This window comes from Salmo trutta, chromosome 32 (assembly GCF_901001165.1).
Source record: "Salmo trutta chromosome 32, fSalTru1.1, whole genome shotgun sequence".
In the NCBI taxonomy this organism is placed as follows: Eukaryota; Metazoa; Chordata; class Actinopteri; order Salmoniformes; family Salmonidae; genus Salmo; species Salmo trutta.
The window spans coordinates 1,840,763-1,901,157 of NC_042988.1; the positions used below are offsets into that span (position 1 = coordinate 1,840,763).

General features: G+C 42.0%; 1 protein-coding gene and 1 pseudogene across 1 annotated transcript; one reads left to right on the forward strand and one right to left on the reverse strand.

The window, feature by feature from the left end:
• Window positions 1–343: 343 nt before the first annotated feature.
• LOC115170644 (protein mono-ADP-ribosyltransferase PARP9-like) lies at window positions 344–8,320 on the reverse strand (annotated as a pseudogene).
• An 882-nt stretch (window positions 8,321–9,202) lies between these two features.
• parp14rs1 (poly(ADP-ribose) polymerase family member 14-related sequence 1) lies at window positions 9,203–32,867 on the forward strand. The gene is made up of 17 exons (XM_029727023.1): window positions 9,203–9,462; window positions 15,084–15,190; window positions 15,411–15,435; window positions 16,713–17,024; window positions 17,500–17,727; window positions 18,571–20,849; window positions 21,145–21,375; window positions 23,308–23,529; window positions 23,641–23,725; window positions 23,937–24,083; window positions 24,286–24,348; window positions 27,215–27,391; window positions 27,852–28,064; window positions 28,322–28,945; window positions 29,222–29,367; window positions 30,768–30,942; window positions 32,217–32,867. Exons 1-17 carry the CDS (start codon window positions 9,288–9,290, stop codon window positions 32,498–32,500), a joined length of 5,493 nt encoding a protein of 1,830 aa, XP_029582883.1. The 5' UTR covers window positions 9,203–9,287; the 3' UTR covers window positions 32,501–32,867.
• The last annotated feature ends 27,528 nt before the right edge of the window (window positions 32,868–60,395 follow it).

The window sequence follows — 60,395 nt, forward strand, 5'->3', positions numbered from 1 at the left end:
AGGGCTGTGCGGCCCCCCAAAGAAATGCCACCCCACACCATGACTGACCCACCGCCAAACCGGTCATGCTGGAGGATGTTGCAGGCAGCAGAACGTTCTCCACGGCGTCTCCAGACTCTGTCACGTCTGTCACATGTGCTCAGTGTGAACCTGCTTTCATCTGTGAAGAGCACAGGGCGCCAGTGGCGAATTTGCCAATCTTGGTGTTCTCTGGCAAATGCCAAACGTCCTGCACGGTGTTGGGCTGTAAGCACAACCCCCCACCTGTGGACGTCGGGCCCTCTACCACCCTCATGGAGTCTGTGTCTGACCGTTTGAGCAGACACATGCACATTTGTGGCCTGCTGGAGGTCATTTTGCAGGGCTCTGGCAGTGCTCCTCCTGCTCCTCCTTGCACAAAGGCGGAGGTAGCGGTCCCCTTTCCAAGCTTTTGTTCTATAGATGAAAGTAACACTTTATTACAACATGTAAGAGAAAATGGACTTCATTACAATACAAAAACATTTTGTAACGGTTGTGTTATGTATCTTTTATACACCAGGGATAGGTATGTGCTTTGACTCAAAAGGCCAAGTTGAAAGTTTAAAACCTGCATATTATGATTTCTGAAGTAATTATTACTTGACAACTACCTTGGAGCTATTCTTTAGTGTCTACAGAGTGCTGCATAAATATAATTAATTCCAATTCATAGAATGAATGTCATTAGAACTAATAGAATGTTATTCAATGTATTTTTCTGGCTTCTGCCTTACCGTCAGGTGGTGCGAACTCCTTCTGGAAACCCACTCTGCTGAGCAGGTCACAGAATTGCGCTGGCAGGCAATGGTACATCCGCTGAGGAGAGGTAGACACCTGCAACTTCTTAAGGTCAAAGAGCTGCCTCAGAGTACGATTCTCCACCTTCTCAACCTGTAACACATCAGCCATAACCATACTTAAATCAGTTATCAAAGATGATATATTTTAATGTTACATCTGTTGTTTATTATGTTGACACTCACCCTGGCAATTAGAAACCCAGAAAAATGGCGTTGTATTTCTCTATGTTCCAAACTGTTATCGTCTACAGGCTTCCTTGGGGAACTGTTGGGAGATTTCAGCCCCATCAAATTCTCCAGTTCTTTTGTAAAAATCCTCTTGGACTTTGCAGCACATGGCTTCCACCTCTAACACAGCAGCTCTAACACCTCTAGAAGCCCCCTGGATGGTGATGCTGGCACAGCCATCTTTTAAGTTCTCCTCGATGGAAACCTTCCACTTGGTCTGAAAGGACAGCAACTCATCAAACTCTGTCTGGCCAAAGCACTGGATGAAATTGTTTTGAATGGTGAAGCTATCAGAGGACATTATAAAAGTGAGCCAAAATGTGGCCTCCCTCAACGTGTCACTGTAGGCACTGCTGAGCTCGATATGCGGTGTTGCGCCTCCCCTTGGAGACTCATACTGATCAGTTGCATGGCCAAATACTTGCAGACGAGACATGAAAGCATAAGTCTGTTAAAAATGGAAAATGCTGCATGAGCTGGTTTACTAACTGTAGATAAAAAAAATACTGTATGTTGTATCAATATAATGTTGTATCACATGATAGAACATTGTACCATACTGTACAATGTGTTGTATCAACCACTTAGCCTACTTCTTTTGACTGGGAGCTCACCGTGAGAGGAGGCACTGTTGGAGGAGTGTAACGGGGTGAGTGACTGGTTGCCGGGAAGTCAGGCACAGGAGAGCAGAGATGGGTGATAACAGGAGAACTTTAATATACACCCTGGCCCAAAGGCACAGGCGAGGCAGCACAAAGCACAACCACAGTAACATGAACCGGACTAAACAAAACAAACAAACCTAGGTTTGAAACAAACCTAGCGCAAGCCAGCCTGTAGCGTAACACCCTACACAAAGAACAATTCCACACACAGACATGGGGGAAACAGAGGGTAATATACATTTAGTCCGATGAGGGAATGTGAACCAGGTGTGCGGGAAAACAAGACAAAACAAATGGAAAATGAAAGGTGGAGCGGCGATGGCTAGAAGACCGTTGACGTTGACCACCGAATGCCGCCCGAACAAGGAGAGGGACCGACTTCGGGAGAAGTCGTGACAAGGAGCTAGGATATTTCATTGCGTCTTGGTGAGATTTTAGTTGATCTTCAAAAGCCTGTGGAAAAGAGCAGAATCATGAATTGTAGCATAATGTTAGTGATTGCAAAGAGCAGAACTTTTGTAGTTTGTTAGTTACATCACCTGAAATGTATCCTTGTCAGATGGATAAACGACGACATAGATATCCATCCTCATCTCTTGGAGGTTCTGGGCAGCCGCCACCACAGCACCGGTCATGATCTTGGCAACCTCCTGTTTATGGAATCCTAGCTGCCCTGTACCAATAGCAGGGAAAGAGATTGACCTTCATCCACTTGTCGCTGCCATTCTTAAACATCCTAACACCAAATTGTAGAGGATCTGGAAAACACAAAATGGGAGAGAGCAGTTCAGTAGTTATCCGACTCTTGTAGATGTCTCTCAGCAACAAAAAAAAGAAATATGCCTTCATAAACTTTATCGCACCTTATCAGCTGAATATTCATTTCTTTGTGCACACACAGTGTGGTACACAAAGGAGCAGTTTAGTTTACATCCTTTGGTTTCAATAATATCTCCATTTAAAACATGTGAATAATGTGCTTTTACTATTTCCTTTTGCATTTCGCTGCCTGCCTTCTGTGATATAGCTTTTGAGATTTCCCCGATGGCTAACTTGAGATCTTGTTGTGTTGTATTCACAATGACGTCGACCTGTATAGTGAAAGAATGAGTAAATTAGTAATAGTGCTCTCTCTTCACAGCAGCTGACAAATGTAATAATTTTATGAATAAACATTACTGTATAGAATTCTTAGAAGTTAAACATTTTGTGTCATCATACATTTATTTCAGGAGAGGACATCATTTCGAATGTCTTACCTTCTCTTCTTCAATGTGCCCCTTTTTAATGGTCAGAATGACATTCCCAAGCTGAACCGTGGGTGTTAAGGGTTTGGTGGAGCCTTTCCAGTAGTTTGTAACATCTTGTCTGTATGGAGCCTGTCTCTGAGCCACTGCTGCTTGACTGTGTGAACAAGGAGAACCCCAGAATCTGACTACATGCTCTCTCCATCTCCCTGACTGTTAGTTCATCGTGATTGACCAGGCGAACCTCTAAAGGAGCTCCAGAGTAATATTGATCATGGTACATTTTCAGGGTTTGAACAATGACGTCTGCACAGATAGGCAAGGGAAAGTTGAACAGGCCAGAACTTATGGCCGGAATGGCGACAGACTGTAGCTTCTCTTGCTCTACCATCTTTAGAATGCTTTTAACAGTCTTTGAGAGTTCTGGCATGGCATCAGCAACTTGATATTGCATTGGTTTGTATGGAAGGCATGGACCCAAAGCATGAATGATCTTCTTGCATGGTAAGCGTCCAGGTTTGGCAACAATGGCATTTCCCGGTAACAACTTTCCGTAAAGCTTTCTGTACTCCCCCATGACTGAGGTTCACATTGGCTGCGTTGACCACAGCATCTACTTTATGAGTGGTGAGGTCATCTTTTCATACCGATACTTTGAGGCCCTTGGACAGCTGGGTAGAAAACCTTTCCTCACCTGGCTTCTTGAATTTCCCTGCACCGATACCCACACCATAGAGCACGGCAGTGCATCCAAACTTGCTATGCAGAACATTAGTCAGAGCTGGTCCACATTGGCCCAGGATGCTCACCAACTCCTCCTCCAGAAGGATCTTCTCTATCTTGGCCATGACTCACACAGCACAGGGAATCCAATGTTGATCTGAGGAATGAGGAGAACTTTTGAGTGTAAGATAATGTTACATGACGTAACAATTAGGTATACATTACAGTACATCAGTGCAATGAGCAGTGGTGTAAAATCCTTAAGTAGAAATACTTTTAAGTACTATTTATGTAGGTTTTGGGGGTATCTGTATGTTAGTTTACAGTTTTCAAAATCTTTAACTTCACTACATTCCTAAAGAAAATTATGCGAAAACCTACATTTTCCCTGACACCCAAAAGTACTCGTTACATTTGGAATGCTTAGCGGGACAGGAACATGGTCAAATTCACACACTTATCAAGAGAACATCTCTTGCTTCGTTCGTAAATTATGACTGAGCGTTGAGCTGTGTTTGAATACTCATACTAACCATACTATTTGTGACCTGAATTGAGTATATAGTATGCTTATTGGTCATAGTATGGATATAGTTAGTATGCCAAAAGTTCCCGGATAAATTTGCCAAAATAGGAAGTATACATGCAGTGAACAATGCTTTACTGGCCCATAATGCAATTATTCTGGAAATGGGCATGGCTTCATAACTTTTCAGATTTTAGGAAAATGGTGGAAAATATGCAGAAAGTCTGAAAAAGCAGATACAAATTAATTAGTTTAATTATGACAAATGTTAAGAAAATGTTGAGCAATGTAATAAAGTAATGACTTATAAAATAAGTTACATTACACGTTATGTTGGCTGACTATTTGTTAACTATGCTATCCTTACTAACATACAACTAAGTAGCATTACAGAAGTATGTACCGGTATGTTAGCTAGTTACCTAACATTAGTTGGCTACTAATGCGTCAAACTTGCCAGGCAGTATATTAACTATCCAACTTACTACCCAACGCTATTTGACTTGATTATTTACATAATTCTTAGCTAAGTGGTATAGTTGTGTGTTTCAATGGCTATCTACTCCGATTTCAGAGTACTCTCGAGCAGAATAACTGATGAATTTAAGAATGTTCAACATCTGTTGAATATGGCCAGTGTCAGTAAACGTCGGGAAAAAAACTATTAAATTGTTGCCAGCAGCACAGTTACAGTCACCAACGCTCTGGATAACATGAAAACAGCCTAACCAGCTCTGCTAGGGCAGGTAAAATGGTCAGAGTGAGGTGTTCTCTAATCTGTGTCTAGAAGTAGCTAGCCAAAGTTAGCCAGTTAGCTTGGGTGCTTGACTGCCGTTGAATGCTCGGATCATTCATACTCCTTGACTAACACTCTGAATTTGAAAGGACAATCTGACAACCCTCTAGATTTAAGACAGCCCAGAGCGCACCCTGGCACTCCAGATTGAATCTACGAACACACCTGAAATTGTAAAATGTCTAGCTAGTCATTTGTTATGCTAACAAGCTAGCAAGAGGCTGCATAGCAACAACATCAACTTCCGGTAGACAGGTGAAGCGCTACACTCAACTGAAACGATACCCTTCGTTTACAGTATACTCAAATGAACTACTAGTTTATACTCATAAAGTATGTAGCATACATTATTGTAACGACCCTGGGTTTATAAGCGCGGATATCGACTCGGCCACTTGAGCATGCTTTTGGGGCACAGTCCGATAACACGCTGGACTTCGGGCTAGAAGGTACTTGGTTCGAGACCTGCTCCCTGCCGGTTTCATTACAGTATGTTAGTATGGGTATTTGAACACAGCTTTGGAGTGTGCCACTGGCTATCAGTAGATAAAAAAAACAATACAATTGTGTGATCTGGTTTGCTTACTATAAGGAATTTGAAATTATTTATGCTTTTACTCTTGATAATTAAGTATATTGTAATGAAACAGCATTAAGAGTCCATTCAGTCAGTGAGACAATGAATTCTGTAGGAGGCATCTCAGTTTCAGGTCGGGTACTCAAGAAATGGTGCATAGCTGCCAAACCTTGTTCATCTTCAATGGTGGTGTAAAGAGACTCCACATCCATGGTGACTAAAAAGGAAGCTGTACCTATATTATTCAATTCCTTAATCTTGTTCAACACATCTGTGGTATCTTGGCTTGGCCACAAACCCAAGGGCTCTTTTAAATGTAACCAGTGCAACCATTGCAGAAATATTGCACAGAAAAAGTATTTTGTTGATACAGCTTCCAAAATGGAGTATTACGTCAAGCATTTCATTAATTGCAAAACCACTCATGTCATCTATAGATTGGAATGTCCACAGTGCAAGGTGTTCTACATTGGACGGACAAAGAAACGCCTTCAAGATCGCCTAGCGGAACACAAGTACGCCATACGGGTAGGCAATGAAGACTACCCCATGGCAAGGCATTACAAGTCCTTACACCATGGCAACCCTGCCTCCCTACAAGCTATGGGTATTGATCATATTCCGGCCTCTATTAGAAAAGGGGACCGTCTTAAACAGTTAAACCAAAGGGAAAGTTTTTGGATTTACAAACTACAGGCCACTAAATACCCGGGTTTAAATGAAGATATGGATTTCTCACCCTTCCTGTAGGGTTGTGATGGGTCCATTTGCTGTCATCTAGTGGACATTTTGCTCAATTGCCCTCAGCTATGTTTAGAATCTTGTTGTTCATGTTTTGCTGTGTACTATGGAAAATATTTCTATCTTATTCTTGACACTTCTCCTAGCCATATTTAAGGTTAGAACTACCTTTCTAAGTGTTCTGATACTTCTAGCTTGGAGTTAAATTTTTATAATAACATAGCTACAGTATTTCACTTTAAAAAGTGTGTATAGTATTGCTTACTAGGTGTGTCCAATCAATTTTAACCACTCCCTCTTCAAATTAGAGTTAATTGGAAAAGCTGTTAAAAAGAGAACATTGTATTATTTCTTTGTACTCCCTGACGAAGGCCATGCAGCCGAAACGCGTCGTTTTTTTAAAACATTGTTTCTATTGAACATGCCATACTAATAAAGGCATTTTAATCTATTATATGAAAAGTGCCTTGGTCCTCCTTTCTTTTTGATGACCAACTCACCCCTTTTACCAAAGAGCACCTTCTGTCTACCAACATTTACTATTGTGTACCTTAGTAGCACTTCCCTTCCTCCTCTTTCTACTAAACTGCTTTAGCCGTCAGAGAATATTGGCCAGTCAAAGAGGATCTCAGTGTTCAAAATGGAGTAATATTCAAGGTCAGAGAGTCGTTATTCCCTGGTCTCTGTGCCCTGAGATGTTGGCGTACGTGCACTCAAGTCACATAGGAGGTGAGGCCTGTTACAGACAAGCACGTGACACACTGTATTGGCCAGGAATGCAGAGTGAAATCAAAGACTATCAGTAAATGCACAATCTGCAATGAATATGCCATTGAGCAACAGAGAGAGACTATGATGCCCCACGAGCTACCGATGCGCCCCTGGCAGATGGTAAGTCTAGATCTCTTCCAGCACAGTGGCAAAGACTTTCTGCTGGTAGTTGATCATTACTCAAACTTCTGTGAGATTGACCTCCTCCCCGACCTCTCAGCAGAGACAACGATCAAACGCTGCAAGGCTCAGTTTGCCCACTATGGCCAGCCAGATAGGGTAATTTCAGATAATGGACCCCAATTCTCCAGATTTGAGTTCTGAAAATTTGCTGCAGAATGGGAATTCGAGCACGTCACCGCATCACCATGACACCCAAAAGCTAATGGGAAGGCGGAGTCGGCAGTCAAAATCGCAAAGAACCTCTGCAAAAAAGCTCTGCGAGAGGGCAAAGATGCCTGGAGAGCAATCCTGGAGTGGCGCAATACCCCGACAGAAGGCATGGAAAGCAGCCCGGCCCAGCGCCTCATGGCACGGCACTTAAAAGCAGCTCTGCCAGTAGCCAGCACTCTCCTGGAGCCATGTGTGTTGACAGACGTGCTGGTGAAGTTACGTCACAGAAGACAGGTCTCCAAGTTCACCTACATCAAATCAGCAAAATACTTACCTGAGCTCGTGGTGGGTGAAACGGTGTGAATGAAGCCTCTACCAGCCTCTGGAGACTCAGATCCTGTGTACAGAAAGTGGCACCACGCTCCTACTTGGTCGAAGTGAATGGATCACTGTACCGTCGTAACAGGGTTGACCTTCGGATTGCTGAGCCAGCGCCTACTCAGAAACCTGATGGTCATAGGGGGTCGCATGACAAAAGACGGAACCCCAGCAAGTCACATGGGGCCTGAGGCACAGGGCGAAGAGCCAGGGGATCACAGGTCGACCGCTCCCTCACCCATCAATACTCCCCTTAGACAGTCAGGTGACAGGCCTGTGCGGGAATCCGCAGTCCTCGCAGACAAGCCCGTCTTTTCACGCTGCGGGCGTCTGTCCCAGCCACCAAATATACTTAATCTGTAGGTTTCCCATTAGGGATTGTTGACAGACAGAGATAAAAGTGAAGAGTATCAAAATGTGTTAAGTTGTTACTTGAACAGTTTAGGGTTTTTTTTCACGTTGGAAATTATTACTAGGTTTGTTTTGTTAGTGAATTGACATCTCCTGTCCTATTTTATAAAAGGGAAGATGTTATGGGTGTAAGATGGCACAGGGATGCCATCTGTTGGTAAATGTTAATTACTGCAACTCCAGTGTTTTTGCAATGTACTGAACAAGACTGGTTACTCGCATCAATGCCTCTGTCTTGTCATTTAACATTCAAACGAAGATGGGCTACACATACTGAGAAATAGGGCCACTGTTTCTCTCGCTCGGATGCTTTCTCTAGTGAAATACATCCAGCCTCTTGCGAATTGAAGGACAGTTATGAAACACAGAGACACGAAAGATAAACATTTTTTCAAATGTTTTGCTTGGTAAATTTTTTGGGGAAACCTGGTTTCCCTTGGCATTCATGAATACACGCCACTGTTGAAAGCAAGTCTAAAAAGCGGTATATCTGTTCTATTTATATGCTTCCCGTTCTTAAGATTTGTTTTTGCGTCTTTTACGTTCAAACAGCTGAAAGTACAATATTTTTGGTTAAGGAAAATATATTTCACAGCGGTTTAGATGGTACAATGATTCTATACTTGCTTGTTTTGTCACAAACTGAAATGAGACAAACTATTCGAATTTTAGCAACCAGGAAGTGGCGTAGCGATTTCTGCACAGTGCAACTTTGAAGGAAACTAGTGAAAGTTATCAGAAAGAAGAAACTTAAAAACGCCCCCTTTTGTATGCAAAGAAATACGCACTCAAATAGGCTTACAAAACAATACTAATAATATGAAGTATGCACAATGTAAGAAAGTGTTAATACACTTTGCAAGTGTAGGCCTATTCTTTTCAATAATAAAGCAATCTTCCAGATGGCAATGCAGAGAATAAAATAGGGTGATGCGCAATACCGATCAAGTTGCAATGTCATATAACATGGTTTCACCAGAATCAAAAGCGAAACTAAACTGATAGTCTTCCCGCTACCGCGCCTACAGTGAATATATGTGTTGTTCGTCATTTGAAGTTGTTCGGGCAGGATGGCAGAAGCCTACGCATTTTCCCTGCTTGTTGAGTTGGAGGGGAATCCCAATATTCCCAAACTGAAAAACAAGTTGGTAAAATATTTCCAAAGTAAAAAGTCTAATGGTGGTGATTGTCTTGTGGAATACGAAGATGGACAAGAAGCAGTAGTGCGGTTCAAAACGGAGGAGGGTAAGTTATAGCAATTGCAAATGCTTGTTTTAAACGGCCTGTATCACCTATTGGTTAGACATGACATTCAACCAATGTTGTTAGGGAAGTTCGAAATGTAATTGTGCCTACCCTGCCCATCATATGATTAACTCAAAATAATATTTACAACCACAAATAATAACGGTAGCAACCCAGTATTTATAAACGTGGATATCGAATTTTTACATAGCATTCTTTTGTGACACTGTCGATGACACGCAGGGCTACGGGCCAGAAGGTTGAGGGATCAAATCAAATGTCTGTGTTTCTGTGCCAATGCACCACACATCCAATAAGCAAAGCATACCGACTTCCGGCACTTCAATATCACAGGAGGTTGGTGGCACCTTAATTGGGGAGGTGGGTTCATGGTAATGGCTGTAGTGGAATCGATGGAATGGTATCAAACACATTAACTCCGTTCCAGCCATTATTATGAGCCGTGCTCCCCTCAGCAGCCTCCACTGTTCAATATAATGGTTTGTGTTTTCATTTTCATTTTCAACACCACAATGAAATAGACCAGGGTCCCCCAACTTGCGGCGGTGGTTTTATTCGCCCCCCCCCCATGTTTTCTGAGCCCCAGAAAATAATATATTTTAAATTTTAAATTTTCATTGCTAGACATAAAAAAATGTAACACCAGGAAATCCGCTACAATCGATTTTTTCTACTTGAGTCATCCCTCTCCGCTTTCTATCTCTCTCCACGCCAATTTCCACACAGACCTAGTCCCACCCCGTCACTCAAGGAGCGCATTTGTTGTTGCTTGACAACGACACTTTCGTTAAGTCTCCATGGTCAATGCAGCACATGCAACAATGTTGATGACAACAATGTTGTTTCCAATTTGATCTTAATATAAATCCACAAGCGTGCTATAATTACAAAATTAGTTTGTGTTTCTTACATCTGCAAACAGCTAGTTTGTATTTTCTTAGCAAGTTAAGCTAAATCGTGTTAGCCACTAATGCTGGTTAGCTGGCTGATGGTGGAGGCCTAAATCTGCATGTTGTTTGTGCAACAGTATCTTCTAAATCAAAGAGAAATAGGCGAAGCATGAATATGTTGGCTATATGAATAAAGATTTCATGTAGCCAAAGATTATAGGGTCCTCCAGGAAACACAGAACATCACTTTGGTTCCTACCCTCTCACAATAACTCTTCCATGACGTTTTCATTCGTTGTCATGTCAAACAACACGGTATTGAACGTGCCCACTATTATTTATATTCTAACTATAGAATTATAATAAACATTCTATTTCCATGATTCCAAAAGTTCACCCGTGTGTTTTGATCTACATCGCAATTGCAACATTTGGTTAAAAATAAGGTATTTTTGCCCATATCTTGGTAGTGTGGAAATGATCTTAAATGAGTGCAGGAAATGCAGAAATTGATGGAAATGCAGGAAATTATTTTAGGGTGAAGTTGAATTGAACAGTATAAAACAATCAGAGTAGAGAAAGACCCATTGAAATAATTTAGAATATATGTGTTGCCACCCAATGGTCACACACAACTCATAAAGCAAATTTAGAACTTTTATTAATCAAAAACATAAAATACCGTCAAATTTGAAAAATACCATATGATATTTTGGCCATATCCCCCAGCCCTATAAGGGAAGTACCATAACACTTTGATATAGGGGAGGTGCATGCAAGCAGATGAGGAAATCTGGCTAGGATGGAAGAAATTACAGTTGAAGTCGGATGTTTACATACACCTTAGCCAAATACATTTAAACTCAGTTTTTCACAATTCCTGACATTTAATCCTTGTAAAAAATCCCTATTTTATGTAAGTTAGGATCACCACTTTATTTTAAGAATGTGAAATGTCAGAATAATAGTACAGACAATGATTTATTTCAGCTTTTATTTCTTTCATCACATTCCCAGTGGGTCAGAAGTTTACATACACTCAATTAGTATTTGGTAGCATTGCTTTTAAATTGTTTAACTTGGGTCAAATGTTTTGGGTAGCCTTCCACAAGCTTCCCACAATAAGATGGGTGAATCTTGGCCCATTCCTCCTGACAGAGCTGGTGTAACTGAGTCAGGTTTGTAGGCCTCCTTGCTCGCACGTGCTTTTTCAGTTCTGCCCACAAATTTTCTATAGGATTGAGGTCAGGGCTTTGTGATGGCCACTCCAATACCTTAACTTTGTTATTTTTAAGCCATGTTGCCACAACTTTGGAAGTATGCTTGGGGTCATTGTCCATTTGGAAGACCCATTTGTGACCAAGCTTTAACTTCCTGACTGATGTCTTGAGATGTTGCTTTAATATATCCACCTAATTTTCCTCCCTCATGATGCCATCTATTTTCTGAAGTGCACCAGCCCCTCCTGCAGCAAAGCACCCCCACAACATGATGCTGCCACCCCCATGCTTCACGGTTGGGATGGTGTTCTTCGGCTTGCAAGCATCCCCCTTTTTCCTGTAAACATAACGATAGTCATTATGGCCAAACAGTTCTATTTTTGTCTCATCAGACCAGAGGACATTTCTCCAAAAAGTATGATCTTTGTCCCCATGTGCAGTTGCAAACCGTAGTCTGGCTTTTTTATGGCGTTTTTGGAGCAGTGGTTTCTTCCTTGCTGAGCGGCCTTTCAGGTTATGTCGATACAGGACTCGTTTTACTGTGGATATAGATAGTTTTGTACCCGTTTCCTCCAGCATCTTCACAAGGTCCTTTGCTGTTGTTCTGGGATTGATTTGCACCAAAGTACGTTCATCTCTAGGAGACAGAACACATCTCCATCCTGAGTGATATGACTGCTGCGTGGTCCCATGGTGTCTATACTTGCGTACTATTGTTTGTACAGATGAACGTGGCAGCTTCAGGCGTTTGGAAATTGCTCCCAAGGATGAACCAGACTTGTGGAGGTCTACGATTTCTTTTCTGAGGTCTTGGCTGATTTCTTTTGATTTTCCCACGATGTCAAGCAAAGAGGCACTGAGCTTGAAGTTAGGCCTTGAAATACATCCACAGGTATACCTCCAATTGACTCAAATGATGTAAATTACCCTATCAGAAGCTTCTAAAGCCATTACATAATTTTCTGGAATTTTCCAAGCTGTTTAAATGCACAGTCAACTTAGTGTATGTAAACTTCTGACCCACTGGAATTGTGATACAGTGAAATAATCTGTCTGTAAACAATTGTTGGAAAAATTACTTGTCATGCACACAGTAGATGGCCTAACCGACTAGCCAAAACTATAGTTTGTTAACAAGAAATTTGTGGAGTGGTTGAAAAACGAGTTTTAATGACTCCGACCTAGTGTATCTAAACTTCCGACTTCAACTGTATTAGAGGTCGACCGATTAATCGGCATGGCCGATTAATTCGGGCCGATTTCACGTTTTCATAACAATCAGAAATCGGTATTTTTGGACGCCGATTTGCCGATTTAAAAAAAAAATACAAATGTTTATAAATACTTTTTAACTCGGAAAGTCAGTTAAGAACACATTCTTATTTTCAATGACGGCCTAGGAACGGTGGGTTAACTGCCTTGTTCAGGGGCAGAACGACAGATTTTTACCTTGTCAGCTCGGGGATTCAATCTTGCAACCTTACGGTTAACTAGTCCAACGCTCTAACCACCTGCTTTACATTGCACTCCACGAGGAGCCTGCCTGTTACGCGAATGCAGTAAGAAGCCAAGGTAAGTTGCTAGCTAGCATTAAACTTATCTTTTAAAAAACAATCAATCAATCATAATCACTAGTTAACTACACATGGTTGATGATATTACTAGTTTATCTAGCCTGTCCTGCGTTGCATATAATCGCTTAGGTAAACGTTGCTCCAACGTGTACCTAACCATAAACATCAATGCCTTTCTTAAAATCAATACACAAGTATATATTTTTAAACCTGCATATTTAGTTAATATTGCCTGCTAACATGAATTTCTTTTAACTAGGGAAAATGTGTCACTTCTCTTGCAACAGAGTCAGGGTATATGCAGCAGTTTGGGCCGCCTGGCTCGTTGCGAACTGTGAAGACCATTTCTTCCTAACAAAGACAGCCGACTTCGCCAAACGGGGGATGATTTAACTAAAGCGCATTTGCGAAAAAGCACAATTGTTGCACGAATGTACCTAACCATAAACATCAATGCCTCTCTTAAAATCAATACCCAGAAGTATATATTTTTAAACCTGCATATTTAGCTAAAAGAAATCCAGGTTAGCAGGCAATATTAACCAGGTGAAATTGTGTCACTTCTCTTGCGTTCATTGCACGCAGAGTTAGGGTATATGCAACAGTTTGGGCCTCCTGGCTCGTTGTGAACTAATTTGCCAGAATTTTACGTAATTTTGGCATAACATTGAAGGTTGTGCAATGTAACAGGAATATTTAGACTTATGGATGCCACCCGTTAGATAAAATATGGAACGGTTCCGTATTTCACTGAAAGAATAAACGTGATAGTTTCCGGATTCTACCATATTAATGACCTAAGGCTCGCATTTCTGTGTGTTATGTTATAATTAAGTCTATGATTTGATAGAGCAGTCTGACTGAGCAATGGTAGGCACCAGCAGGCTTGTAAGCATTCATTCAAACAGCACTTTCGTGCGTTTTGCAAGCAGCTCTTTGCAATGCTTCAAGCATTGCGCTGTTTATGACTTCAAGCCTATCAACTCCCGAGATTAGGCTGGTGTAACCCATGTGAAATGGCTAGCTAGTTAGCGGGGTGCACGCTAATAGCGTTTCAAACGTCACTTGCTCTGCATGGGTAACGCTGCTTCGAGGGTGGCTGTTGTCGATGTGTTCCTGGTTCGAGCCCAGGTAGGAGCGAGGAGAGGGACGGAAGCTATACTGTTAAACTGGCAATACTAAAGTGCCTATAAGAACATCCAATAGTCAAAAGGTATATAAAATACAAATCGTATAGAGAGAAATAGTCCTATAATTCCTATAATAACTACAACCTAAAACTACTTACCTGGGAATATTGAAGACTCATGTTAAAAGGAACCACCAGCTTTCATATGTTCTCATATTCTGAGCAAGGAACTTAAACGTTAGCTTTCTTACATGGCACATATTGCACTTTTACTTTCTTCTCCAACACTTTGTTTTTGCATTATTTAAACCAAATTGAATAATGTTTCATTATTTATTTGAGGCTAAATTGATTTTATTGATGTATTATATTAAGTTAAAATAAGTGTTCATTCAGTATTGTTGTAATTGTCATTATTACAAATAAATAAAATTAATCGGCCCATTAATCAGCGCCGACGGGTTTTTGGTCCTCCAATAATCGGTATTGGTATCGGCGTTGAAAAATCATAATCGGTCGACCTCTAAACTGTATAGAGTAAAACCTGCAAAAGGGTAAATGTAAACCAGGCAAAAAACACCGTACCCTACCCTGTGCCTAATAAAAATAAAAAAAACACAGCCCTCCCCAAAGCAAAGAAAAAACTTTGACAACCTTCCCCTATTTTGGACCCCCTCCCCAGTAAATGATGAACTGTCCCTTACATTGTTATTACATTGTTATTCATGGCTGAATGTGTTTTGAACATTGCATCATTTGTAGTGGTTCTTTTCTGTCCCATGCACAGTCAGGCATAGAGTTCTTGAGAAGCAGGAGCACGAGATCAGGTTGGATCGAGGGGTGCTGAAACTGACCGTTGGTCTGCCATCAGATGATGTCCCAAAGAGTGCACAGGTCAGTAGTGTCCTGATTGTGAACCATAGGCTATTCCTCTCTCTTACAGACAGATTGTGCAGATGCACTACCAGTTCCCTATTTTTACCATCTGAGTCTTTTTTTTACCATCTGAGAATTTTCAAAGTTGTAAGTGACAATTTTAAAGCCAATCATGTGACTATGTTGGCCAACCTCAATGCTGTATTAAATACATAACACAATATTTTTTTATATTTAGGAAACACAGTCTCCTATCACCTCAGGCAAGTATCAAACATTTAATTTTTGATAAACATCTATAGTTGTTTGGCAGCTAACAAGGCAGGCAATATTAAATACTCATATTGGGCTCCTGAGTGGCGCAACGGTCTAAGGCACTGCATCTCAGTGCTAAAGGCGTCACTACAGACACCCTTGTTCGAATCCAGGCTGTATCACAACTGGCCTTGATTGGGAGTACCATAGGGTGGCGCACAATTGGCCCAGCGTCGTTCGGGTTTGGCCGGTGTAGGCCGTCATTGTAAATAAGAATTTGTTCTTAACTGACTGGCCTAGTTAAATAAAGGTTAAATAAAAAAAAATATATATTAAACTATTCAACATGCCATACTATGCAAACGTTTGTGTTATTAAAATAAATTGTGGTATTATAAGACATCACATATACATGTCTTTGAACGGGGTATGGTAGTAGGTGCCAGGGGTACCAGTTTGTGTCAAGAACTTCTGGGTTTTTCATGCTCAACAGTTTCCCATGTGTATCAAGAATGGTCCACAACCTTAAGGACATCAGCCAACTTGACACAACTGTGGGAAACATTGGAGTCAACATGGGCCAGCATCCCTGTGGAACGCTTTCGACACCTTGTATAGTCCATGCCCTGACAAATTGAGGCTGTTCTGAGAGCAAGGGGGGGGGGGGATTCTTTACATGTTTTATACACTCAGTGTATGTTCTTACATGCTTACATGTTATTAAGCATAACACCTGCAGGCTTTAAGTAAATTGTTACCCACAATTCAGCAGGTTATAGGGAGCCAATTGACAGCCAGCTCATGGCGTCAGCTAAGAGGAAGGCAGAGGCTGATGCTCCTCAGCAGGAATTACTAGGCTTCAAAAAGCAAGCTGTTGGTTAGTAGGCTAAAATTATATCGCAGCATTTCTCAAGTGGTGCAGGGTTGTGGGGGATTCCTATTGGTTTGTGTCTGAAGACCTGATTTAAAAAAAAATATATATATAAAAAAACAAAATAATTGGGCTGTTCGCAATAACATTTGAAAGGGTTAAATGGGTCGCAGTTCAACATTTTGGGAACCACTAGTGTATGTGAAAGGAATGTTTTCTAGAATTATACATAATTATATAATGTTTAACTATACGACACAAAAGTTTGCATTCTATATCATGGTTAAGTTAACATACTATAACTGATTTGGCTAAGCAGTGGTTAATAATACATTGTTAAAGTTGTATTACAGTTGTTGTTGTAGAATTCAACAAAGTGTTGTAGTCACTTCCAAAAATACATGGTCTTCTCAGCTGCTACTGATTCAAAAGACTTACCAAAGAGCGGGGTTGGAGATGGACACACTGCCCTTACTGAGCCACAGACAGAGATGGAGATTGAACCGATGGAAGTCGAGGAAAAGCTGGTGTCCACCTCAGCCGTGTTGGGGAACATTGAGGAGAGCATGAACAAGGAGTTCCTGGAGATGCTGATAGAGAACATCCTGAGTGCGTATAACACCTCTGGTTCTGACTCTCCTACTGCAACACAGACCTTCAGTCTGGAGATCCTGACACCTGTCCTAGACACCGGCCTGGCTGTGGTGACTTTCCAAAATGGAAAAGGTAAACAATAAGAATGATTTGTTGTTTTTCCACCTTAAAGATAGCATCATCATTATGACATTGCCATAAGCAGCACTGCAGATATTGCGATGAGGGCGATGCAAGACTTTGCTCTCACACATTCACACAGATTATGTGCGCATGTGCACAGGTTCACATCACACTGCTACAAGGTGAAAGCTACGGGACTAAAACAGCTGAGAAGTTTTGCCTCGCTCTTCAACCAAATACTGCTGTTTACTTTGTGCATTTACGTAATCTCGCTGAGTCTGCCTTTAATTTAATAGAATTTACTGCTTGTAAATCTCCTAAATGACTAAAATGTAAATACCATTTTGAGAGGTATAGAATGTTATCATTTACATACAACACGTCATCAAAGATACCAACTATTTACTGAATGTTATGACTTAGTATCTCTTGAAAACAAGGCCATATCTCATCAGCATACTCTACTACTTATCTTATTTATCAGAGACTGAGAACTTCATCACCAGCTGCACCAGCAACAGGATGTTCAGACAGAAACAACTATCTGTTAAACTCCTGGAACTCACCACAAAAGTGAAAGTTGAAAACATAAATCCAAATGTTAGTTCAGACCACCTCCAACTGTTATTTGGAAAAGGGGGCGAGGAGGTGGAAGACACTGAAATGAATGAAGAGGACCAATCAGCAATCCTCACCTTTCAAGATCCTAAAGGTAAAAACAGTACTAAGAGAAAGCGGAATGATTTTTCCATTGGGTGCATGGGCAAAAAAAATGTATGCCTTATTTAGGTATGTTTCTACTAATAATGATTTACTATTTGTTACTCAACTTGTCTATAATTAGATAGGCTATTTGCAGTTTCTCTTCGGTCATACCTTGTTGCCCTAGAAGACTAACTGAATCGGTACCTACAAGAATACAATTAACAAATCGATATAATTAATGCATCAATACTCTAGTTGACATCGGTAAAGTAGTTGTCTCTCTTCCGTTTTTGCTTCTCGCAGAGCGATTACTTTTAAGGATGAAAATCGAACACGGAAAGGATTCTTCCTGTTCAAATGTTCACCTCTTAAGGAAATTAAGGCTGTGAACGATCTGTCGTGTTTCTGATAAGATTTCAGTTTGTCTTGGATGCATCATTTTATTTGATTAAATATTGTCAGATTTTATATAAGTCAAAATCGCTTCAAATATCATGTTTACAGGCACATGTGCATTCAGATGATGGAAAAAATAGCTCATATTTCTCCCTCCTGTTCCTAAGACAAAATTAACAATTGGTGTATAATTTTACTGCAATAAATACTTAATTCTTCATTAGCTAATTTTATATTTGGCTATATGTGAGAAGTTAGGTCTACAGTCAGTGTCCAGATTTCAATGACTATACCATTAACACATCAAAGGTGCGGTAGAGCAGGGGGGCTGCTTCTCCTGCCGCCCCCCTACTTCTGCCGTCCTTGGTACTACATAGTTATGTTATATATGTTATGACAAAATATTATTTCAGAATGTATGAGGAATAATCCAATATTTTGTGTTTTTTATTAGCTGTCCACAGAGTCCTAGAGAAACCACATTACATCGAGAAGCAGCCTCTCAAGGCTTTCCCCTTCTATGATTCTCTGGGAACGGCCTTGTACGGCAAAGACAGACCCACATTGAAACTCCCTTCTGCCTTCACTGAAAACATAAACCAGGCAATTTGGAGATACCTCTGTGACAACCAGGAAGCTGCAGAGACCATCCACAAGGAAATGACCAAACACTTCTGCAATGTAGACTTCCAACAACCTACCATCAAGTTAAGCCCACTGCCATCTCTACTCAAACAGACGGGTGTGAAACCCAAGCACTTACAACAATGGAAGGACACCACCAAAGTTGCCTTAATCCAAGCCTTGTCTAACTTTAAGTCATTGGAGCTCCAGGTTCAGGACACGGCATGGGAAGAGTCTGAAGGGGAGATCCTCAAGGCGGTGTCTGGGGAGGCCGTGATGGTAGTCCATGAAGAGACCAGAGGTGTTCTGGCAGTGGTAGGATTGGTAGAAGATGTGGACCGGCTCAGGCAGACACTGGATGGGATCATGGACAGGATTTCTAGAAGAATCGAGAGGGAGAAGACGAGCATAACAGAAGAGTTCCCTCTGGTTCCATCAATCTACCAGGTACTGTTGCATGGTGGCCTGCTGGACAAGATTGTTGGTGAATTCCCAGACTTGAAGCTGACGTATAATCAAGAGAGCCAGAGTGTGACCATCTATGGGTTGATGCAAGAGGTGTTGTGTGCTAACAGAAAGCTTGCAGGTGAAGTAGTAGCCCTGAAACGAAAGCTGGTGGAATTGGATGACTACGTCCTTGAGTTCCTGCAGGAAGAAAACCAGGAAAAGCTAACCAGTTCCCTTCTCACCTTACAGAGCATCAATGCAGCACTAAAAATAGAGAGAAAAGGAGTGCAGCTTCTGGCTGTCTCTGAGGAGGCCCTGTGCGAAGCAGAACATCAACTGCATACGCTTTTGATTTCTCAATACATAGATGCAGAAGACTCCGATCTCCTGAGGATGTCCGAGTGGAAGGATATTGCCAATCGTTTGGAGGAAGCGTCAAATACTCCTTTCAGGAAAGTTATGGTCCAGACATCAGGTGCCTATTCAGGACAACAAGTGGTAGTGTCTGGCTACAAAGAAACTGTTCTCTTAGTCCGAAATGAATTGGATGATTTCTTACACAAAAATGCTCATGTTGATGAAACTATCGAAGTTAAGCCTGAGGCTATTGGTAAATTCATCCAGGAACAACACAGGGATGCTTGGTCTGATAAAGTCAAAGATAGTGGAGTTAAAGTTTCTTTCAAGGATGAGGCTATTTACCTGAGTGGCACCAGAGTTCACGTAACAGATTGCAAGGCATTATTCGAAAACTTGGTATCCTCCACATTCTTTGACGCCTTGAGAATCTCCAAGCCTGGAGCAAAGAAGTTCTTCCAGGACAATGAGCCCATGTATGTTGACACAGTCATGAATCAGACAGGCTGTGTGGTCCAGCTGATTGAAGAAGAGTATGATGCCAATGGCGGACAAGGCATAAAGCTAGCAGGAGGAGGAATGAAACCTACCTACCAGCTTCAAACACCTGATGGGGTGGAGATAGCCGTTTGCAAAGCAGACATGTGCAAATATTCTGTTCACGCTGTTGTCAATGCTGCCGCCCTGGACCTGAAGCACAGTGGAGGTCTTGCAGGAGCTCTTCTGGATACTGCTGGCCCTCAACTGCAGGATGAGTGCAACCAGATCATCAAGAACAAGGGTCAGCTCAAGCCAGGGGACAGTGTCATCACTGGTGCAGGAGGGAAGCTCCGCTGCAAGCACATCATTCATGCAGTGGGACCCAGGTTTGACCAGGCAAACCCCCAGAAGGCCATGGGACAGTTGAGGAGGGCGGTGAAAGGGAGTCTGGATCTAGCAGAGACCCACAACTGCCTGTATGTGGCTCTTCCTGCTATTAGCTCTGGGAATCTAGGCTTTCCTCTGACCCTGTGTGCAGACACCATCGTCAAAGCGGTTAAAGAACACTGTGACGACAAATTTGGGGACAATACTCTGAAGAAGATCCATCTGGTGAACAATGATGACAAGACAGTCCAGGCTATGGAGGCAGCGGTGCTGAAGGTGTTTGGGAGCCATGGAACTAGTCATCCACGAGATAATCGACCCACCATAGCTACACACAGCCAGCCTGGTAATCGGGTTCAACGCACAAGTGGTTCAAGTGTGAAGACGAAAGAGGGGCTGGCTATTACCCTGACGAAAGGGAATATCCAAGATGCTGTGGTAAATTGTTTCCAATGTTACTTTGACTCACTTTGATTGTATACATTTCAATAGTCTTAGTTAAAAATGTCTTAGATTTCATGACGATAAAATCAGAAGAGCCAATAGTTTTATGTAGTCAGACATGAACCCTTTTGGTGTTGAGGTACCATATACAAGTTGTCATTGAATGACAATCCAGTTTATAATCAGTTACATGCAACTTGAAGATTTTCATAGATCTGTTTCAAGTTTAATTGCCACGTGTAAACAAATACATTGGACGTTTAACTCTTAAATTATCTTACTGTTACAGACAGAAGTTGTGGTCAACACCGTGGGTGATGACCTAGCACTTAACCATGGTGCAGTCTCCAAGGCCATCCTCGCCGCTGCTGGCCCCCAACTTCAGACTCTGGTAAACCAACAGGGCACAGCCGGAAGGGCTGGGGAAGTCATTGTCACCACTGGCTGCAACCTGAAGAGCAAGCGGGTGTTTCATACCATCGCCCCTCACTGGGACAATGGACAAGGAGCACCACAGAAGGTACATTTTGTTGTTCCTTATCTAAGGATATATTGTTTCATTTTTTGTGTATTTGTACTGTATTTGTTGTGTACATTGCATTCAGAAAGTATTCAGACCACTTCCCTTTTCCACATTTTGTTACGTTAGTCTTATTCTAAAATTGCTAAAATATATTTTTCCCCTCATCAACCTACACACGATACCCTATAAAGACAAAAAGAAAACAGTTTTTTATAATTTTTTTACAAATGTATAAAAAAATAGAAAACAGAAATACCTTATTTACATAAGTATTCAGACCCCAGGTGCATCCTGTTTCCATTGATCATCCTTGAGATGTTTCTACAACATGATTGGAGTTCACCTGTGTTCAATTTAATTAATTGGACATGATTTGGAAAGGCACACATCTGTCTATGTTAGGTCCCACAGTTGACAGTACATGTCAAAGCAAAAAGCAAGCCATGAGGTTGAAGGAATTGCCCGTAGAGCTCCGAGACAGGATTGTGTCGAGGCACATATCTGGGGAAGGTTACCAAAACATTTCCGCTGCATTGGAGGTCCCCCAAGAACACAGTGGCCTCAATCATTCTTAAATGGAAGACGTTTGGAACCACCAAGACTCGTTCTAGAGCTGGCCGCCTGGCCAAACTGAGCAATCGGGGGAGAAGGACCTTGGTCAGGGAGGTGACCAAGAACCCGAACCGAAAATTCCTCTGTGGAGATGGGAGAACCTTAAAGAAGGACAACCATCTCTGCAGCACTCCACCAATCAGGCCTTTATGGTAGACTGGCCAGACGGAAGCCACTCCTCAGTAAAAGGCACATGACAGCCAGCTTGGAGTTTGCCAAAAGGCACCTAAAGGGCTTTCAGACCATGGGAAACAAGATTCTCTGGTCTGATGAAATCAAGATTGAACTCTTTGGCCTGAAGGCCAAGTGTAACATCTGGAAGAAACCTGGAACCATCCCTATGGTGAAGCATGGTGGTGGTAGCATCATGCTGTGGGGATGTTTTTCAGTGGCAGGGACGGGTAGACTAGTCAGGATCGAGGGAAAGATGAACGGAGCAAAGTACAGAGAGATCATTGATGAAAACCTGCTCCAGAGCACTCAGGACCTCAGACTGGGGCGAGGGTTTACCTTCCAACAGGACAACGACCCTAAGCTCACAGCCAAGATAACGCAGGAGTGGCTTGGGGACGAGACTCTGAATGTCCTTGAGTGGCCCAGCCAGAGCCCGGACTTGAACCTGATCGAACATCTCTGGAGAGACCTGAAAATAGCTGTGCAGCAACGCTCCCCATCCAACCAAACAGAGCTTGAGAGGATCTGCAGAGAAGAATGGGAGAACCTCCCTAAATTAAGGTGTGGCAAGTTTGTAGCGTCATACCCAAAAAGACTTGAGGCTGTAATCACTGCCAAAGGTGCTTCAACAAAGTACTGAGTAAAGGGTCTGAATACTTATGTGATTTGTTTTTTTATTTTCAATACATTTGCAAACATTTTACATAAACCTGTTTTTGCTTTGTCATTATGGGGTATTGTGTGTAGATTGACAAGTGAAAGAATAAGGCTGTAACGTAACACAATGTGGAGAAGTTAGTGGGTCTGAATACTTTCCAAATGCACTATATATAAAATATCTATACAATGTAAGTAATGTAATGTCTGGCACTTGATGAAATTATATATCCCTAGGTAGGATGTACTAAGTCAGGGCTCTCCAACCCTGTTCCTGGAGAGCTACTGTCCTGTAGGTTTTCACTCTTACCCCAGTTGTAACTAACCTGATTCAGCTCCTCAACCAGGTAATTTTAACAGGTGCGCTAGATAAGGGTTGGAGTGAAAACCTACAGGGTGGTAGCTCTTCAGGAACAGGAGTTGGAGAGCCCTGTACTACGTAGTATAAAACCACGTCTTACTGATGTCTAACTGAAATGTACCTAGATATTGAGCGGGATCGTGAAAGAGTGCTTGGATGAGGCAGAGGATCAGGGACTCATCTCGATCACCTTCCCTGCCATCGGCACGGGAAACCTGGGCTTCCCCAAAGATCTGGTGGCCTCTCTGATGCTGGATGAAGTCCTCAAGTTTAGCAGTAAGAAGAACCCCAAACACCTGAAGGAGGTGGTCTTCATCCTCCACCCAGGTGATGCACCGACGATCCAGGTAAGGAAAAGAGTGATATAGTCGATAAAACTACTGTAAAATGTAAAACCCTTTTCTGCTTCAAGGTGCAATTTGTTTTCCTCTTTTAATTGCTTCTAACTTTGCTCACAGGCTTTCACTGATGAATTTAACAAAAGGTTCAAAACCCAGTCGGGAACGTCAAGGGGCTCAGCAGCATCCAGTCAACAGAGTAAAGGTATGTTAATAATAATATATTCCATTTAAATATATGCCATTGAGCAGACACTTTCCATAGGCTAAACATATCCTCCATGCAAATTAATGTTGAAAGAAGAGATATTTAAAACTTCATTGCTTAAAAATGCGCATGTCCAAAAGGCATCCATTTTGTGGATCAACCGAGGTCCTTTATGTAATTGGCTTGACTTTTCTTCCGTCGTTACTAGGCCCTTTCTCTAAAATCACTTCAAGCTCAGGGATGCACGAGATGAAGATGGGAGGGGTGCTTATACAGGTCATCACAGGAGACATCACCAAGGAGACCACTGATGTCATCGTCAACTCCTCCAATGACACCTTCAGTCTCCAGTCAGGTAAATCTAACCTTACTTCTGTCTCATTTCACTGGAGTTTACCTGTTTTTCTGTACATCACACAATTGTTAACATAGCAAATAATAGGTACTAACTAACTTTACATTACAGAACATTATGGCTACGCTGTATTTGATAACTATAAAGCTCCTCGTACACAATTTTTATAACCCTTCTATTCATCTTATACTTCCTTCTCCAGGGGTATCTAAGGCCATTCTGGATGTGGCTGGTCCGACTGTGGTAGCGGAATGCCAACAACTCGGTAAGAACCTATATATCTGAAAGAGTATATGATCAAAAAAGAAGACAAGAAGAACAAGAACAAGCCTCGGCTCGGCAAACTGTCTGTGCTCTTCCTCTCTGTCTCCGAACCTTCCTCTCTGTCTCCCTCTACAGTGCCTTGCAAAAGTATTCATCCCCCTTGTTGCATTACATTTTGTTGCATTGCAACCTGTAATTTAAATGGATTTTTATTTGGATTTCATTTAACGGACATACACAAAATAGTTTAAATTGGAGAAGTGAAATGAAAAAATAACTTGTTTCAAAAAATTATAAGAAATATCAAACGGAAAAGTGGTGCGAGCATATGTATTCAAGCCCTTTGCTATGAAGCCCCTAAATAAGATCTGATGCAACCAATTACCTTCAGAAGTCACATAATTAGTTAAATAAAGTCCACCTGTGTGCAATCTAATTGTCACATGATCTCAGTATATATACACCTGTTCTGAAAGGCCCCAGAGTCTGCAACACCACTAAGCAAGTGGCACCACCAAGCAAACGGCACCATGAAGACCAAGGAGCTCTCCAAACAGGTCAGGGACAAAGTTGTGGAGAAGTACAGATCAGGGTTGGGTTATAAAAAAATATCTGAAACTTTGAACATCCCATGGAGCACTGTTAAATCCATTATTAAAAAATGGAAAGAATATGGCACCACAACAAACCTGCCAAGAGAGGGCCACCCACCAAAACTCAAGGACCAGGCAAGGAGGGCATTAATCAGAGAGGTAACAAAGAGATCAAAGATAACCCTGAAGGAGCTGCAAAGCTCCACAGTGGAGATTAGCGTATTTGTCCATAGGATCACTTTAAGCCATACACTCCACTGAGCTGGGCTTTACGGAAGAGTGGCCTGACAAAAGCCATTGATTTAAAGAAAAAAATAAGCAAACACGTTTGGTGTTCGCCAAAAGGCATGTGGGAGACTACCCAAACATATGGAAGAAGGTACTCTGGCCAGAAGAGACTAAAATTGAGCTTTTTGGCCATCAAGGAAAACATTATATCTGGCGCAAACCCAACACCTCTCATCACCCCGAGAACACCACAGTGAAGCATGGTAGTGGCAGCATCATGCTGTGGGGATGTTGTTCATCGGCAGGGACTGGGAAACTGGTCAGAATTGAAGGAATGTTGGAAAGCGCTAAATACAGGGAAATTCTTGAGGGAAACCTGTTTCAGTCTTCCAGAGATTTGAGACTGGGACGGAGGTGCACCTTCCAGCAGGACAATGACCGTAAGCATACTGCTAAAGCAACACTCGAGTGGCTTAAGTGGAAACATTTAAATGTCTTGGAATTCCCTAGTCAAAGCACAGACCTTAATCCAATTGAGAATCTGTTGTATGACTTAAAGATTGCTGTACACCAGTAGAACCCATCCAACTTGAAGGAGCTGGAGCAGTTTTTCCTTGAAGAATGGGCAAAAATCCTAGTGGCTAGATGTGCCAAGCTTATAGAGACATACAGTTGAAGTCGGAAGTTTACATAAACTTAGGATGTATAAACACAAGTATAAACACCATGGAACCACGCAGCCGTCATACCGCTCAGGAAGGAGACACGTTCTGTCTCCTAGAGATGAACGTACTTTGGTGCGAAAAGTGCAAATCAATCCCAGAACAACAGCAAAGGACCTTGTGCTGGAGGAAACAGGTACAAAAGTTTCTATATCCACAGTAAAACGAGTCCTATATCGACATAACCTGAAAGGCCGCTCGGCAAGGAAGAAGCCACTGCTCCAAAACCGCCATAAAAAAGCCAGACTACAGTTTGCAACTGCACATGGGGACAAAGATCGTACTTTTTGGAGAAATGTCCTCTGGTCTGATGAAACAAAAATAGAACTGTTTGGCCATAATGACCATCGTTATGTTTGGAGGAAAAAGGGGGAGGCTTGCATCCCAACCGTGAAGCATGGGGGTAGCAGCATCATGTTGTGGGGGTGCTTTGCTGCAGGAGGGGCTGGTGCACTTCACAAAATAGATGGCATCATGAGGGAGGAACATTATGTCGATATATTGAAGCAACATCTCAAGACATCAGTCAGGAAGTTAAAGCTTGGTTGCCAATGGGTCTTCCAAATGGACAATGACCCCAAGCATACTTCCAAAGTTGTGGCAAAATGGCTTTAGGACAACAAGGTCAACGTATTGGAGTGGCCATCACAAAGCCCTGACCTCAATCCTATAGCACATTTGTGGGCAGAACTGAAAAAGCGTGTGCGAGCAAGGAGGCCTACAAACATGACTCAGTTACACCAGCTCTGTCAGGAGGAATGGGCCAAAATTCACCCAACTTATTGTGGAAGGCTACCCAAAACGTTTGACCCAAGTTAAACAATTTAAAGACAATGCTACCAAAAACGAATTGAGTGTATGTAAACTTCTGACCCACTGGGATTGTGATGAAAGAAATTAAAGCTGAAATAAATCATTCTCTCTACTATTATTCTGACATTTCACATTCTTAAAATAAACTGGTGATCCTAACTGACCTAAAACAGCGAATTTTTACTTGGATTAAATGTCAGGGGATTGTGAAAAACTGAGCTTAAATGTATTTGGCTAAGGTGTATGTAAACTTCAACTGTACATACCTGTCTCCCTAGCCTCTGCTTCCTACTGTCCTGTCATGAGAATATAAAAAATATGTTAGGATTTTTAAAATGTATTTGAACCTACAAACTTGCCTCAAGATATGTTCCTTGTCCTGGTATGCAATCAGGAAACTCTCCCTTATAAATGTTATGAATCTTTCAATTCCAAATACATATGGGCACTGCTCTGCCTACTGAAAACGATGTACAGTAAAACAATCAATGTATACAATGTATATTTCCAGGAGCCCAGCCTAACAATGGAGTGATACTTACCCAGCCGGGCAACATGCGGTGTAAGAAGATCATCCACGTGGTTGGTCAGACGGACCCAAAGAAGATCCAGGAGTCGGTCAAAGGAGTACTGCAAATGTGTGCACAGAATAACCTCACATCCATCTCTTTCCCTGCTCTTGGCACAGGTGAGTTACAAAACAGAACAGGAATGAATACTCAGGTACAAGGTTTAGATAGCTGGCACTACCAAATTTCTAAATTGCACCTAGCGTAGTCTACTTTTCTTACTCTCAACACTAAGTTGAGACCACGACAGAGTTCCTCTCTGATTCCGGGAATTGTCCAACTGGGATTTTGGGAAAAACCTGGGAATTTGGGGAAAGTTACTGGAATTTTGCAACCCTAGTGAGAATCCATAGGATTGAAGGAACATGACTTGACCCACTTGAATACTAGCTGTTTGCTAAGTGCTTTGTTTTTTAAACTTTGCCCTCCATTAGACAGTAAAAGTTAACAGGCATGTTCATATTCATAAAATCTTTGTTTCATTGCTGAGCAATGTCTTGCAGCAATGTAATATACATGTTGTTGAACTTCATATCCACACTTGCTAGGTGTGGCAACTAGCCTGTTCTCTCATTGAAGGTCAGGGCAATGTACAGGCGGGCCAGGTGGCTGACGCCATGTTGGATGCTGTTGTGGAGGTAGGGGGTCAGAAGTCCCAAAACACACTGCAGCTGGTCAGGATGGTCATCTTCCAGCCTGCCATGCTCACAGAGTTCCACAAATCTATGGTGAAGAAAGAGGGCACAGACGTTGACACTCAAAAGAAGCGGAGCATCTGGGGAAAAATGAAATGTAAGGGCTACCTTATTATGTTGATAAAGAAATGAAAGGCCAGCACAAGGTATAATGCTGCTCCCCAGTGCTTTCTTCCTGCACCGGGAGAAAGCATTGTGGAGCACCATTATATGTTACCGTGTGTGGGCCTTTTCTTTACCCCGTAATATTTACTGCCACATAGACCTAAACAAAGTTAACTGTAGCACCAGCTCCCATTGACTAATACCCTAAGATTGCATCTAAATAATGTACTGTGTCCAATATTGGTACAGCGTTGTTAACCTGGGGTAAAGCTGACATGCCACAAAAGGATGAGGATTTTGTCATCGAGGGCCAGCAAGTAGATCCCGCTTTCTTCCATATCTGCGGTGGATCTCAGGCCAGAGTGGACCAAGCCAAGCGTTGGATCAAGGACCTGATCCTGAAGGAGCAAGTCAGCAACAGCATCACCGATGACGCCATCCTCAACTTGTCTGACTCTGACCGTAAGTGCATCCACGAAATGCAGACCACCATGGGAGTGAGTGTGAGGATAGAATACAATTCTTCCAGGGAGGAAGCTATGCTCACGATCGAGGGCCTTAGCAAGGATGTCCTCAATGCAGTCAACGAGATCCAGAAGATGCTGAGGAAGGCCAGGGACAAAGAGACCTTCAACAGGAACGTGGAATTGGCCAGCAACATGGTGGAGTGGCAGTATCAGCAGCAGCCAGGGGGGAAGTACCAGAGCTTTGACCCCATCCCCAACTTCCATCTGGAGCAGGCGCTGGAGAGGAAGTTGCCCCACGTAGAGGTCTCTTTCCAGGGGAAGATGTACAAGGTCACCCTGCCTGACGGGCCTGCTACAGATACCCATGGCAACAGCCTCAAAATTAGACGCATCGACAAGTTTGCAGGTACTCTTCCCTTTGGTATTTACAATGCATATGTGTATTCCATACAGCGTGAATTTTATTTTATTTTAACCATTCTTACCAAGGGGATAAGCGAAGTTCCTCATGTATTAGATACAATTTGTCTGTTGTTCACAAATGTGCTTTACATACAGAAAATGCACTGTTTAGAAATCCCCAATAAGAAGATTAACATGGCATAGACACAGCATCATATATATACAATTAATGAAGATGTCAGCTTAAGGACATTGACTTTGTATTCTGTGCTCCCTCCAGCTCAACCCATTGACAGTCTCCCTCAGCATTGGGATGCCATGCCAGCAAACACATCATGCCATTCCTGCCTCATTCAGCCAGGAAGCCCAGAGCACAATGAAGTCTTAAACTTGTTCCGAGCCACCTGCCCCAACAACGTTTTAAAGGTACCTGTTGTTCCTAAAGCTACATCCATTGTAGTTATTGTTATGTCTTGGGATATGCTGGGTGTTATTAGCATGGGTGAGGGATGATTTGTTCACTTTCACTCATCTGTTGGTCTCTTGAGATCACAGGATGTGCCATAGGGGTGTGACATTTAAACGAATTTGGGATCGTTAATGTTTTGAAAAAATTCCTAACCGAAAACATTTCATTTCATTTTTTACAAAGTTAAGATCACAAAACTACCACTAACAGGTCCTGATCATCGTCATAAAGGCAAATAAAAATATGAAACAAATAACTAATGCAACAATGTTGTAAGTAGGAGGAGATATGCATCTGTCAAATTATTTGCCACGGCTCTAAAGCGCTCCGAACGTCATCGTTGATAACAGTTTGAAACATGGTGAAGACTGAAGCTGGGAAGTGACAGCAGCGAAATCTGTATGGCAATACTTTGAGAAGTTAAGTGAGAAGGGGATGAAATGCTAAATTTGCAAGGTGGAATTGAGCTACATTGGCTGTACAGGTGCAGTGCTGAAGGGGAGGCACCGTGAGACCCAACCCAGTGCTGGCAGCAGTGCGAGAAGGGACAGAATGAGAAAATCAGTGCTGATTAGAGAAATGACTGCAGTTGATATGCAGCTATTGTCAATGGTAGAGGATGTTGGCGTCAATACCCTAATGGCATATCTAGAACCAGACTACAAGATGCCATGTCGAAAAACCGTGACGGCCCTGATGAAGAAATTGTACAATGAATGCTCTGCAAGAACAAATCGTGAGCTTTCAATCACCATACGTGGCGTTAACAGATTGTTGAACGTCTATGAACATGCTGTCATACATCACTATAACGAGTTATCACATTGATGAGAAGTGGGACATGAAGTCTAATGTACTGAGAACATGGAGGAGAGGCACACAACAGAGAACCTAAAATGGCATTAATACCATTGTTGCTGAGTGGGTGAGGGACAGCCATAAGGAGTGCCGTCTGGTAGAGGCCAACACTGCGGTAGATTGAAATGCATTACCCCCTAGTAGCGGTTATACACAGGACCATATCTGAATTGTTTTTCACGTAATTTTATGAGAAAAAATTGCAATCTAAACGTTAAGAATTGTTTTAGATTTGTCACATCCTTAATCTGCCATATGAAATGGTTTGTTTATTATAGGCTTTGATTGTTAGTATTTGGTTAGGCACTTGGAATAACCAATAAAGCACCAAACAGTACTGCTAGTCTTCCTGGTAGCCAGCTATTTCAAAATACATATATATTTTAGCCCACAATGGCGAAGAATCATCTAAAAACGTAGGTTTATGGAATGTACGAAGGACACATTTTAGAGACTATTAATGGCAGATTAATAATTATTTTTCCCTGATTTATTTCAGATTGAGAGGATCCAGAACCCAAGCCTGTGGAGGAACCTCCAGATCAAGAAGAATGAAATGGAGCTCAGGAATGGTCATAAGAACAACGAGAAAAGGCTCTTCCATGGAATGTGCCACACAACCATCAATCACATCAACCACCATGGCTTCAATCGGAGCTACGCTGGAAAAAATGGTAAGATACACATACTGGGCTTGTGCCGATCTGACCATACTTGTATTCGTATCTTTAAATTGACAGTAGATAGTCGGATCAGATGATACTCGTGGTCGAAAAAACAGAAGCGTTTTAAATTGCCTAAATAGAGGTTGGCAATATACCTTCTCCTGTATCTGTGCTTTTATAGACCAGGAAAGCTGCAGATCAGAAGCAGCGGACGTGTGTGTGTTCTTTACCTTACAGCAGGCATTCTGAGCGCACATCAGCGGTCTATCTTTTTTTCCAACCCTCGCTCCACTTGTTACATATTATGCACAGTGATAGTTTGCTAGCAAACATCCTCGCCATTTGATTGACCATAGTATCAGCAGGCAGTAGCAATATAAATGGAGCAAAACATGCAAACAGTGACTGCTCAAATTATTATATGAAGTGAGTAGACGGAATTACAGCTGCACTCTATCCAATTGTGTCACTAGGATCAACCAAAATGTCTTTACAGACAGCAGAACTAGCGGGTTGAGTTATTTAGTACCTCTCACTTGGTTGAGTGACATGAGAGTTGCATGCTGGCAGTTGAAAATGAATTTTATTCTGATCATGGGTTACAAAAAATATATGGATCATAGGGCCTACCCAGTGGCGCAGCGGTCTAAGGCACTGCATCGCAGTGCTTGAGGCGTCACTACAGAGCTGGGTTCAATCCCAGGCTGTGTCACAAACGGCCGTGATCGGGAGTCCTATAGGGCGGCGGGTTAAGGGAGGGTTTGGCCGGGTGGGCGTTACTTGGCTCATCGCGATCTAGCGACTCCTTGTGGTGGGCCGGGCACCTGCAGGCTGACTTTAGTCGTCAGTTGAACAGTGTTTCCTCCGACACATTGGTGCTTCTGGGATAAGACGGCTGTTATTAAGGAGCGTGGTTTGGCGGGTCATGTTTCGGAGGATGCATGACTCGACCTTCGCCTCTCCCGAGCCCGTTGGGGAGTTGCAGCGATGAGACAAGATCGTAATTGAAATTGGGAGAAATAATTTTGAAACATACTTGGATTATAATCGTATCAGGAAAATTCCTCATATTTTACAATACTTGTTTTGTTTGAGTGCTCGGCACACCCCTAATACATATCATTTTTGTTTTAATTTTGAACAAGTAGCCTGGTCGCAGATCTGTTTGTGCTGTCTTGCCTACTCCTATGGTCATTGGTAAAAGCCACATGTAAACATTGTCATTCTCATATACTCAGTCTTGTCTCTGCAATAGTCTAAAATCTAAACTATAATTTTTTCAGCTGCAGTGTATGGAAATGGCACATATTTTGCAGTTTGTGCCAGATACTCTGCCAGTAACACATACTCAAGACCAGATCCACAAGGACAGAAGTATATTTTTCTCTGCCGAGTTCTGACTGGAGATTTCACAAAAGGACAACAGGGGATGATAGTGCCTCCAGCTAAAAACACTACATCTGCTCAACTCTACGACAGCGTGACAGACAACCCATCAGCGCCATCCATGTTCGTTGTATTCAACGACATTCAGGCATATCCTGAGTACTTGATCACTTTCCGCTAGACCATAGAGATAAAAGCAATGCAATGAACACTCGTTCTTTTTATCTGCTGTGTAAAGTTTTCAGGAGCTTTTCTATGATCTGCTTTATAAATTGTCATTTATAATGTTTCTTGAAAAACTGAAAATGATTGTTACTTTTGCATGAAAAAGTGTTACTATTACAGGTTGGTTGTATACGTTTGCTAAAGGACTGTAATTTCATAATCTACAATTGTAAAAAAAGAAAAGAAAAAAAAAAGACATCAATCTCAATAGCCACTGTGCTTTGTGCAGGTTGTACTTAGGGGTTGGTGGACTTCCTGTGAATGTACATCCTTGTTCACTGTCTCATTGGACGAACAACTGAAAAAAGACAAAGTATTCTGCATGGCTTGTTTTGGATTGTAGTTCAGTGTTGCCAAGTTGATTGTAAACTATGGTCAATGTCTGATAAGCACATTACATTTATATGACGTGAGTTAATGGATAGAGAATAAGGCTCTACGAAAGTCCCTGCCTTGTGCTGAGGAATCATGTGACACCAAACGTGATAGCAAGTGGATGTGTGTGTTTATGAAATGGCCTTTCAGTCAGTTTGCTTGTGCGGAGGAAAGTAAAAATAATACAATTATTTTCCAGCTATATACGCTACACTTCACATGTAGCATTTACATTTCTGTTCTGTGTGTGTGTGTGTGTATATATATATATATATATATATATATATATATATATATATATATATATATATATACTGAACAGAAATGTAAACGCTACACGTGAAGTGTTTCATCAGCTGAAATATTAAAAAAAACTGACATTTCCCATATGCACAAGAAGCTTATTTCTCTCAAATGTTGTGCACAAATTTCTTTACATCCCTGTTAGTGAGCATTTCTCCTTTGCCAAGATACACTATATATATACACACAAAAGTATGTGGACACCCGTTCAAATTAGTGGATTCAGCTATTTCAGCTACACCCGTTGCTGACAGGTGTATAAAATCGAGCACACAGCCATGCAATCTACATAGAGAAACATTGGCAGTAGAATTGCCTTACTGAAGAGCTCAGTGACTTTCAAAGTGGCACCGTCGTAGGATGCCACCTTTCCAACAACTCAGTTCGCCAGTGCTGTTATTGTGAAGTGGAAACGTCTAGGAATAACAATGTCTGTAATGCATAGAATTCACAGGCTTGTATGCAAAGCAGTAATTGTTTCAAAACATCTCCTGCCATGTCACTGATGCGTCGTGAAACAGTGTTGTTTACCGAAGGAATTGTCTGTATAGTTTTTTGGGCCTTTTCCCCCAGCATTGTCCCAGCCATATCTGCGGCAGCAGGAAGAATTAAGTCCTCCACAATAGAATGGGTCTTGTCTGTCCTAGCCACTCGGTAGCTCACCATATAAGACTCTTCTAGCCCCTTCTTATTAATGGTATCTGTTGCTTTTATACATGTCTTACTACTCAAAAGTCGTCTTAATTCTCGATCAAAAAACTCCCGTGGCTTATTTTTCAAATTGGCATGTTTTGTTTCTAAATGTCTGCGCAGGAGTGAAGGTTTCATCGAGTTCTGAGAGAGTTCTTTTGCACATATAACACACTGTGGCTGAGGAAAGGCACTACTCCAATATAAGTGAACCCCAAATGAATGTAGTTCTCATCATATTTGCGCCTCTTCGATGGTCCAACGTCCCTGTCTGTTGTTCGGTGCTTTCCTGGGTAAGGGGGCAGTAGCTCTTCGGTTGCATCAGATTCACAACTGTCAGTGTCCATGCTAGCTGGGCTAACAACAAATGTAGAATTACTGACGCCAGCATTAGATTTGCTCGTGGAAGCAGTGAACAGCTTGTGTTGTCGACAGGTGCAGTACTGCTGGTAGTAGCAATTGAATTTGTCGATGAATAGAATACATGTAGAGCAAGTGAAAAAAAAAAAAAACTACTTGGCGTCATGTTGGATGCAGCTTTATCATGGTCAGAACACATAGATAATATTGTTATTAAGATGGGTAAGGGAATTGCTGTTAGAAGAAAATGTTCAGAGTATGTAACATCTAGCACTCTGAATCAGGTGATTCAATCCCTGGTCCTATCACACTTAGAGTACTGTCCAGTTATATGGTCATCTGCAGCAAAGAAAGATATAAAAAAGCTCTAAATGGCTCAAAACAGGGCTGCCAGATTCTCTTCATTGCTCTAACCGAATGAATATTATTAAAATGCATCAGAATCTCTCATGGCTTCACGTTAAAAACAAATTACTATCTAGTCTTCTGATTTTCTTTAGGAATGTTATATTTTGCGAAAAACCACAGTATTTTTCAGTCCAATTAGTACATACTAGCAACACGCATAACCACAAAACAAGACAGGCAAATTCAGGGCAGCTAAAACAACTCAAGCCAAGGACAAATCGCCTACAGTTTTATATAGAGCTATCGCTGAATGGAACTTTTTACCAATCCATATTTCTCAGGAAAAAAGTAAATCCACCTTCAAGAAAAAAATTAAAACATCTAACGTGAAAGACCATATGACTGGACAGCAAATAGAAAGTATCAACTGAATGTTAAATGTGTTTCCTGTCAGGTATTTTAATTATCTGTATTGTCTACTTGTTGAATGTTTGTGAAGTCTTGACAGTGGTTGTTTGTAATTTCTTGTTAATTGGTGTTGGACCCCAGGAAGATTAGCTAGTGTTAGGGCGTCAGCTAATGGGAATCCTAATAAAAATTACAAAAAATGACTACCAGTAGAGCTGGTATGTGTCTCTATAGACGCGGGCCTTATTTGTTTTTAATACATTTTCGAGGAAACGAAATGAGCAGTAGCTACGTTTGGCTACATACGGACCGTTAGTGGAATTCCTGCGAGAGATTAACGATTAATGTGATTGGATGTTAATTATTTGACTAGGCTACCTGTATTTGACATTGTTGTTATTTCGTTGAACACTAGATGGTTTAATTTTATTTTTGGCAGTTAATTAAGGCTACTCAGGTGAGGCGGGGGGGGAACTCACCCAAATGTATTGCCCCGTTGTAAAATATAAATGGACTGTTTGAAAATGTGAAGATTTATTAAAAAAAATTTAAAATGTGAATCACATTTTTATTTGGCGTACCTCCGACGGCATTGCGCGTACCCCTGGGAAACAACTTCCGTCGTCGACAGGTGCGTACCCCAGTTTGGGAATACCTGTTCTAGACGATTCTTCGCTCCCAACTTTGTGGCAACAGTTTGGGGAAGGCCCTTTCCTGTTTCATCATGACAATGCCCCTGTGCACAAAGCGAGGTTCATACAGAAATGGTTTGCTGAGATCAGTGTGGAAGAACCTGACTGGTCTGCACAGAGCCCTGACCTCAACCTCAAAGCAATTTCCCACAGCAATGTTCCAACATCTAGTGGAAAGCCTTCCCCAGGGGAGTGGAGGCTGTTATAGCAGCAAAGGGGGGACTAACTCCATATTAATGCCCATGATTTTGGAATGAGATATTCGACGAACAGTTGTCCACATACTTTTCGCCATGCAGTGTAATGTAGTGGCATATCAAGAAGCTGATTTAAACAGCATGATCATTACACAGGTGCATCTTGTGCTTGGGACAATAAGGCCACTTTAAAATGTGCAGTTTTGTCACACAACACAATGCCACAAATGTATCAAGTTTTGAGGGAGCGTGCAACTGGAATATTGACTGCAGGAATGTCCACCAGAGCTGTTGCTAAAGAATTGAATGTTAATTTCTCTACCATAAGCTGCCTCCACTTGGTCTACGTTGGTAGAGAAATTAACATTAAATTTTCTGGCAACAGCTCTTCTCCTCTGATTGCTCCATTTGGCCGGGCGACCACCTCTAGGAAGAGTCCTGGTGGTTCCAAACGTCTTCCATTTAAGAATGATGGAGGCCACTGTATTCAATGCAGAAACGTTTTGGTACCCTTCCCCAGATCTGTGCCTCGACACAATCCTGTCTCGCAGCTCTACGGACAATTCCTTTGACATCATGGCTTGGTTTTTGCTCTGACATGCACTGTCAACTGTGGGACCTTATATAGACAGGTGTCTGCCTTTTTGAAATCTTGTACAATCAATTGAATGTACAACAGGTGGACTCCAATGAAGTTGTAAACATCTCAAGGATGATCAATGGAAACAGGATGCACATGAGCTCAATTTCAAGTCTCATATTAAAGGGTCTGAATACTTATGTAAATAAGGTTTCTGTTTTTTATTTTGAATACATTTTCAAACATTGTTAAAAGCCTGTTTTCGCTTAGTCAATATGGCGTAACGTGTGTAGATTGATAAGGAAAACATTTAATTTAATCAATTTTAGAATTATAGAAATAACAAAATGTGGGAAAAATGAAGGGGTCTGAATACTTTCCGAATGCACTGTATGTACTCTTAAACTTATACCCGGTACAGCCAGAGGGGGCAGTCTGGTTTCAGTTTCTTCCTTCTGAGCCCTAGGGATTTTTTCCTTTCCGTTGTGCTTCTTCTTGCTCTTTCAGGTCTAGGCCAGTTTACTCTAAAGCACTTTGTGACACCTGTTGATGTAAAAATGGCTTTATAAATACATTTTATTCATTTACTATTATTATTAGATTGTATTGACCAATTTCAATGACTTGATATTCAACCCTCTTTCTGTCCCGCTTACACAGTTCCAGAATATGAGGTGAGTGTATAGCTAATGTAATTTAATATCCTATTTCTGCACATTTCAGCATGATGATGGATAACAAATCTCAACTCTAACTGAAAACACAAAACATACAGTACTAGTCAAAAGTTTGGACACACCTACTCATTCAAGGGTTTTTCGTTATTTTCCACATTGTAGACTAATGAGTGAAGACATCAAAACTATGAAATAACACATATGGAATCATGTAGTAACCAAAAAAGTGTTAAACAAATATATTTTATGTTTGAGATTCTTCAAAGTAGCCCCCCTTTGCCTTGATGACAGCTTTGCACACTCTTGCCATTCTCTCAACCTGCTTCATGAGGTAGCCACCTGGAATGCATTTCAATTAACAGGTGTGCCTTGTTAAAAGTTAATTTGTGGAATTTCTTTCCTTCTTAATGCGTTTGATCCAATCAGGTAGGGTTGGTATACAGAAGACAGCCCTATCAGGTGAAAGACCAAGTCCATATAATGGCAAGAACAGCTCAAATAAGCAAAGAGAAATGACAGTCCATCATTACTTTAAGCCATTAAGGACAGTCAATGTGGAAAATTTCAAGAACTTTGAAAGTTTCTTCAAGTGCAGTCACAAAAACCATCAAGCGCTATGATGAAACTGGCTCTAATGAGGACGGCCACAGGAAAGGAAGACCCAGTTACCTCTGCTGCAGAGGATAAGTTCATTAGAGTTACCAGCCTCAGAAATTGCAGCCCAGATAAACGCTTTAGAGTTCAAGTAACAGACACATCTCAACATCAATTGTTCAGAGGAGACTGTGTGAATCAGGCCTTCATGGTTCAATTGCTGCAAAGAAACCACTACTAACGGAAACCTAGAAGAAGAGACTTGCTTGGGTCAAGAAACACGAGCAATGGACATTAGACCGGTGGAAATCTGTCCTTTTGGTCTGATGAGTCCAAATTTGAGATTTTTGGTTCCAACTACCGTGTCTATGTGAGACGCACGTGTGGTTCACACCATGAAGCATGGAAGAGGAGATGTGATGGTATGGGGGTGTTTTATTGGTGACACTGTCTGTGATTTATTTAGAATTCAAGACACACTTAATCAGCATGGCTATCACAGCATTCTGCAGCGATACGTTTTTGCGCATAGTGCGACTATCATTTATTTTTCAACAAGACAATGACCCAACACACCTCCAGGCTGTGTAATGGCTATTTGACCAAGAAGGAGAGTGATGGAGTGCTGCATCAGATGACCTGGCCTCCACAATCACCTGACCACAACCCAATTGAGATGATTTGGGATAAGTTGAACCACAGAGTGAAGGAAAAGCATGCTCAGCATATGAGGGAACTCCTTCAAGACTTTTGAAAAAGCATTCCAGGTGAAGCTGTTTGAGAGAATGCCAAGAGTGTGCAAAGCTGTCATCAAGGCAACGGGTGGCTACTTTGAAGAATCTCAAATATATTTTGATTTGTTTAACACTACTACATGATTCCATGTGTTATTTTATAGTTTTGATGTCTTCACTATTATTCTACAATGTAGAAAATGCTAAAAATAAAGAAAAACCCTTGAATGAGTAGGTGTGTCCACACTTTTGACTGGTACTGTACCTTTAGCTACACAGGACGGAAAAGTTGTAATTTAAAGTTGTGGTAATACTTTAAGCCATACAGGTACATTACATTATGATGTGTGCAGTGGCTGGAATGGAATAAATGTGTGTGTTTGATCGTTCCATTGAATCCATCCAGCCATTACAATTAGCCCATCCTCCTATAGCTCCTTTTGAGCTGGTAGAAAATCTGCCACATAACAAAACATAACATATAAGTTCATGTACAGTTGAAGTTGGAAGTTTACATACACCTTAGCCAAATACATTTAAACTCAGATTTTCACAATTCCTGACATTTCTATCCTAGTAAAAATTCCCTGTCTTAGGTCAGTTAGGATCACCACTTTATTTAAGAATGTGAAATGTCAGAATAATAGTAGAGAGAATTATTTCTTTCAGCTTTTATTTCTTTCATCACATTTCCAGTGGATCAGAAGTTTACATACGCTTAATTAGTATTTGGTAGCATTGCCTTTAAATTGTTTAACTTGGGTCAAACATTTTGGGTAGCCTTCCACAAGCTTCACACAATAGGTTTGGTGAATTTTGTCCCATTCCTCCTGACAGAGCTGGTGTAACTGAGTCAGGTTTGTAGGCCTCCTTGCTCCTACACGCTTTTTCAGTTCTGCCCACAAATGTTCTATAGGATTGAGGTCAGGGCTTTGTGATGGCCACTCCAATACCTTGACTTTGTTGTCCTTAAGCCATTTTGCCACAACTTTGGATGTATGCTTGGGGTCATTGTCCATTTGGAAGACCCATTTGTGACCAAGCTTTAACTTCCTGACTGATGTCTTGAGATGTTGCTTCAATATATCGACATAATGTTCCTCCCTCATGATGCCATCTATTTTGTGAAGTGCACCAGCCCCTCTTGCAGCAAAGCACCCCCACAACATGATGCTGCCACCCCCGTGCTTCACGGTTGGGATGGTGTTCTTCGGTTTGCAAGCATCCCCCTTTTTCCTCCAAACTTAACAATGGTCATTATGGCCAAACAGTTCTATTTTTGTCTCATCAGACCAGAGGACATTTCTCCAAAAAGTATGATCTTTGTCCCCATGTGCAGTTGCAAACCGTAGTCTGGCTTTTTTATGGCAGTTTTGGAGAAGTGGCTTCTTCCTTGCTGAGCGGCCTTTCAGGTTGTGTTGATATTGGACTCGTTTTACTGTGGATATAGATAGTTTTGTACCCGTTTCCTCCAGCATCTTCACAAGGTCCTTTGCTGTTGTTCAGGGATTGATTTGCACCAAAGTACGTTCATCTCTAGGAGACAGAACACGTCTCCATCCTGAGCGGTATGACTGCTGCGTGGTCCCATGGTGTTTATACTTGCGTACTATTGTTTGTACAGATCAACGTGGTACCTTCAGGCGTTTGTAAATTGCTCCCAAGGATGATCCAGACTTGTGGAGATCTACAATTTTTTTCTGAGGTCTTGGCTGATTTCTTTTTATTTTCCCACGATGTCAAGCAAAGAGGCACTGAGTTTGAAGGTAGGCCTTGAAATACATCCACAGGTACACCTCCAATTGACTCAAATGATGTCAATTAGCCTATCAGAAGCTTCTAAAGCCATGACATCATTTTCTGGAATTTTCCAAGCTGTTTAAAGGCACAGTCAACTTAGTGTATGTAAACTTCTGACCCACTGGAATTGCGATACAGTGAATTATAATAATAATCTGTTTGTAAACATTAGTTGAAAAACAAGTTTTAATGAGTCCAACCTCAGTGTATGTAAACTTCCGACTTCAACTGTACATTCTTTTTAACAAGTAATAAAGTAGTTAATGTTATCAGTGAAAAGCATGCAGTATCATCCTTTAAATATTTTTTGGTGAGAAGCCAAGACTGGTGAGAAGCCAAGACTCACAGCATAGCCGACATCGTAGCTTATGCCTGTCACATGCTTCCCAGTCTAAACAGTTCGCACACAGTAGCTGTACATGGGTAAAATCACTGAGCCTGCCAAGGCAGTAAAAAGGCCATTTTACAACCAATGTTGTGATAATTGCGTTGTTTGCTCTTGAACCCATAAGTTCATATGCCACTGATGTACAATAAGGCCGTGACAACAAAAAGACAGTCACACAGTGGCGTAATAAATTCAACTACACATACTGTACGTTTCATCACAAAACCAGAGAGCAACATGTCCCGTGAAGTCCACAAAGCAAATATTGCATGTAAGCAACCGTTATATCACACTATCACTATGTGTCTCTATACTACAGTGGCTTGCGAAAGTATTAACCCACTTGGCATTATTACTATTTTGTTGCCTTACAACCTGGAATTAAAAATGATTTTTTTGGGGGGGTTTGTATCATTTGATTTACACAACATGCCTACCACTTTGAAGATGCAAAATATTTTTTATTGTGAAACAAACAAGAAATAAGACCAAAAAACAGAACTTGAGCGTGCATAAGTATTCACCCCCCAAAGTCAATACTTTGTAGAGCCACCTTTTGCAGCATTTACAGCTGCAAGTCTCTTGGGGTATGTCTCTATAAGCTTGGCACATCTAGCCACTGGGAATTTTGCCCATTCTTCAAGGCAAAACTGCTCCAGCTCTTTCAAGTTGGATGGGTTCCGCTGGTGTACAGCAATATTTAAATCAATTCTCAATTGGATTGAGGTCTGGGCTTTGACTAGGCCATTCCAAGACATTTAAATGTTTCCCCTTACCACTCGAGTGTTGCTTTAGCAGTATGCTTAGGGTCATTGTCCTGCTGGAAGGTGAACCTCCATCCCAGTCTCCAATCTCTGGAAGACTGAAACCGGTTTCCCCTCAAGAATTTCCCTGTATTTAGCGCCATCCTTCAATTCTGACCAATTTCCCAGTCCCTGCCGATGGAAAAACAACCCCAAAGCATGATGCTGCCACCACCATGCTTCACTGTGGGGATTGTATTCTCGGGGTGATGAGAGGTGTTGGGTTTGCGCCTGAAATAGCGTTTTCCTTGATGGCCAAAAAGCTCAATTTTAGTCTCATCTGACTAGAGTACCTTCTTCCATATGTTTGGGTAGTCTCCCACATGCCTTTTGGCGAACACCAAACGTGTTTGCTTATTTTTTTTCTTTAATCAATGGCTTTTTTCTGGCTACTCTTTCGTAAAGCCTAGCTCTGTGGAGTGTACGACTTAGAGTGGTCCTATGGACAGATACTCCAATCTCCGCTGTGGAGCTTTGCAGCACCTTAAGGGTTATTTTTGGTCTCTTTGTTGCCTCTCTGATTAATGCCCTCCTTGCCTGGTCTGTGAGTTTTGGTGGGCGGCCCTCTCTTGGCAGGTATGTTGTGGTGCCATATTCTTTCCATTTTTTAGTAATGGATTTAATGGTGCTCTGTGGGAAGTTCAAAGTTTAGGATATTTTTTATAGCCCAACCCTGATCTGTACTTCTCCATAACTTTGTCCCTGACCTGTTTGGAGAGCTCCTTGGTCTTCATGGTGCCTTGCTTGGTGGTGCCCCTTGCTTAGGGGTGTTGCAGACTCTGGGGCCTTTCAGAACAGGTGTACATATACTGAGATCATGTGACAGATCATGTGACACTTAGAAATGCACACAGGTGGACTTTATTTAACTAAATATGTGACTTCTGAAGGTAATTGGTTGCACCAGATCTTATTTAGGGACTTCATAGCAAAGGTATTGAATACATATGCACGCACCACTTTTCCGCTTTTTTTTGTTGTTGAATTTTTTGCAACAAGTAATTTTTGCCATTTCACGTCACCAATTTAAACTATTTTGTGTATGTCCGTTACATTAATTCCAAATAAAAATCAATTTAAATTACAGGTTGTAATGCAACAAAATAGGAAAAACGCCAAGGGGGATGAATACCTTTGCAAGGCACTGTATGTCCCTCTGTAGACAACTGTGTCACTCATAATATGTAATCTGCTTCCCTCTCTGTTGGTGTGTGTATTTACAGTACTATTTGTTTCTTAACCACAGTGTATTTGTACACTACTATGTGTGTATCCCATTTATCTGTGTCTCTGTACAGTCGTGGCCAAAAGTTTTGAGAATGACACAAATATAAATTTTCACAAAGTTTGCTGCTTCAGTGTCTTTAGATATTTTTGTCAGATGTTACTATGGAATACTGAAGTATAATTTCAAACATTTCATAAGTGTCAAAAGCTTTTGACAATTACATGAAGTTGATGCAAGGAGTCAATATTTGCAGTGTTGACCCTTCTTTTTCAAGACCTCTGCAATGTCTTGGCATGCTGTCAATTAACTTCTGGGCCACATCCTGACTGATGGCAGCCCATTCTTGCATATTCAATGCTTGGAGTTTGTCAGAATTTGTGGCTTTTTGTTTGTCCCCCCACCTCTTGAGGATTGACCACAAGTTCTCAATGGGATTAATATCTGGGGAGTTTCCTGGCCATGGACCCAAAATATCGATGTTTTGTTCCCCGAGCCACTTAGTTATCACTTTTGCCTTAAGGCAAGGTGCTCCATCATGCTGGAAAAAGCATTGTTCGTCACCAAACTGTTCCTGGATGGTTGGGAGAAGTTGCTCTCGGAGGATGTGTTGGTACCATTCTTTATTCATGGCTGTGTTCTCAGGCAAAATTGTGAGTGAACCCACTCCCTTGGCTGAGAAGCAACCCCACACATGAATGGTCTCAGGATGCTTTACTGTTGGCATGACAGATGACTGATGGTAGTGCTCACCTTTTCTTCTCCGGACAAGCTTTTTTCCGGGTGCTCCAAACAATCGGAAAGGGGATTCATCAGAGAAAATGACGTTACCCCAGTCCTCAGCAGTCCAATCCCTGTACCTTTTGCAGAATATCAGTCTGTCCCTGATGTTTTTCCTGGGAAGAAGTGGCTTCTTTGCTGCCCTTCTTGACACCAGGCCACCCTCCAAAAGTCTTCACCTCACTGTGCATGCAGATGCACTCACACCTGCCTGCTGTCATTCCTGAGCAAGCTCTGTACTGGTGGTGCCCTGATCCCGCAGCTGAATCAACTTTAGGAGACGGTCCTGGAGCTTGCTGGACTTTCTTGGGCGCCCTGAAGCCTTCTTCACAACAATTGAACCACTCTCCTTGAAGTTCTTGATGATCCGATAAATGGTTGATTTAGGTGCAATCTTACTGGCAGCAATATCCTTGCCTTTGAAGCCCTTTTTGTGCAAAGCAATGATGACGGCACGTGTTTCCTTGCAGGTAGCCATGCTTGACAGAGGAAGAACAATGATTCCAAGCACCACCCTCCATTTGAAGCTTCCAGTCTGTTATTCGAACTCAATCAGCATGACAGAGTGATCTCCAGCCTTGTCCTTGTCAACACTCACACCTGTGTTAACGAGAGAATCAATGACATGATGTCAGCTGGTCCTTTTGTGACAGGGCTGAAATGCAGTGGTAATGTTTTTTGGGGATTCAGTTAATTTGCATGGCAAAGAGGGACTTTGCAATTAATTGCGATTCATCTGATCACTCTTCATAACATTCTGGAGTATATGCAAAATGCCATCATACAAACTGAGGCAGCAGACTTTGTGAAAATTAATATTTGTGTTATTCTCAACTTTTGGCCACGACTGTATACTGGACTCTCAAAATGTACAGTAGCCCTTATCCAGTTAGCTAAACACTCATTGATTTTTTAGATTTTTTATTTATTTGACCTTTATTTAACCAGGTAAGCTAGTTGAGAACAAGTTCTCATTTACAACTGCGACCTGGCCAAGATAAAGCAAAGCAGTGCGACACAAACAACAACATAGAGTTACACATGGAATAAATAAGCGTACAGTCAATAACGCAATAGAACATTTACATTTACATTTTAGTCATTTAGCAGACGCTCTTATCCAGAGCGACTTACAGTAGTGAATGCATACATTTCATACAATTTCATACATATCATACATTTTTTCTGTGCTGGCCCCCCGTGGGAATCAAACCCACAACCCTGGGTTGAAAAAAAGAAAGTCTATATTCAGTGTGTGCAAATGGTGTGAGGAGGTAAGGCAATAAATAGGCTATAGTAGCGAAGTAATTTACAGTTTAGCAAATTAACACCGGAGTGATAGATGAGCAGAGGATGATGTGCAAGTAGTGATACTGGTGTGCAAAAGAGCAGAAAAGTAAATAAAACAATATGGGGATGAGGTAGGTAGATTGGGGGGCTATTTACAGATGGGCTATGTACAGCTGCAGCGATCTGTTAGCTGCTCAGATAGCTGATGTTTGAAGTTAGTGAGGGAAATATAAGTCCAGCCTCAGCGATTTTTGCAATTCGTTCCAGTCATTGGCAGCAGAGAAATGGAAGGGAAGGCGGCCAAAGAAGGTGTTGGCTTTGGGGATGACCAGTGAGATATACCTGCTGGAGCACGTGCAACGGGTGGGTGTTGTTATCGTGACCAGTGAGCTGAGATAAGGCGGAGCTTTACCTAGCATAGACTTATAGATGACCTGGAGCCAGTGGGTCTGGCGACGAATATGTAGCGAGGGCCAGCCGACTAGAGCATACAGGTTGCAGTGGTGGGTGGTATAAGAGGCTTTGGTGACAAAACGGATGTCACTGTGATAGACTGCATCCAGTTTGCTGAGTAGAGCATTGGAAGCTATTTTGTAAATTACATCGCCGAAGTCAAGGATTGGTAGGATAGTCAGTTTTACGAGGGTATCTTTGGTGGCGTGAGTGAAGGAGGCTTTGTTGCGAAATAGGAAGCCGATTCTAGATTTCATTTTGGATTGGAGATGTTTAATATGAGTCTGGATGGAGAGTTTACAGTCTAACCAGACACCTAGGTATTTGTAGTTGTCCACATATTCTAAGTCGGAACCGTCCAGAGTAGTGATGCTAGTCGGGCGGGCGGGTGAGGGCAGCTAACGGTTGAAAAGCAGGCATTTGGTTTTATTAGCGTTTAAGAGCAGTTGGAGGCCACGGAAAGAGTGTTGCACGGCATTGAAGCTCTAACCACTAGGCTACCTGCCTAAATAACTCCGTGAGAAGCAGGGTGCCATTTTGGAAGTTTACTGGAATCACAGTGTGAAACTGCAACAAACACAAAAGTACATGTTTTCAGTTACAGTAGTATAGAGCACAATGTCTTCCACACTAACTGCACTAAATGTACGAAATAAGAGTACTCAATCTAGAATCCAATATAAAGTAAAGTTACTAGGATGCACCTGAATGCTTTATTGTTCAGCTAGGTGTCCCTAGGGAGAAATAGCACTGAAGCTATTGTTCATCTTTTACAGAAACATGAAAATTAAATGTGATAAACATTTATCTTGTGTTAAAAAACAAATGTACTTAAAGACATTGCGTCTTACAAAGCGTATAAAGAAGGATTGTAACAGCTCTGTCAAACTTGCACATCTAACACATTGCTTCCCTTCTGAAACTGCTTCCTGTCACATGACACAAACAGATAAATTATACACTGCTGCACTTAAACTGCCACTAGGGGGTGCTAAACAACTAACAGGTCCAGAACAAACACTGAAACATGCATGAGAGCATCAGGTGTCCCTGAATGACTGTGTGATCGCGCTCTCCGCAGCCGATGTGAGTAAGACCTTTAAACAGGTCAACATTCACAAGGCAGCAGGGCCAGACAGATTACCAGGACCTGTACTCCGTGCAAGCACTGACCAACTGGCAAGTGCCTTCTCTGACATTTTCAACCTCTCCCTGGCTCAGTCTGTAATACCAACATGTTTCAAGGAGACCACCATAGTCCCTGTGCCCAAGAACATTAAGGTAACCTGCCTAAATGACTACCGAACCGTAGCACTCATGTCATGGCTCACATCAACACCATCATCCCAGAAACCCTAGACCGACTCCAATTCGCATACCGCCCTAACAGATCCACAGATGATGCAATCTCTATTGCACTCCGCACTGCCCTTTCCCAGAGTTCCTCTGTGCAGCGTCTGTGTTCTTTTGCCCATATTAGTCTCTTTACTTTTTATTGGCCAGTCTTAGATATGGCTTTTTCTTTGCAACTCTGTCTAGAAGGCCAGCATCCCGGAGTCGCCTCTTCACTGTTGACGTGGAGACTGGTGTTTTGCAGCTACTATTTAATGAAGCTGCCAGTTGAGGACTTGTGAGGCGTCGGTTTCTCAAACTAGACACTCTAATGTACTTGTGCTCTTGCTCAGTTGTGGCCCGGGGCCTCCCACTCCTCTTTTTATTCTGTTTAGAGACAGTTTGCGCTGTTCTATGAAGGGAGTAGTACACAGCGTTGTTCGAGATCTTCAGTTTCTTGGCAATTTCTCGCATGGAATAGCCTTCCTTTCTCAGAACAAGAATAGACTGACCAGTTTCAGAAGAAAGTTCTTTGTTTCTGGCCATTTTGAGCCTGTAATTGAACCCACAAATGCTGATGCTCCAGATACTCAACTAGCTGAAAGAAGGCCAGCTTTATTGCTCCTTTGATCAGGACAACAGTTTTCAGCTGTGCTAACATAATTTCAAAAGGGTTTTCTAATGAACAATTAGCCTTTTAAAATGATAAACTTGTATTAGCTAACACAACGTGCCATTGGAACACAGGAGTGATGGTTGCTGATAATGGGCCTTTGTACGTCCATGTAGATATTCCATATAAAATCAGCCGTTTCCAGCTACAATAGTCATTTACAACATTAACAGTGTCTAATAGCATTCCAACCATGAGCCACTGCAGTTGAAGTCGGAAGTTTACATACACTTAGGTTGGAGTCATTAAAACTTGTTTTTCAACCACTCCACAAATTTCTTGTTAACAAACTACAGTTTTGGCAATTCGGTTAGGACATCTACTTTGTGCATGACACAAGTAATTTTTCCAACTAATGTTTACAGACAGATTATTATTATAATTCACTGTATCACAATTCCAGTGGGTCAGAAGTTTACATAGACTAAGTTGACTGTGCCTTTAAACAGCTTGGAAAATTCCAGAAAATGAAAATTTTCTGAAAATGAACAAAATGAGCACATTTTCGTTTTCTGTTGCAAAACGCAAAAATAAGTTTTTGGTTTGCTCACCCTAATTAAGATGACCCAGTTGTCCACTATCGGCATATCTATTTATTATTGCCATCGAAATGTTAGCTGTTAAGATTAGATCAAACAATAATATTAATGGGATTAGAAATCTGTGGCTTAAAAACTAAGGTGTCATTGTACGCCGATGATTCATGTTTTCTTTTAAAACCACAATTGGAGTCTCTCCACGGCCTCATAGAGGATCTAGATACTTTTGCTATCCTCTCTGGATTAAAACCAAATTATGATAAGTGTACTATATTACGTATTGGATCACACAAAAATGCACATTTTACATTACCATGTAGTTTACCAATTAAATGGTCTGACGGAGATGTGGACATACTCGGTATACAAATCCCAAAAGAAAGAAATGATCTCACTCCAATACATTTTTATAGAAAGTTAGCAAAAATAGATAAGATCTTGCTACCATGGAAAGGAAAATACCTGTCTATTTGTGGAAAAATCACCCTGATTAACTCTTTAGTCATATCACAGTTTACCTATTTGCTTATGGTTTTGCCTACACCTAGTGAACTGCTTTTTAAATTATATGAACAAAAAATATTATATAAAATTAAAAGGGCCTATTTATATAACGAATATGAATTCGGAGGGCAGAAATTATTAAATATTAAAGCATTAGACCTCTCACTAAGGCATAAATCATACCAAAGTTATACTTGAATCCAAACTGGTTTTCTAGTAAATTGGTACGAATGTTTTATCCTATGTTCAAGAAGGGCCTTTTTCCCTTAATTCAGATTACACCTGCCCACTTTCGGTTGTTTGAAAAGGAAATAATCTCCAAAATATCTTTAGTTTTTAAACAAGCCTTAGAAAGTTGGTTGCAATTTCAGTTTAATCCACCTGAAAAGACAGAACAAATAATACAGCAAATATTGTGGTTAAATTCAAATATAGTAATTGATTAAAAAAAACTGTATTTTTCAATTTTCAAATGTTTAAAAAAGGTATAATTTTAGTGAATGATATTATAAATGGACTGGTGGAGTGATGTCACACATGCAGCTAACACAGACATAGGGAAATGTCTGCTCTACCCAAAATTACAACCAATTAATTGCAGCATTACCACAAAAATGGAAGAGGCAAGTAGAAGGGGAAAAAAGTAAGGAACTTGTATGTCGGCCCTGTATTAAAGAACATAAATGGTTAAAGAAAAGTGTGATAAATAAAAACATATAACAATTTCATTTAAGGACCAAAAAACTGACAGCTGTGCCATATAAATTGCAAAATAGTTGGGAAGAGATTTTCGATGTACCCATTCCATGGCACAAGGTTTATGAATTGATACGCAAAACAACGCCGGATTCAAAACTTCGATTTTTTTCTATTTAAATTACTATACAAAATTCTTGCAACTAATAGAATGTTATATATATGGGGGATACAATCTTCCCAGCTCTGCAGATTCTGCTGTGAGGAGGCAGAGTCATTAGATCATTTATTTTGGTATTGTCCATATGTAGCTCGTTTTTGGTCACAGGTCCAGGAATGGCTGAAGAATTGCAACATTTGCCTAGAACTAACGCTGCAGATAGCAATACTGGGTGATTTGAAAAGTCATAGTCAATCAATCAATAATATAATAATTACTTTAGCAAAAATGTTTATTTTTAATTTACAATCTGTAGAAGCTATGAGAATAGAAAGGTTCAATTGTTTTGTGAAGCATCACAGCACAGTTGAAAAATATATGGCAAATAGAAATCCGAAATGGATGATGTTGAGAGATAGATGGGACGGGTTGAATGGAGCTGAAGGGTGGGACTAATAACAAGATAAACAATGTAAAACATATGGGGTCTGTAAAATGTATATATGTTCAGAACTTTTGTAAAATAGCACAGTTACAAATAGAAATCAAACTGGATGGACATCAGAAATAGAGGAAGGACTAAAAACAAAAAAAATAACTATTTTAAAATAGACTGTGTCTGTAAAATGTGTATAAGATTAATAAATTGAAGGTAATAGCCGAAGTGTTTATTAGTTTACTCCAGTTGGGGGATCGGTGTAGGGTTTGCGGGGAATAATACACTGCTCAAAAAAATAAAGGGAACACTTAAACAACACAATGTAACTCCAAGTCAATCACACTTCTGTGAAATCAAACTGTGCACTTAGGAAGCAACCCTGATTGACAATAAATGTCACATGCTGTTGTGCAAATGGAATAGACAACAGGTGGAAATTATAGGCAATTAGCAAGACACCCCCAATAAAGGAGTGGTTCTGCAGGTGGTGACCACAGACCACTTCTCAGTTCCTATGCTTCCTGGCTGATGTTTTGGTCACTTTTGAATGCTGGCGGTGCTTTCACTCTAGTGGTAGCATGAGACGGAGTCTACAACCCACACAAGTGGCTCAGGTAGTGCAGCTCATCCAGGATGGCACATCAATGCGAGCTGTGGCAAGAAGGTTTGCTATGTCTGTCAGCGTAGTGTCCAGAGCATGGAGGCGCTACCAGGAGACAGGCCAGTACATCAGGAGACGTGGAGGAGGCCGTAGGAAGGCAACAACCCAGCAGCAGGACCGCTACCTCCGCCTTTGTGCAAGGAGGAGCAGGAGGAGCACTGCCAGACCCCTGCAAAATGACCTCCAGCAGGCCACAAATGTGCATGTGTCTGCTCAAATGGTCAGAAACAGACTCCATGGGGGTGGTATGAGGACCCGACGTCCACAGGTGGGGGTTGTGCTTACAGCCCAACACCGTGCAGGACGTTTGGCATTTGCCAGAGAACACCAAGATTGGCAAATTCGCCACTGGCGCCCTGTGCTCTTCACAGATGAAAGCAGGTTCACACTGAGCACATGTGACAGACGTGACAGAGTCTGGAGACGCTGTGGAGAACGTTCTGCTGCCTGCAACATCCTCCAGCATGACCGGTTTGGCGGTGGGTCAGTCATGGTGTGGGGTGGCATTTGGGGGGCCGCACAGCCCTCCATGTGCTCGCCAGAGGTAGCCTGACTGCCATTAGGTACCGAGATGAGATCCTCAGACCCCTTGTGAGACCAAATGCTGGTGCGGTTGGCCCTGGGTTCCTACTAATGCAAGACAATGCTAGACCTCATGTGGCTGGAGTGTGTCAGCAGTTCCTGCAAGAGGAAGGCATTGATGCTATGGACTGGCCCGCCCGTTCCCCAGACCTGAATCCAATTGAGCCCATCTGGGACATCATGTCTCGCTCCATCCACCAACGCCACGTTGCACCACAGACTGTCCAGGAGTTGGCGGATGCTTTAGTCCAGGTCTGGGAGGAGATCCCTCAGGAGACCACCCGCCACCTCATCAGGAGCATGCCCAGGCGTTGTAGGGAGGTCATACAGGCACGTGGAGGCCACACACACTACTGAGCCTCATTTTGACTTGTTTTAAGGGCATTACATCAAAGTTGGATCAGCCTGTAGTGTGGTTTTCCACTGTAATTTTGAGTGTGACTCCAAATCCAGACCTCCATTGGTTGATAAATTGGATTTCCATTGATTATTTTTGTGTGATTTTGTTGTCAGCACATTCAACTATGTAAAGAAAAAAGTATTTAATAAGATTATTTCATTCATTCAGATCTAGGATGTGTTATTTTAGTGTTCCCTTTATTTTTTGAGCAGTGTAATAAAGGTATATTCTTTAAAAAAGTATGTATGTCTATATAGGTATGTATATGTGTGTATATGTATGCATGCGTGTATGGATATATATATATGTTTACCCAAAAAATATATGGGGGATTGGAAATGATGCAGACAATTACATTGATGGAAGCAATATTCTTTCCGCAATATTAAGCTGATCCACCCCTAAATAATTATTTTTTTAATTAAAAAAAGATGACCCAGCTGTGTCCGGAACTGTAAGGCGTCCCCCCATGATGAGGGGCTATGAGAGATGATGAAGCGATAGGTTCAGAAAGGGAGACCGACACACTGTTTTCCACCGTAGGAGTTGGGGACCATGGACCAATGGGATTTCCAATCCCGACAGGTAGTGAGATGTGTTATGTTTTAATATCCACTCTACGTTCTGAATGGTGCAGATGGAGATAAAATGAATCCAAAAATCATATCTGTTCAATCTACATAATAATATTTATATCTGAAAAGGTTATATACTCCTGAACGGGCCATCGGGTGTGTATGTGTGTGTGTGTGTGACAGCCTGAGGCCCCTATTTCTAAGGTGTGCGTGCGACAGCACCCACTTGTGGCCCCCACTTCTAAGGTATATGTGCGACAGCCCCCACTTGTGAGCCCCACTTCTAAGGTGTGTGTGCGCCAGCACGTGGCCCCTACATCTAAAGTGTGTGTATGCACGACTATCTCTGAGCTGCAGGTGTCTGCCTGTGCCTCGTCGATTTGATTAGACTGATGAATAATAATGTATGAATAATGCATGGTTCTGTGAGCCGACAGGGAGCCTTTCATTATGCTAAACAGACACAACATCTATTCATTCCTAAAACAGAGATTCTGCTTCCCAAATGGCAGCCTATTCTCTATATAGTGCACTACTTCTGTGCGTGTGCGTGCGACAGGCTGAGGCACCCATATCTAAGGTGTGTGTCTGTTTGTCTGGTGTGTGTTTATGTAAAGGTGTGTGTCAAAATTGGTGCACTAAATAGGGAATAGAGTGCCATATGGGACGCACCCAGAGTGTTCAAGTGGATCCCCCTAAAACATCATCAAACAAAGTGAGATTGTCCAGACAGGACACAGATGTTCCAGGCTCTATGCTCCATGGCAGGGTGCTTGCGGATGGCTTTAGCCCGGGGAGAGAGGCCTTGTTTGAGAAAACGTGCCAGATGTGGATAGGTTACCATTCAGCAACCCACTCTCCAGAGACATCATGGTCATGTCCATTAAATTTGAATCTATTTGTAAGATGAAAAGATCATGGTTTTCTTGAACCAGGTTACATGAACCAGGTTTCCATCCAACCTTTTTATACGAGTAAAGTACATGTAAAAAAATATATAAAAAATTCACCACAGGCCTGATGGAAAAAGCAAATTTACCTTTCCAAATGCCGACAAAACTAAATACGCTAAAGACAAGGTGGGATATTTTTGTCTGTAAAATGTATTATGCTGGAAATGGTGGTGAAAACGCTTTTATGTTCAAATATTGATTTAATAACCATCATATCGAAGTAAACTTGGAGTCACGCGATATGTTGTGTGGTCCTCCCACTACGACTCGAGAAAGCATGCATTTAGGCTACAGATGAAATAAGTTATGATTAACTTCACATGGTGGTGAACGTGCACGGTGATGAAATATCGAGGGTCTTATTCTGGTGACATAATGATCGAAGCTTGGCTGCCGTTTGACAAATAAAAATAATCATGCTCTTTTGTCCATAATAATCTCATCATGCACTCTAGCCAACAGTATCTGTGAGCTGTTGGCTAGAGTGCAAGTGCCAAGATCAGAGAGGGCACATTTGTTATATACCACCATTTTTTTTGTGTGACAAAACCATCAGTAGAGTTGAAAATGCGATGGAAAACCATTATTCTTTTATTTTTTATTTGGTACATGGGAATTTAACCAAAAGTTATTTTTATGTGCGCTACATCATCACGCACATAATGTTTTACCCATTTTTTTTCTCCCCAATTTCATCGTATCCAATTGGTAGTTACAGTCTTGTCTCATCGCTGCAGATCCCGTACGGACTCGGGAGAGGAGAAGGTCGAGAGCCATGCATCCTCCAAAAAACCCAACCAAGCCGCACTGCTTCTTGACACAATGCCCACTTAACCCGGGAAGACAGCCGCACCAATGTGTCTTAAGAAACACAGTACACCTGGTGACCGGCCCACCACAGGAGTCGCTAGTGTGCGATGGGACAAGGACATCCCTGCCGGCCAAACCCTCATGACGCTGGGCCAAGTGTGCGCCGCCCCATGGGTCTCCCGGTCACAGCCGGCTGGACTCGAATCCAGAATCTCCAGTGTCACTGCGTCACTCGGGAGGCCCCGTACAACAAGTCAATTTGACGGAAACACATCTCTGGTGGGATTTTTTATATATTTGCATGAAATCTGTTGCCAATTGGATGGAAACCTAGCAAAGAATTAATTTGTAGATATTGAATTTTGACATCAATGCCTTTAGTTATATTAAATCCATGACACTCCTGGGATGCATCACAAATGGCACCCTTTTATAGTGCACTAATGTTGATGAGGGCTCTGGTCAGAAGTAGTGCATTATTTTATGTATTTATGTTTTTGAAATTTTGCAGACTGAAATCTCTTGAGATTGAAGAAGGTTAAACCAAGGCCTTACCTCTTTAAAGGGATAATAAATTATGTTATGATAAACTGCACGGTCTCCTCTTCAGGAGGAGGTCTCCTCTTCAACCTGTATTTGAGGTTTGTGACCTTCAGACACTATCAGAAGGCGTCTATGTTCAGACTCCTCCTGTCTGGATCCCACCGTGATTATCTGGTTTTCCGAGAACACAAGGCTGCCACAGACCTGATGAAACCAGCCACCTGCCAGAAGATGCTTACGCTCGTTCACATTGTTATAACTCTATACTTGTGATGAAAAGTCAAGTTTCTGTCAAACCCACTTCTGAATTTTGAATTGCCGATAAGATGGTTCCTGCTGTCAGGGGGAGGTTAGATTAATTAAAATGTTGTTGCTAGGGAAAGTTACGTAAGGGGGATTGGGGAGGCTATATGAGTTACAGAATGTCTTAGACATTTTGCAGAACTTGGGGATAACTATCATATACTATTATACTGTAGTCTGTATCAACTTCTGCCTACAATTGTATTACTAAAAGGAGTATTTTAATACTTAAACAAAGAGTCTGTTCCCTTTCCATTACTAATGTATGTTTGATTATTATATAGACCTGATCATTTGTTGAAGAAATTGACCAACAAGATGCACCATCTCATTTTCAAGTGTCCCCCCCCCAAAAAACTAATTATAATATGGCACTACTGCAGGGGCGTCAGTTGGGTATGGCAGACTAGCTCAGAAATGTAAAAGTAGGCTATAAAATGAGACTAAAATCATTCCACTCCCGATTAAAATGCAATGGCTGTTTAGCGTGTTGATTGGCTAGCTTTAGCACCATATAGGGCATTGCTTGGAGAGAAGCTGACAACCTGTGTGCCTTTCTCTCAGAAGAGAGCAGAGACAGTGCCAATCAGTTTGCTTTGCCGGTCAGCAGTGTGCCGATTGCTTTGAATTTGATGTCGGCATTTGAACTCGGCCTTGTAAGCCTAGTGGCCAGCTGTTTTATGCACCGGTTACTTTCACCTTGATGTCGGCATAGGCAGTGCGTCCAATAGGGTAGGGGAAGATAAAGCAAATTTAATTACATTTGCCAAAATTTGCTTTATAATTACTGATGCCTATACATAAATAAATGAAATATTTCAAAATACTACACCAGAGAGCATAATTTGGCTACAGATGATCATTAGCTTCTTTTAAAAATGAGCTGTGGATTGTTTTAAGCAGGCAATTTGGGCAGAGACGTGGCAAATAACCTACCAAATAGCTGATGTTAACTTGCAACTGTGAGTGAAAAGCAGTTAAATAGGCCTAGCGCTATTGCAATATTTCAACATTCAATCGTAAAAACATAGTTTAGAAAGCAAATGGCTATTGCTGAAAAGAGAAGACCAAGAAAATATTCCAATTTGTCTTTAGTTATAGAAATGATCAACTCCCAATTAAGCGAACGGGTAGCTCACCGGTATCTTATTGGCACCAGCAGAGAGGATCGGCCATATCCCCAGGCGCATATTCACTGTCTTTATCATTCACATTTTTTGTTGGGGACAATAACTCTCCTCCAGGCTACATGGACGTCATATTGTACAATTTGTGTCTCCCCTTTTCGTAGGCCTAGATTAGATGGTTGCATTCAAGTCAAGGGCATTTTTATTGATCTGTTTGTCTGTGTCAGTGTAACAGTATAGCTTCCTTCCCTCTCCCCGCCCCTACCTGGGCTCGAACCAGGGACCCTTTGCACACATCGACAACAGACACCCACGAAGCATCGTTACCCATCGCGCCACAAAAGCCGCGGTCCTTGCAACGCAAGGGGAAACCCTACTTCAGGTCTCAGAGCGAGTGACGTCACCGATTGAAACGCTATTAGCGCGCACCACCGCTAACTACTAGCCATTTCACATCGGTTACATCAGCAGAGTAGGCTACTAATTTGTGTTGTATAAAAAAATATGTTGCTTATGTCTCCAGTCATATAAAGTGTAGTAGAATTGCAAAAAATGTGTTTATAAAAGGCACGCGCTCAGGCATGTATTGTTATGATCTGTTTGTTTTGCTGACAGAGATTGAGTTATATTATTAGCCTAAATTATAACTATGCAATCTACTCATCACATTAGGAATATTAGATTACTATGCAAATTTGATGATAGATGTATACAGTCCTTTATTGTAAAGGTGGGATTTTATGACGAAAAAATACAGTAGCTTCCCCAAACGTGCCGCCTATGGATGTCAGCATTTGTGACTTGATAGCGTGTATTATGCATCTATTTCACGTTGCACTTTATACAACGGGTGGTTCTAACCCCTGAATGCTGATTGGTTGAAACTGCATTCCGGATGGTGTCCATTCCTCAAGTTGCCACCGGGCTAAATCTATGATGTTAAAATGCCTATTCGCTCTGTTCCATTTGTCTGCGCAATCCATTGTCTCATCAGGTGTGCAGAGATTTTGTCATGTCTGCTCCCCCTCTCCGGCGTATGACATCGCCAGAGTACTAACCACCAGTCCTGGGATTCATCATTACGCACACCTGGCACTCATCATTACGCGCACCTGAGAATCATTATGATTCACACCTGTACTCCATTACCTTCATAATTTCATCTCCTTTATATGTCACTCTCCCATGTTCGCTCACCAGTTGGTATTGTTCTTGTGTATCGGCGTACCACCTTATGTTAGTGGCGTGATCTTGGTTTTGTTGTTTTATTAAAATGTTTCACCTGCTTCTGACTCACCGCCCCATCATTACAGAATACCAACTCAAAATATGGAAGCAGCAGGACAACCGGACATCTCCCAGACGATCAATGAACAAGTTGACCTTTGTCAACACCATCATCAGCTGGCTCAACTGGAGGGCACCCATAATCCCATCCTCCCGAGTCGTGGGTCCAGTGGTTTGGGACATAGATGTGGACATCCGCCAGGCTCTAGAGAGGGAGCCCGCACCCTGGAATTGTCCTCCCGCATGCATCTACGTTCCCACAGGGATCGGCTGCTGACCTGGGCACACACAGCTGTCATCGCTGGGCATCCAGGTTGCTTGGATGGGCTGATTTCTCACACTATCCATTCCATCACTGAGAAATACTGGTGGTTCACCTTGGTGCAGGATGTTACGCTGTATGTCAATTCCTGTTCCGTGTGTGCTCAAACCAAGTCCCCCCAGAATGCTCCAGCAGGGAAGCTCCTGCTGCTTCCCGTGCCTCAGCGACCTTGACCCCATCTATCCATTGACTTTGTTACTGATCTTCCCCCTTCTGATGGTTTCACCACCACTCTGGTGATAGTGGATAGATTCTCAAAGTCATGTCATTTAATCCCTCTTCCTGGTCTTCCCAAAGCTCTCCAGGTTGCTGAGGCACTCTTCCAGCAGGTCTTCCAGCATTACGGCCTTCCGGGGGACATTGTCTCGGACTGTGGCCCCCAATTCACATCCCGAATATGGAGGGCCTTCTTGGAGAAGCTCGGGGTCACGGTTAGCTTTACATCCAGGTATCGGCCTCAGTCTAACGGGCAGGTGGAGAGGATGAAGCAGGAGCTGGGGAGGTTCCTGAGGAGTCACTGTCAGGACCGGCAGGGTGAGTGGGCACCTTTTCCTTCCTTGGGCAGAGTACGCCCAGAACTCTTTAAATCACTCCTCCACTGGGTTGACCCTCTTCCAGTGTGTTTTGAGTTTCCAGCCAGCCCGGGCCCCTTGGACCCTCGGCCAGACCATGGCTCCTGCAATAGATGAGTGGTTCCGGCGTGCGGAAGAGGTGTGGAACAATGCGCACGTGAGACTCCAGCACACCGTCCATCGTCAGAAGGAGCAGGCAGACAGTGATCACATCGCACCCCAGTGTTCCATCTGGCTCTACCAGGAACCTCCCACTCAGCCTGCCCAGCAAGAAACTGAGCCCCCAGTTTGTGGGGCCGTTCAAGGTTCTCCGGAAGGTCATCGAGGTGACGTACAGGTAACATCAGCTTCTCCCTCTGGTGTACATCGTCGCCAGAGTATTAACCACCGGTCCTGGGATTCATTATTACGCACACCTGGCACTCATTACGCGCAACTGTGAATCATTACTTTTTATTTTATTTTACCTTTATTTAACCAGGTAAGCCAGTTGAGAACAAGTTCTCATTTACAACTGCGACCTGGCCAAGATAAAGCAAAGCAGTGCGACAAAAACAACAGAGTTACACATATGATAAACAAACGTCAATAACAGTCAATAACACTTTTTTTTACATTTTAGTCATTTAGCAGACGCTCTTATCCAGAGCGACTTACAGTAGTGAATGCATACATTTCATTTCATGCATTGTTTTTGTACTGGCCCCCCCGTGGTAATCGAACCCACAACCCTAGCGTTGCACACACCATGCTGGCGTTGCAAACATCATGCTCTACCAACTGAGACACAAGGAAAGCTGAAAAATCTATATACAGTGTGTGCAAATGTAGTAAGATTAGGGAGGTAAGGCAATAAATAGGCCATAGTGGCAAAATAATTACAATTTAGCATTAACACTGGAGTGATAGATGTGCAGATGATGATGTGCAAGTAGAGATACTGGGGTGCAAAGAGCAAAAATAAATCAAATAAATAACAATATGGGGATGAGGTAGTTTGGTGGGCTATTTACAGATTGGCTGAGTACAGGTGCAGTGGTCGGTAAGCTGCTCTGACAGCTGATGCTTAAAGTTAGTGAGTTAGTGACTTTCCAGCTTCAGTGATTTAAAAAATAAAATACATTTGTAATTCGTTCCAGTCATTGGCAGCAGAGAACTGGAAGGAAACTGGAAGGAAAGGCGGCCAAAGAGGAGTTGGCTTTAGGGATGACCAGTGAAATATACCCGCTGGAGTGCCTGCTATGGGTGGGAGTTGCTATGGTGACCAGTGAGCTGAGATAAGGCGGAGCTTTACCTAACAAAGACTTATAGATGACCTGGAGCCAGTGGGTTTGGCGACGAATATGAAGTGAGAGCCAGCCAATGAGAGCATACAGGTCGCAGTGGTGGGTAATATATGGGGCTTTCGTGACAAAACAGATGGCACTGTGATAGACTACATCTAATTTTCTGAGTAGAGTGTTGGAGGCTATTTTGTAAATGACATCGCCGAAGTCAAGGATCGGTAGAATAGTCAGTTTTACGAGGGTATGTTTAGCAGCATGAGTGAAGGAGGCTTTCTTGTGAAATAGGAAGCCGATTCTAGATTTAATTTTGAATTGGAGATGCTTAATATGAGTCTGGAAAGAGAGTTTACAGTCTAACCAGACACCTAGGTATTTGTAGTTGTCCACATATTTTAACTCCGAACCATCCAGAGTAGTGACGCTAGTCGGGCGGGTGCGGGCAGCGATCGGTTGAAGAGCATGCATTTAGTTTTACTGGCATTTAAGAGCAGTTGGAGGCTACGGAAGGAGTGTTGTATGGCATTGAAGCTTGTCTGGAGGTTTATTAACAGTGTCCAAAGAAGGGCCATAAGTATACAGAATGGTGTCGTCTGCATAGAGGTGGATCAGAGAATCACTAGCAGCAAGAGCGACATCATTGATATATACAGAGAAAGGAATCGGCCCGAGAATTGAACCCTGTGGCACCCCCATAGAGACTGCCAGAGGTCCGGACAACAGGCCCTCCGATTTGACACACTGAACTCTATCTGAGAAGCAGTTGGTGAACCAGGCGAGGCAGTCATTTGAGAAACCAAGACTGTTAAGTCTGCTGATAAGAATGCGATGATTGACAGAGTCGAAAGCCTTAGCCAGGTCGATGAAGACGGCTCCACAGTACTGCCTTTTATCGATTGCGGTTATGATATCGTTTAGGACCTTAAGCGGGGCTGAGGTGCACTCGTAACCAGCTCGGAAACCAGATTGCATAGCGGAGAAGGTACGGTGGGATTCTAAATGGTTGGTAATCTGTTTGTTAACTTGGCTTTCGAAGACTTTAGAAAGGCAGGGCAGGATGGATATAGGTCTATAACAGTTTGGGTCTAGAGTGTCTCCCCTTTGAAGAGGGCGATGACCGCGGCAGCTTTCCAATCTTTAGGGATTTCAGACAATATGAAAGAGTGGTTATGATTCACACCTGGACTCCATTACCTCCATGATTTCCTCCCCTTTATATGTCACTCTCCTATGTCACCCACCAGTTGGTATTGTTCTTGTGTATCGGCGTACTGCCTTATGTTAATGTCGTGTTCTTGGTTTTGTTGTTTTATTAAAATGTTGCACCTGCTTCCGACTCACCGCCCCATCATTACAGATTTGTATAAACCTTGCTCTATGTCTCTCTGACATT

What these genes read in the sequence shown, in the direction of transcription:
- parp14rs1 (XM_029727023.1), top strand. Translation starts at nt 9,288, where the DNA reads ATGGCAGAAGCCTACGCATTTTCCCTGCTTGTTGAGTTGGAGGGGAAT. An exon ending in GGAATATCCAAGATGCTGTG is followed by an intron (nt 20,850 to 21,144) that starts GTAAATTGTTTC and finishes TTACTGTTACAG; the next exon opens with ACAGAAGTTGTGGTCAACAC. An exon ending in CATCTGGGGAAAAATGAAAT is followed by an intron (nt 28,065 to 28,321) that starts GTAAGGGCTACC and finishes ATATTGGTACAG; the next exon opens with CGTTGTTAACCTGGGGTAAA.